At 43.9% G+C, this 72,089-nt stretch overlaps 1 long non-coding RNA gene across 1 annotated transcript; it reads left to right on the forward strand.

Annotated features, from left to right (window-relative positions):
* The first annotated feature begins 41,620 nt into the window (after positions 1-41,620).
* Positions 41,621-58,272, forward strand: LOC120993800. Its single transcript, XR_005777321.1, has 3 exons — positions 41,621-41,751; positions 57,629-57,632; positions 58,262-58,272. It is a non-coding gene; the product is annotated as an uncharacterized LOC120993800 (long non-coding RNA).
* The last annotated feature ends 13,817 nt before the right edge of the window (positions 58,273-72,089 follow it).

A 72,089-nucleotide genomic window follows, 5' to 3' on the forward strand; every position in this document is an offset into this window, starting at 1 on the left:
CTGTCATTGATTACCCCCCTGTAAAGCTCCATTCAGATGTCCGCATGATTTTTATGGATCCACTGATAGATGGATCGGATCCGCAAAACGCATACGAACGTCTGAATGGAGCCTTACAGGGGCGTGATCAATGACTGTGGTGATCACCCCATATAGACTCCCTGATCACCCCCCTGTCATTGATTACCCCCCTGTCATTGATCACCCCCCTGTAAAGCTCCATTCAGATGTCCGCATGATTTTTACAGATCCACTGATAGATGGATCGGATCCGCAAAACGCATACGGACGTCTGAATGGAGCCTTACAGGGGCGTGATCAATGACTGTGGTGATCAACCCATATAGACTCCCTGATCAGCCCCCCTGTCATTGATTACCCCCCTGTCATTGATCACCCCCCTGTAAAGCTCCATTCAGACGTCCGCATGATTTTTACGGATCCACTGATAGATGGATCGGATCCGCAAAACACATACAGGCGTCTCCCTGGAGCCTTCCAGGGGGGGTGATCACCCCATATAGACTCCCTGATCACCCCCCTGTCATTGATCACCCCCCCTGTCATTGATCACCCCCCCTGTCATTGATCACCCCCCCTGTCAGGCTGCATTCAGATGTCCGTATGATTTTTACGGATCCACGGATACATGGATCGGATCCGCAAAACACATACGGACATCTGAATGGAGCCTTATAGGGGGGTGATCAATGACAGGGGGGTGATCACCCCATATAGACTCCCTGATCACCCCCCTTTCATTGATCACCCCCTGTCATTGATCACCCCCCTGTCATTGATCACCCCCCCGTCATTGATCACCCCCCTGTAAGGCTCCATTCAGACATTTTTTTGGCCCAAGTTAGCGGAAATTATTTATTTTTTCTTACAAAGTCTCATATTCCACTAACTTGTGTCAAAAAATAAAATCTCACATGAACTCACCATACCCCTCACGGAATCCAAATGCGTAAATTTTTTTAGAGATTTATATTCCAGACTTCTTCTCACGCTTTAGGGCCCCTAGAATGCCAGGGCAGTATAAATACCCCACATGTGACCCCATTTCGGAAAGAAGACACCCCAAGGTATTCCGTGAGGGGCATATTGAGTCCATGAACAATTGAAATTTTTGTCCCAAGTTAGCGGAAAGGGAGACTTTGTGAGAAAAAAATTAATAAAATCAATTTCCGCTAACTTGTGCCAAAAAAAAATAATTTCTATAAACTCGCCATGCCCCTCATTGAATACCTTGGGGTGTCTTCTTTCCAAAATGGGGTCACATGTGGGGTATTTATACTGCCCTGGCATTCTAGGGGCCCTAAAGCGTGAGAAGAAGTCTGGGATCCAAATGTCTAAAAATGCCCTCATAAAAGGAATGTGGGCCCCTTTGCGCATCTAGGCAGCAAAAAAGTGTCACACATCTGGTATCGCCGTACTCAGGAGAAGTTGGGCAATGTGTTTTGGGGTGTCATTTTACATATACCCATGCTGGGTGAGATAAATATCTTGGTCAAATGCCAACTTTGTATAAAAAAAATGGGAAAAGTTGTCTTTTGCTGAGATATTTCTCTCACCCAGCATGAGTATATGTAAAAAGACACCCCAAAACACATTCCCCAACTTCTCCTGAATACGGCGATACCACATGTGTGACACTTTTTTGCAGCCTAGGTGGGAAAAGGGGCCCATATTCCAAAGAGCACCTTTAGGATTTCACAGGTCATTTACCTACTTACCACACATTAGGGCCCCTGGAAAATGCCAGGGCAGTATAATTACCCCACAAGTGACCCCATTTTGGAAAGAAGACACCCCAAGGTATTCCGTGAGGGGCATGGCGAGTTCCTAGAATTTTATATTTTTTGTCACAAGTTAGCGGAAAATGATGATTTTTTAGTCTCATATTCCACTAACTTGTGACAAAAAATAAAAACTTCCATGAACTCACTATGCCCATCACGAAATACCTGGGGGTGTCTTCTTTCCAAAATGGGAAAGACAACTTTTCCCATTTTTTTATACAAAGTTGGCATTTGACCAAGATATTTATCTCACCCAGCATGGGTATATGTAAAATGACACCCCAAAACACATTCCCCAACTTCTCCTGAATACGGAGATACCAGATGTGTGACACTTTTTTGCAGCCTAGGTGGGCAAAGTGGCCCATATTCCAAAGAGCACCTTTCGGATTTCACTGGTCATTTTTTACAGAATTTGATTTCAAACTCCTTACCACACATTTGGGCCCCTAGAATGCCAGGGCAGTATAACTACCCCACAAGTGACCCCATTTTGGAAAGAAGACACCCCAAGGTATTCGCTGATGGGCATAGTGAGTTCATGGAAGTTTTTATTTTTTGTCACAAGTTAGTGGAATATGAGACTTTGTAAGAAAAAAAAAAAAAAATCATAATTTTCCGCTAACTTGTGACAAAAAAAAAAAAGTTCTATGAACTCACTATGCCCATCAGCGAATACCTTAGGGTGTCTACTTTCCGAAATGGGGTCATTTGTGGGGTGTTTGTACTGTCTGGGCATTGTAGAACCTCAGGAAACATGACAGGTGCTCAGAAAGTCAGAGCTGCTTCAAAAAGAGGAAATTCACATTTTTGTACCATAGTTTGTAAACGCTATAACTTTTACCCAAACCATTTTTTTTTTTACCCAAACATTTTTTTTTATCAAAGACATGTAGAACAATAAATTTTGAGAAAAATTTATATATGGATGTCGTTTTTTTTTGCAAAATTTTGCAACTGAAAGTGAAAAATGTCATTTTTTTGCAAAAAAATCATTAAATTTCGATTAATAACAAAAAAAGTAAAAATGTCAGCAGCAATGAAATACCACCAAATGAAAGCTCTATTAGTGAGAAGAAAAGGAGGTAAAATTCATTTGGGTGGTAAGTTGCATGACCGAGCAATAAACCGCTAAAGTTGTGGAGTGCCGATTTGTAAAAAAGGGCCTGGTCTTTAGGGGGGTATAAACCTGTGGTCCTTAAGTGGTTAAGACTCTTTTATGATTACATAAATTTGATGTCAAGTTCCTCGACATGTAATATATTTATTTCAGTGGCCCCTTGACCACAAGAGGATTGGTATAAAATAAGTGGCTCCTTGATGATAAGTAGCCTACTGTAAATTAAAGGGGTTGTGCAGTTTCAGGAGGAAATTGGACAACCCTTAGGATCTGACGGCAATAAAGAACTAGCAAGTACTTATCTGACAGATCCTGTACCACTGCCCTGGTTCTCCCGAGCAGGTGATATTTATCCGACTGTAGCAGTGACATTAGGTCGACAACATGACCGATGCAGCCAATCAGTGGCCTCATTGGGTGCACCACTGAGGGCAGTGATTGGCTATAGTGGACACATGTTGTTGTGACATCACCGCTGCAACCAGGTAAACAGAGCCCCTACAGGTAGGTTACAAAAATTATGTAGGGGTGAGATTCTGAAAATATAACTAGGAAGGAGCAGTCCATTATTTGTATGGTAAGTAAAGCCACCATTTATAGAGGTAGCTAATAGATGCTCTTTTTATATAAATGTGCTGTATAAGATTAGAAAAAAAATTACTCTTTCAGGACCAAGCCATTTTTCACCTTTCTGCCCAGGCCATTTTTAGCAAATCTGACATATGTGACTTTATGTGGTATCAACTTTAAAACGCTTTTACTTATCCAGGCCATTCTGAGAATGTTTTCTCATCACATATTTTACTTCATGACAGTGGTAAAATTGAGTCAAAAAGAGACTATTACTCTTACCGGTAATTGGATTTTCTAATAGCCTCCAAAACGGCACTCCAGGAGGGTGTCCCTGCCTCCCCAGGACAGGAAACAACGTAGAAGCTCAATCTTTAAAAGCCCCCTCCCCTTTACCTGCTTCAGTTAATGATATAGGACTCGGTTAGTTAGTTCAGGAACTGTATTGATGTAATGGAAATAGCAAAACATAACATAATATATCCTACTATAATAATATAACATGGGTAGGGAATCCAGTGCCGTTGTGGAGGCTATTGGAAAATCCAATTACCGGTAAGAATAATCGTCTCTTGTCCCCGGCGCCTCCACAACGGCACTCCAGGAGGATTAACAGAGAAAATAAACTCTAGGGTGGGTTTACTGCAGACAACACTTTTCTGCCATATAATAAATCACAATTTTGCGATACATTTAATTTATAATGTTTAAAGAAGGTATTTGGGTTTTTCCACGTGCCTGCTCTGCATATTTGTTCCACCGAAGCAGAGGCATTTTCTGCCCATGAGGCCGAGACGGCTCTGGTAGAGTGTGCTTTGATCCCTTTAGGGGGGTTCAAGTCTTTCTGGAGGTAACAGAACTCAATGGTACTTCGGATACATCTGGAAATGGTGCTCTTGCTTGCCGCCGATCCCTTATGCTGGCCTTGATACTGAAAGAGGAGATGGTCCGATCTTCTGAACACTTCTGAGACTTGCAGGTAAGTTAACAGGCACCTTCTGACATCCAAGTTATGGAATTTCCTTTCTAAGTTGGAAGCTGGATTTTCACAGAAGGATTGAAGCGACACCTCCTGTTGGCGGTGGAATCTTGAGGCCACCTTGGGTAGGAACATTGGGCTGTGTCTAAGGACAATACAGTCCTCCAACACCGTGAGATAGGGGGCTTTGCAGGAAAAAGCCTGAATCTCCCCTACTCTTCTAGCAGAAGTTATTGCTAGTAAAAAGGTAGTTTTAGGGTTAGAAGTTTAAGAGGGATATCCTGCAAAGGCTCAAATGGTGCGTCCATTAGAAGTTCTAAAACTAGATTCAAGTCCCATGGAGGAATGGTAGAATGGACAAATGGGCATACTCTGAATGCTCCTTTTATAAACCGTTTTATCAATGGTAAGTCTGCCAATTTCACTTCAAGAAAGTTACTCAAAGCTGAGACCTGTACTTTTATGGTATTTGGCCTGGGACCCTTGTCAAGGCCTGCCTGCAGAAAATCTAGTATGAGAGGAATATTAGCTTCCTGACTATAATACAGTCTGTCTCCGGCAAATTCCAAAAATGCTTTCCATGTTCTTCTGTAGATCCGAGAGGTAGAGTCCTTTTTGGAACAAAGCAGAGTGGATATTACCGACTCGGATAGGCCTCTTTGTTGTAAGTGGACCCGTTCACTTTCCAGGCTGTTAAATGTAGTTTCGTTACGTCTGGGTGGAACACTGGACCCTGGCGTAGTAGTCCCGGATATGATGGGAGAGACCAGAATTGACCTGCCAACAGATTGTAAACGAGGGGAAACCAGGATCTTTTTGGCCAAAATGGAGCAATCAGTATTAACTGTGCCTCTTCTTCTATTGTCTTTACTAATACCCTTGGAATTATGTTGTAAGGGTGGAAGGCATACAAAAGATCCTTGGGCCATGGACAAGACATAGCATCCACCATTAGTGGGTGATCCCCGCTGGATAGGGAACCGAATAGATTGAGTTGTTTGTTCTTCTGATTTGCAAAGAAATCTACTTTTAGTAACCCCCATCTGAGAGAGATTTGTTTGAACATTTTGGGATCCAGTGACCACTCTCCCACCTTCAGATCTTCTCTGCTGAGATAATCTGCCACTCTGTTTTCTTCGCCCTTTAAATGGACAGCTACCAGGGACTTTATATTATTTTCTGCCCAATTGAAAATTTTCCCTGATAGATGTTGTAGTTCTCTGCTTCTTGTACCCCCTTGTCGGTTTAAGTAGGCTACTGTGGGTGCGTTGTCAGACAATATTTTTATGTGATGAGATGTTACATACGGCAGAAGGCATATAAGAACCTTTAGGACTGCTGACAATTCTCGCACGTTTGAAGAGGCTGATGACATTCTTGGGCTCCAGGTGCCCTGTACCAGTACCACCTGATTTCCTGAGTGACCTCCCCATCCTTTGCTGCTGGCATCTGTCGTTATAACGGTCTGTTCTGTTGGCCGCCAAGAAACTCCTCTTTGGAGATTCTTTTTCATCTTCCACCAGAAGAGAGACATTTTGACTTTTTCCGGAATTTTAATTTTCCTGTTTAAGAAGCTTTGGTTCCCATCCCAGCATTCCAGAAGGAATTTCTGCAATGTCCTTGTATGATGCTGGGCCCATTGGACTGCCAGAATAGTTGATGTTAGATGTCCCAACAGTCTTATGATGTCCCTGATGGCCACTCTTCTGGAATCGCAGAACTGGGAGATTTTTTGACTTATAGCTAACTGTTTTTCTGGAGGTAAAAAGGACATAAGGCTGTGAGAATCTAGGAGGATTCCTAAGAATTTATTTTGCTGACTGGGAACTAAATCGGACATCTGGGTATTTATTAGCCAGCCTAATTCGATCAGCTTTCCCTGCACCGTCTTCAGATGCCTCTGGAGGTCTTGAAGGGAAGAACCTGCTATTAACAGGTCGTCTAGATATGGGACCACAATTATACCTTGGAGATGTAAATAACCTGTCACCTCGGCCATAATCTTCGAAAATATGCTTGGGGCTGAAGACAGCCCGAAGGGGAGTACTTGAAACTGAAAGTGGTACTCCTGACCTCCTAGGAATATTACGAACCTGAGATATTTTTGGTATGCTCTGTGTATGGGAACGTGGTAATATGCGTCCGAGAGGTCTATAGTTACCATGTAACAATTGTGAGATAGGAGATTCACTGTGGATCTGATTCCATCTTGAATCTTTTGTAGGCCATGTATTTGTTCAGCTTCCTTAAAATGAATATTAGCCTGTAGGACTTGTTTGGTTTCTGAATAAGGAATATGGGAGAATAAAATCCTTGCCTTTTTTGATCTTGTGGGACTGGAACAATTACATCATTTTTTAGGAGAGATAATATTTCGCATTCTAAGGCTTGGTGTTTTTCTGAACCCTTTAATAGCCTGTTTACGGTGAAAAATTCCGGTGGAGGCGTGACGAACTCTAATTTGTACCCCATGCATATGGTGTTTATAACCCATGGGGAGGAGGAAATTTCTTCCCAAGCCACGGAGAACATTTTTAACCTGCCCCCTACTTGAGGCCTGGCGTCATTGGCCAGGTTTAGAAGTGGATTCAGGGTTGAATAGAAATCCTTATCCTCTTCCTCTGGAGGGCTGCCATTTCCTAGTACTATCTTTTCTCTTCTGGTCGGGTCTATTCCTCCTTTGATTCCGAAAGGATTGGCGCTGCTGATAGAACCTTGATTCCGAAGGGAATCCTTTTTTCTTGTCCGATGCTTTATTTAAAATGTCCTCCAGGACTGACCCGAACAACTTATCCCCCTCACACGGAATAGAGCATAGCCGACTCTTCGAACTGGCATCACCGGACCAGGATCTGAGCCATATAGCTCTTCTTATAGAATTTGAGAGGGCTGAGGATCTGGCAGAGAGTTTTACTAAGTCTGCGGATGCATCCGACAAGAAATTACACGCCTGTTTTAAGATAGGAATTGAGGCCAGGATTTCCTCCATTGGAGTCCCTGCCGCCAAGTGTTCCTCAAGCTGTGTCAACCAGACTGATAGGGCTCTTGAAGTGCAGGTAGCAGCTATGCTGGGCCTAAGCATGGCTGTGTTTGTCCCCCATGCACGTTTAAGCATACCCTCACATTTTTTATCCATGGGATCTTTTAAGAGGCCCATGTCTTCAAAAGGGAGAGAAGTCTTCTTAGAAATCCGGGCTACAGGCGCATCAATCCTAGGCGTTTTGTCCCACAAAACCGAGTCTTCCTCAGTAAATGGATACTTCCTCTTAAAGGAGGTGGGAATTAAGTTCTTTTTTTTCCTGTTCTTTCCATTCTTTTTTAATCAGCATTTTTATATTACTATGCACTGGAAAGACCTTTCTTTTCTTTTCTCCCAGCCCCTGGAACATTTTGTCTTGAATGGACTGAGGCTCCTTAGTTTCTTCTATTTTCATTGTATCCCTAATGGTTTTTAATAACCTTTCTGTATCTTCTGGGCTGCAAAGGGGTCTCCCTGATTCCTCGTCAGAGGATTCCGATTCTTCCAGAGATAATACCTCTCCCTCCTCAGAGTCAGGGTCCAACTGCAGATCCGACACCTGAGACTTTTGAGAGGTAGAGGACTGAGGAGAATGCGGACGCAGTCTTGTATCAATTGCTGATTGGACCTCTTCCTTGATCATGCTTCTGATTGATTCAAGAAAGGAAGATGCTTCCTCTGAGACTATTTTGTCCGTACATCTTGGACATAATGTTTTCTTGGATTTAGAGGGTAGGGTCTTTTTACAGACTGCACACTTCCTCTTAGTTATAGAATCCTCAGATCTTCTGGTGCTGGTGTCCCTGCCCTGGAAGGTAATATTTTCCGAACTTTTAGGGCTCTGTCTGCAAATGAATCTCTATTTAACAGCAGCACTGCACCAGTGAGGGATATTAATAAGTGATTTCCACCCCCCAACTTAGCAGGATTTAATATCCTAAGGAAAGGAGGAGGCTTACCGGGCTCTGGGCAGCAGGATCTACAGGCTTACGGGGCTCTGGAGCTTCCAAAGGGGCCGACATGATCACCGGAAAGCGCTGCTGGACGCCGAACCCCTGCTCCCGACTCATATCCACCAGTTCTCTGACGTCACCCGCCACCGGAAGTGACGCCGAGAACTGGCATTAGTACTTCCGGCCTGTGCGCACGCGCGCGAGATCCCTCGTTCCCGGAGTGTAAGGGAACGGAAGCCCAGGGCTGCCTTCAGCGAAGGACTTATGCCAAAGTACAGGGATGAAACAGCGAACCCCTGCCTCTGCACGGCCCTCCCGGATAGGGCGATTTTCATCCAGGCCGTGCGATACGAATCCCCTGACCTAGCAGGAGCGGCTTCCAGGCTACCGAGGACAGGAAACAACAAACTGAAGCAGGTAAACGGGAGGGGGCTTTTAAAGATTGAGCTTCTACGTTGTTTCCTGTCCTGGGGAGGCGGTGACACCCTCCTGGAGTGCCGTTGTGGAGGCGCCGTGGAAAAATTTCATTTTTATTTATAAAAAAATACTAAATTTACCAAAAATGTGAAAAAATTAGCAGATTTCTATCTCTCTACTTTTATAATAGATAGTTATAACTCCAAAAATAGTTACTACTTTACATTCCCCATATGTCTACCTCATGTTTGGATAATTTAGCGAATGCAATTTTATTTTATGGGGACGTTAGAAGGCTTAGAAGCGTAGAAGCAAATCTTGAAATTTTTCTGAAAACTTCCAAAACCCACTTTTTAAGGACTAGTTCAGGTCTGAAGTCACTTTGTGAGACTTACATAATAGAAACCACCCAAAAATGACCCTATTTTAGAAACTACACCCCTCAAGGTATTCAAAACTGATTTTACAAACTTTGTTAACCCTTTAGGTGTTCCACAAGAATTAATGGAAAATGGAGATGAAATTTCAGAATTTCCCTTTTTTGGGCAGATTTTCCATTTTAATCAATTGTTTTCCACTAACAAAGCAAGGGTTAACAGCCAAACAAAACAATATTTATTGCCCTGATTCTGTGGTTTACAGAAACACCCCATATGTAATCGTAAACTGCTGTACAGGCACACGGCAGGGCGCAGAAGGAAGGCGGATTTCACTGGGATAATTTTAAGCTGCCATGTAGCATTTGAAGCCCCCCTGATGCACCCCTAGAGTAGAAACTCAAAAAAAAGACCCAATTTTGAAAACTACAGGATAAGATGGCAATTTTGTTGGTACTATTTTAGGGTACATATGATTTTTGGTTGCCCTATATTACACTTTTTGTGAGGCAAGATAACAAAAAATAGCTGTTTTGGCACCCTTTTTATTTTTTGCTATTTACAATGTTCATTTGACAGGTTAGATGGGTATTTTTATAGAGCAGGTTGTTACGGACACGACAATACCAAATATGACTACTTTTTTGGTTGTTTGTTTCAGTTGTACATAATAAAGAATCTTTGAAAAAAAAAATTTTTGGTGTCTCCATATTCTGAAAGCCATATTTTTTTTATTTTTTAGGCGATTGTCTTAGGTAGGGTCTCATATTTTGTGGGATGAGTTGACGGTTTGATTGGTGCGATTTTGGGGTGCGTATGACTTTTTGATCGCTTGGTATTACACTTTTTGTGATGTAAGGTGACAAAAATGGCTTTTTTTTTACGGTGTTCACCTGAGGGGTTAGGTCATGTGATATTTTTTATAGAGCAGGTCGTTACAGACGTGGAAAAACCTAATTTGTATACTTTTTTATTTATGTAAGTTTTAAACAATGATTTTTGTGGCGATTGTCTTAGGTAGCGTATCATTTTTGCGGGATGAGATGACGGTTTATTAAAAATAAAAAGCTAGCATTTTGTAATTATAAAAAAACCCAGAGCAATGAAGATAAGGAAATCTACAAGATTAGGCAGAAAGAGGCCAAGCAAGTTATAAGAACTTCTAAAGCGCAGGCAGAAGAAAAACTAGCTCAGTCTATGAAAAAAGGGGATAAGACATTCTTCAGATATATAAATGAAAAAAGGAAATTAAAACAAGGAATAACTAAATTAAAAACAAAGGACGGAAGGTATGTAGAAGAGAATAAAGGGCTAGCCGACTGCCTTAATGAATACTTCTGTTCAGTTTTTACAAAAGAAAAAGGAGAAGGACCTCCACTAGAAAGGATAACTAATAAATCGTTTGATGCATGTATCTTTACAGAGGAAGATGTTCTAAGTTTGCTGTCTAAAGTGAAGACAAATAAGTCACAGGGGCCTGATGAGATACACCCAAAATTATTAAAAGAGCTTAGTGGTGAGCTGGCAAAACCGTTAACAGATTTATTTAACCAATCATTAGTAACAGGAGTCGTCCCGGAAGATTGGAAATTGGCAAATGTCGTGCCCATTCACAAGAAAGGTAGTAGGGAGGAATCGAGCAACTATAGACCAGTGAGTCTGACATCAATAGTAGGCAAATTAATGGAAACCCTATTAAAGGATAGGATTGTGGAACATCTAAAATCCCATGGATTGCAAGATGAAAAACAACATGGGTTTACTTCAGGGAGATCATGTCAAACAAATCTTATAGATTTTTTTGACTGGGTGACTAAAATAATAGACGGTGGAGGTGCAGTAGACATCGCATATCTAGATTTTAGTAAGGCTTTTGACACTGTCCCACATAGAAGACTTATCAATAAACTGCAGTCATTGAGCATGGACTCCCATATTGTTGAGTGGATTAGGCAGTGGCTGAGTGACAGACAGCAGAGGGTTGTAGTCAATGGAGAACATTCAAAACAAGGTCATGTTACCAGTGGGGTTCCACAGGGATCTGTACTGGGACCAATTTTGTTTAATATCTTCATAAGTGATATTGCAAAAGGCCTCGATGGTAAGGTTTGTCTTTTTGCTGATGACACAAAGATATGTAACAGGGTTGATGTTCCTGGAGGGAAACGCCAAATGGAAAAGGATTTAGGAAAACTAGAAGAATGGTCAGAACTCTGGCAACTGAAATTTAATGTGGAGAAGTGCAAGATAATGCACCTGGGGCGTAAAAACCCAAGGGCAGAATATAGAATATTTGACACAGTCCTGACCTCAGTATCTGAGGAAAGGGATTTAGGAGTAATTATTTCAGAAGACTTAAAGGTGGGAAGACAATGTAATAGAGCAGCACGAAATGCCAGCAGAATGCTTGGATGTATAGGGAGAGGTATAAGCAGTAGAAAGAGTGAAGTGCTTATGCCGCTGTACAGAACACTGGTGAGACCTCACTTGGAGTATTGTGCGCAGTACTGGAGGCCATATCTCCAGAAGGATATAGATACTCTAGAGAGAGTTCAGAGAAGAGCTACTAAACTAGTACATGGATTGCAGGATAAAACTTACCAGGAAAGGTTAAAGGACCTTAATATGTATAGCTTGGAAGAAAGAAGAGACAGAGGGGATATGATAGAAACTTTTAAATACATAAAGGGAATCAACTCGGTAAAGGAGGAGAGCATATTTAAAAGAAGAAAAACTACCACAAGAGGACACAGTTTTAAATTAGAGGGGCAAAGGTTTAAAAGTAATATAAGGAAGTATTACTTTACTGAGAGAGTAGTGGATGCATGGAATAGCCTTCCTGCAGAAGTGGTAGCTGCAAATACAGTGAAGGGGTTTAAGCATGCATGGGATAGGCATAAGGCCATCCTTCATATAAGATAGGGCCAGGGACTATTCATAGGATTCAGATATATTGGGCAGACTAGATGGGCCAAATGGTTCTTATCTGCCGACACATTCTATGTTTCTATGTTTCTATGTTTGATTGACACTATTTTGGGGCGCATATACTTTTTGATCGCTTACTATTACACTTTTTGTGCTGGGCGTTAAGGGGTTAATGCTTACTTCCAAAAACAGTGCCCCACCAGTCCACAGGCTATGTGTGATATTGCAACCTTTTCCAAGGCAGCTATGCAGCAATACCAGACATAAACCATGTGGAAAAAAGCTGAAGTGTTCTTACTATTCTGTAATCTATACCTATGATAGATTCTTTACTTATTTTTATATTTTTCAGAGAACAAATGGCTGGTGCACTGAAAAAAAATTAGAATTTTTGAGATCAGACGTGTTCAGGGTGGTGTGGCCGTAGGCACAAAATCTGAATTTTTGTGTCACCCCCTTCCCCCCAACCCATCACATTTAGCTTCTAAGCTCTTCTGTGCATTTACTGCTGCACAATATAAATAATGGGTAATTGTATATTAGTTGGTTTTATTGTGGTGGGCAAAGTTTCCTACTCAGGATGTACTCCCATACAGTGCCCAAGGCAGTACCAGCTGTAAATACCATTGTGCATATTTGGTTGAATATTACACTGTAAAATATGACTTTGTGTTTAGAGCTGGTTAAGGCTAGTTTCATACTAGAGGCCAAAGCAGCTACGCTCCTGAACAAGGAGGTAACTAAGACCACAGTAGGGGCAGCTGTCTAGAGTAAATAGGTTCTGCTCTATTAAGCATTACTATTAGGGTTTATTTACACGACCGTGGTTTGGTTCCACATCCGAGCCGCATTTTTTTGCGGCTCAGGTTTGGACCCATTCACTTAAATAGGACCGCAAAAGATGCAGACAGCACTCCGTGTGCTGTCCACATCCGTTGATCCGTTCCGTGGCCCTGCAAAAATTATAGATCAAGTCCTATTCTTGTCCGCTTTGCGGACAAGAATAGGCATTTCTTTAATGAGCCCTCCGTTCCGCAAATTGCGGAAGGCACACAGGCGGCATTCGTGTTTTGCGGATCCGCAATTTGCGGACCGCAAAACACGGCACGTTCGTGTGAACGAGCCCTTAGTTGCATAGAACAGGAAGACAATGAACAATATGATACTATCAAATTTTATATCTAATGTTTTTTAGAAAGTGTCTAATTCATACTGAGTCCATGGTCTGTGTAAATACTGTATTTTTTATGTTATTAAAGAGTAGTGATGAGCGGCATAGGCAATATTCGTTTTTGCGATATTTCACAAATTCTTCGCATAATATTCACAATAAATTTGAGAATTCTAGAATTAGTGATCTCCAGTCATTATTTTTGCGATTGTGCAAATCGGCACTAATGATGCACATATTTTTTGCGCAATACAGCTAACTTCATATTTTATCAGGTCTAAGTATTGTTGTGACATCACAGCACTATGTCTGTAGCATGTATGGACAGCAGAGAAACAGTAATTCCTAACCTACACTGACTATCTCCCACTAACTATCTGTATTATATATATGAGCTAACTAACTAATGTAATTGGATAAGGAATAGGATGTAGATGAAAGCACAGAGCACAGCAATGTCACTGCTGTCTCTCTGAGAACTGCAGAAAATATCTGCTGGGGAGGTTCTTATATAGTAAGGGGTAGACAACTTTTCTATTGGTTGCTAGGGATGTTGCTAAGCTCTGACAAATATATTGCAGCTTTCTCATTGGCCCACAAGCAAGAAGGGAGGTTACTGATGAAAAAAAAATCTAGAATATTTGTGATTATGCTTATAGCACTATATTCTACATCTTCACAAATTCTCGAAGTGACGATATTCGCAATAAAAATTTGCGATCAGAATATTCGCGATCAACACTATTAGAGAGGGTGGACACTATGGGAAAATAGATCAAGCCCTGCAAAATAGGACTTTGCAACTTTTTCAGTTTATTTGAAAAAACATTTTCGTTCATTGAAATCTCTGCTTATCTTGGACTTAAGAGTCCCAGTGGGTGGTCCTACTCAGTGACTGACGTCCTTCTCTGTATGAGCGTGCATACAGAGATACTGTAGCTGTCAAAGTTTAAGATTTGTGTTGTAGAATGACTTAGTCACCAAGAGTCCTGACCTTAACCCTGAGATGCTGTGGTATGACCTAAAGAGGATTCTGTCCCAGATATATTGATGAACTGAAACACATTCGCAAGGAGGAATGGTCCGTAAAATAACAATAAATAAGTTTGGTGGAGTTTATTGCTGCTGAAGTAAGATCCGCAGGTTATTAAGTTCAAGGGTTCACTTACCTTTTTCTCCCTGCATTGTGAATGTTTACTCAATGTGCTAAAAAAATAAAAATAAGAACAGTACAACTTTTTTTGTACTTTTCGTTGTAACATTGTGTTTGTCTATAATTTATTTATTTATTTTATTTTACGCACTTATATACCGTATTTTTCACCCCACTGTGTCTGTGCGTCTTATGGGGCATGGGGGGCTGATCTGAGGCATGGGTGTCTGATCTGTGGCATGGGAGCTGATCTGAGGCATGGGGGTCTGGTCTTAGGTCTGAATGGGGGGTCTTATTTATATAGGGGCTCTTATGTGTGTTCTGATTGGGGTCATTCACATTGGGGTTTGAGCTGAGGTCTGATTGTGGGTCTCATCTGAGGTCTTATTAACATTGGGGATCTGCTCTAAGGTCTAATTGAGACTCTTATTAACACTGGAGGTCTGATTAGGGCTGTTAGGTGAGGTCTAATTAACATTGGGGTCTGATTGCTGAGCTGATCAGAGGTCTAATGAAAAAAAAAAATTCTTATTGTCCACCTCTAAAACTTAGGTGCGTCTTATGGGCCAGTGCATCTTATAGGGTGAAAAATACGGCATATATAATTGTGACTTATATTATATTCAGATTTTATTAGTAATCAATGTAGAAAGCCAGGTAAGTCCAAAGGGTTCACTTACTTTTTCTTGCAACATGACAGGTACCCTTTGATGCTATGGTATGCAACTGTACATGCTGTTATAAAATGTGGTATCTCCATAAAAACAGAATGGGACCTGGGGCTTATTAAGAAGCCTTGCTTAACGTCTCAGTATCGGTAGTGTTAGAAATAATGATACGTCCTGCCATTTAAAGCAGTGCGGATGTGCGGTCATCCTGAGAGCTATTGATGGAGATAGCACTTATATAAATACATATCTACTAGAGGTGAGGCTGGGCAGGACTTCACATTGGGTCCTGTGACCTTGCTGGGCTATCACTTTGCTGCCCGGCATATCTCCTTACTCATTAGGCTGCTGAGGCCATTAATAATTCACAGGAGTCAGTGTTGTGTTCAATAGCTTTTCTACTAATTTGCTGTCCTGCCCCATTGTCAGCATCACTATTACTGACTTTAATTGATGTAAAGAGGAGAAAGAGGGTAACAGTAGAAGAGCGCCGGATCCCTGTTACTAACCACAGTCGCCAGCTGGTAAGAGAGGGTGAGAGGACAAGTAGTGGGCTCAGACTTCTTCTCTGCCACTACATATCCCTTCTTGGTAAAAATACCTCTGCATCCCAAAGGAGTTTATAAAAATGCAGAACGTCAATAACAGGCAATTATTATAGGGAAGTAGAGATGAACGCTCAAACATATATGGCCAAGATACCAAGTATTTCAACCTTGACAGATCAGATTCTACGCATGTGATTCATGAACTAGATTGCAGGCAAATTATTCTGTGGTTCAATAGAACCCTCTTTATATAGATAGACAGATATTTCATGGGACCAAGAGGACGTAGAATGCAATGAGTGGTGACAGGTGACTCACTTAATGTCGTCATTTCTCCTGCATTCCACTATATCACATGACAAGTGATTGCTGGCATCAAATTCTAGAAAAACGCAGCCTAAGCAGCAGATCCTCCTGAGGGTATTTATATGGATGTAACAGCAGTCCTGCCTAATTGTATTCAAAGCTTTGAGGGCTGCAACCAGTGTCTATCCATAAATATAAAATTACATTTAGAGATGAGCAAATTTCTTTAAACTCATTTTTGGTCTGATTCTAATGAATCAGTCCAACAATTTTGATTCAAGTCCACTCTGAATCGATTCTGCCCTAATCAAAAGTGCTCCAATTGGCTTGAAATTGGTTTATGAAACCAAAGTCTCCTAGGACTCATATTTTTTCTCTTTTTTAATTTCTCTTTTTCATTTTTTTTTTCATTGTTTCTCTCTCTCCCCCCTTTCAAGATCTTTAATGCAAAGACAACAATAGTAAATAATGTCAGAGTGATACTGACATATATAGTTATTAGTGATGAGCGAATCGAAGCATCCGAAGCGGAATTCGATCCGAAGTTTAGGAAAAATTTGATTTGCAATTAATCTGAATTTCCTCGTGCTTCGTGGTAACGAAATGGTATTCTCCTATAATGGCAGCTACATGTGTTACAAATTGATACTAAGAAGCCCAGACACCAAGATCACCCATAATGCCATGCAGACAGCCAATCAGCAGCTAGCCAGCCCCTGTGATGTCACAGCCCTATAAAAGCTATATTTTACTGTGAGCACTATGGGACAAGAGCTAGGGACATTGTCCAAGAAGCGTTTAATTGTGGAATATTGGATAGCGAGAGTGCAGGGACAGCGCAGAGAGATCATAGGGAGATTTTTATACACTCTAGTGAACATAGGGAGAGTGTAGGTAAACTGTAGGGACAGTGAAGGCACTGTAATCTGAAGCTGAAAGGATCTATAGGAGACAGCCCACTTTGCATCAATCCCTGTTTAGGGCACAGAGTTATCTAATTGAACAGTTTCCAGATTCTCAAATTGTGGTGAATAAGCTTTCTCATTTAACTGTTATTGGGGTGTACACCTTGTTTAATAGATAAGCAATTCTATTATACCTTGATTCTCAAATTGGGGTGAATAATTTTTCTTATTTAACTGTTATTGTGCTTTCCACCTTGTTTAATAGATAAGCAATTCCATAAGGACTTGATTCTAAAATTTGGTTGAATAACTGTCTATTTTAGCTGTTATTGGGGTGCCCACCTTGTTTAATAGATAAGCATCATGAAGAGCTGGGGGGCGATGAGGAAGACCAGGCAGATGACCCAGACAGACCATGGCAGTATGCAGTGGAGATGGAGGCATGGAGACCTCCGATTCCCTTGTGCAGATGGCCAGATGCATGCTGAGTTGCTTGCGTAGTGACAGCCACATTATCACCATTCGTCAGAGGCTCTATGTTAGATCCTGGCTACCGGGCCAAAATGGGGCCCTTTTTCACACCTGCTGAGAGGGATGATAAACTCAACTACTATCGAGACATCCTATGTAGTCGGTTGGTCACTGCCTATATGCGCCATCGCCAATCCTCACAATGGTCTCACTGGGGGGACCCTCTGCGCTCATGATCCACTGCCTTGACTGCTGAAGGGGGATGGGGGAGCAGGAGCAGCACCAGCTCTATCAGCATCAACTTAAGTCTTGAGTCTCTAATGAGAACGTTTCTTCACCCGACTACTGAAGAAACCACCCAACAGCAGGACATGGAGCAGAAACTGAACCAGCGGGTGGTGGCATACCTGGACTGCACCTTGTCACCCCAGATCCAAAATCCCTTGGAATACTGGGCAGCCAAACTTGAATTGTGGCCGCAACTTGCTGAGTTTGCTCTGGACAAGCTTTCCTGCCCGTCCAGTACAGGGAGTGCAGAATTATTAGGCAAGTTGTATTTTTGAGGATTAATTTTATTATTAAACAACAACCATGTTCTCAATGAACCCAAAAAACTCATTAATATCAAAGCTGAATATTTTTGGAAGTAGTTTTTAGTTTGTTTTTAGTTTTAGCTATTTTAGGGGGATATCTGTGTGTGCAGGTGACTATTACTGTGCATAATTATTAGGCAACTTAACAAAAAACAAATATATACCCATTTCAATTATTTATTTTTACCAGTGAAACCAATATAACATCTCAACATTCACAAATATACATTTCTGACATTCAAAAACAAAACAAAAACAAATCAGTGACCAATATAGCCACCTTTCTTTGCAAGGACACTCAAAAGCCTGCCATCCATGGATTCTGTCAGTGTTTTGATCTGTTCACCATCAACATTGCGTGCAGCAACAACCACAGCCTCCCAGACATTGTTCAGAGAGGTGTACTGTTTTCCCTCCTTGTAAATCTCACATTTGATGATGGACCACAGGTTCTCAATAGGGTTCAGATCAGGTGAACAAGGAGGCCATGTCATTAGATTTTCTTCTTTTATACCCTTTCTTGCCAGCCACGCTGTGGAGTACTTGGACGCGTGTGATGGAGCATTGTCCTGCATAAAAATCATGTTTTTCTTGAAGGATGCAGACTTCTTCCTGTACCACTGCTTGAAGAAGGTGTCTTCCAGAAACTGGCAGTAGGACTGGGAGTTGAGCTTGACTCCATCCTCAACCCGAAAAGGCCCCACAAGCTCATCTTTGATGATACCAGCCCAAACCAGTACTCCACCTCCACCTTGCTGGCGTCTGAGTCGGACTGGAGCTCTCTGCCCTTTACCAATCCAGCCACGGGCCCATCCATCTGGCCCATCAAGACTCACTCTCATTTCATCAGTCCATAAAACCTTAGAAAAATCAGTCTTGAGATATTTCTTGGCCCAGTCTTGACGTTTCAGCTTGTGTGTCTTGTTCAGTGGTGGTCGTCTTTCAGCCTTTCTTACCTTGGCCATGTCTCTGAGTATTGCACACCTTGTGCTTTTGGGCACTCCAGTGATGTTGCAGCTCTGAAATATGGCCAAACTGGTGGCAAGTGGCATCTTGGCAGCTGCACGCTTGACTTTTCTCAGTTCATGGGCAGTTATTTTGCGCCTTGGTTTTTCCACAGGCTTCTTGCGACCCTGTTGACTATTTTGAATGAAACGCTTGATTGTTCGATGATCACGCTTCAGAAGCTTTGCAATTTTAAGAGTGCTGCATCCCTCTGCAAGATATTTCACTATTTTTGACTTTTCTGAGCCTGTCAAGTCCTTCTTTTGACCCATTTTGCCAAAGGAAAGGAAGTTGGCTAATAATTATGCACACCTAATATAGGGTGTTGATGTCATTAGACCACACCCCTTCTCATTACAGAGATGCACATCACCTAATATGCTTAATTGGTAGTAGGCTTTCGAGCCTATACAGCTTGGAGTAAGACAACATGCATAAAGAGGATGATGTGGTCAAAATACTCATTTGCCTAATAATTCTGCACGCAGTGTAGTGTGGCATCAGAGCGAGTGTTTTGTGCGTCGGGGAGGTGGTGGGGGGGCATAGTTAACCCAGAGAATTCACCTTTCAACACAAAATGTAGAGCGATTACGGTTTGTAAAAATGAATCAGGCGTGGATCAGCCAGGATTTCCACACACCGGTGCCTGATGCATCAGAATACATCATTCTGGCAGTAATGTTCTGACTTTAGTGTGCTGCCACACTAGAACATTGTGAAAAATTGCCCGTCACTCCTTGCCATATGCATCAACCACTATTCTGATGCTGCCACCCGTCTGATGCCAGACACTTGCTGCCTCCTACTGACACCATCCTGTGCTGTTACTACCACTGCTGTTGCCCCCCACCTTCCCACTCTGTGACTGGGCCCCTACATTGACTCCTCATGCTGTTGCCACCCTCCCCACTCTGTGACAGGGCCACTATGTTGACTCCTCTTGCTGTTGCCACCTCACCACTCTGTGACAGGACCACTAGTGTCCCTGTTTTGCCTTGTTGATATCACAGTTTATTTTACCCTTCTGATCCGTCTGAAGAACCAAAAAATGAAAAACACAACGAATCCTATCTTTGCAGCATCCATAATGCCTCTATCACATGGGCAGTATTTTGCATTGTGATTTGATCATGATTTGGAAGCCAGAAACAGGTGTGGATCCAAAACATAGAAGACATGCAAATATTTCCATCACATGTCCATGTTTTGGACACACTCCTTTTTTGCCTTACCAATACTGATCAAATATTGATGCATACAGGACTTTTTTTCCATCTGAATTAAACCCATTTCAGAGGCACACCGCTAGTATTTTGCATTAGAATTTCCAAGGAATACTTATTGGATCAACAACCCTTCTCCAGAAATCTAATAACTATAACCTGTAATATTATTACACTCCAGAAATACATCCAGGCCCTTCTTGAACTCCTTTCGTGAATTCACCACCTGTCATGGGTAATGGGGAGGAGATAACACCGGATAACATACAGAAGGAATAGGCCAGAGTGTATGCCTCAAAGCTAAGCGAGAGGGATGGTAACCTCCCAGGACTCCTGCCAGTATGAGTAGACCCTGAAGGTTGAAATACTGATACACCAGAACCTTAGCCCTGGATACCCTGGAAGGCCCTAGGAGTGGTGGCAGGGAATGAGACTACTGGTTCCTTCCCAGATGAAGGAACCAGCGTCTCCCTGAGGCCTAGACAACAACACACACAAGCGAACAACAAAAAGCAAAACAAAATGCACTTAGCTTAAAAAAGAATGGATCCAAAGGAACAACACACCAGCTCAACCAACTCCAGCAGGAAATATCAACTGCATGATAAGCAGTCAGAACTAAATAGATCCTCAGTAATGACCACAAGCTGCACCTGACAAGAGGTGTGGTCATTACCAAACAACAACACTGCAAGATGAAAACAGAGAGACTGTCAGATACCCTCACGTGCCGCCAGTCGCTCACCTCTGTCATGGGAGGGACCGTTACTAGTGATGGACAAACATCTGCCGGGACCGTTCATCGGACGCGATCAAATGTCCATAGTCTCACTGCCCTTACCGTAAAGAATTTCTATGTTTTCTTTGTTTCTGTAGAAACTGTTTTTGCTCTAGACGTAGAGGATGTCCCCTCCTCACAGTCCTACAAGATCATTAATAAATATATTGAAGAGAATAGGGCCCAATACTGACCCCTGAGGTACCCCACTAGTGACAGTGACCCAATCTGAGTGTGTACCGTTAATAACCACCCTCTGTTTTCTATCATTGAGCCAGTTACTTACCCACATACAGACGTTTTCTCCCAGTCCGAGCATTCTCATTTTATATACTAACCTTTTATGTGGTACAGTGTCAAATGCTTTAGAAGTCAAGATATACGACATCCATTGACTCACCCCGGTCAAGTCTAGAACTTACATCCTCATAGAAACTGATTAAGTTTAGTATCACCACTGAGTTATTTACGGAAATCTATCTGTATAGCGCCACCTGCTGTTTGCTCTTTTTCGAATCTCGCTGTCCTGCTCACTGAGATGGAAGCACATGCTCAGTTCACATCCTTCAACTGTCAGTAGAAAGGACACGCACCCTGAGAAATTGCACACAGCTAAGCAGCCAGCTTGAAATACCTGTAAATCTAGCAGAGCAATTGGAGCAATGAATGGGGAGGACCCTGGAGAGGTACAGGGCGGGTTCTAGATTTGTTAGAAAGAGGCTATCATGTACTATATGATCTCAGAATTTTATTTTGTACATTAATCCTGGAAAACCGTTTAAGGCTGTATTAACCACATTCTAGTGCATGGCCCTTTTCCCAAGTCCAAGAAAGTGGACACCTATCCAACCATGCCTTATTCTACTGCATCTTATTATGTTATGGTCTCCCTCTGCACTTAATAGTCCTCATCCTTCCACTGCTACAAACTTGGACAAACTATTTTTGACTCTGTAAACTGAGATATTTGTGCAAATGCAGTTGCAAGTTAGTTAATTTCAAGCTATTTTGTGGCCTGGGTTTGCCCTTAAAATGCCCTTTGCAACCAAGATTGTATAAACTCGAAAATAAAGGTCTGTTATTTCAACTATGACAGTGCCCCCTAGTGGACAAAGTCTATTATTCAGTTCTTAGTCACACAATATCAGTGGATACTATTGCTCCTATTATAGATTGACCTGCTGAACTTCTATATTTGGGTAAAATGTTGTCATTTATTGTTAACAACTTGGACTCAATGAATTCTTTCAGATTTATAGATTCGCTAGGGGGAAAAAAAACTCCACTCCAAAAGAACTTCTACTCCCATTCTCACCTCAAAGAAACTTGGCATAGAGTGATATAGGGAGGTTGTGTTATCATGTCCAACTTCTCTTGGAATTTTATCTTCCTCAAGTTATCACATCTGTTTAAGGAATTTTGGTTTGTTCAGAGAAAATATCTTCCAGTGTACAATCTACTTGATATCATTAAAGAGAACCTGTCAGTAGGTTTTATGTCCCTAAACCACCACTACCTACTTTAACTGTTGGTGTTTAATTTTGGAAAAAAGTCCTTATGTGTAAACATACAGTAGTAGCTACATTTTGTGCAGCGAGCCCAGGAGAGGACAGGAAATGAGTGATAGTAGCAAGAATGGTGACTGCAGTTGTTATTCACTCTGACGATCCCCTGGACCATGCAGTGATGGGAAGGGGACATCTTTTATTTCTTTTGGCGCATACCCTGGTTCTGGGGTTTCTCCTTCCTGATGGTGGTTTGGGCCCTTGATGGTGATGAAGAGTGAGGTGCAAGGCAATAATGAGGCAGCTTTAACTGTAGAACAGTTGTTTTTTTTACTTGCAGTAAGGTTTCAACATTACATTTATAGTTCTTAGCATGCATGGACTGGTACACAGATGCCATTTACAGATTACCCAGCTGCAACAGTTGAGATGTCTCTTGAAAGCAATTCTCGCCACACTACACTTCTCTAGCTGGCTTTTAAATAAACATCCAGAAACAGGGGAGCAATGCTTTCTCTTATACAATGCAACCATAGGGCAGACTATAACATTAGACGATGTTGTGCACACACAAAACCTGTCCTACTCACACAGCAGGACACGTTACTTAACAGCACTGAGCTAAAGAGCTGCCTCATCCTCCTCTCTGCTTGTAAGGGTCACATCATACACACCCTTGAAAAATTATGATTGATGGCCTGCTGGTGACCCTCAAAAACTATTGGAGCAAGGGCCTGCTGAGCTGACCCTCTAAAACATTAGGGGTGAGTGCCTGCTGCTGATCTGACCATCTAAAACATTAGGTGCGAGTGCCTGCTGCTGATCTGACCTTCTAAAACATTAGGGCCAAGAGCCTGCTGCTGATCTGACCATCTAAAATAGGCATGCTCAACCTGTGGCCCTCCAGCTGTTGCAAAACTACAACTCCCATCATTCCCTGACTGCCTACAGCTATCATCCTACAGAAGGGAGTCATGGGAGTTGTAGTTTTACAACAGCTGGAGGGCCGCAGGTTGAGCATCTCTGATCTAAAACATTAGGGTTTAGTGCCTGCTACTGATCTGACCTTCTAAAACATTAGGAGGGCCTGCTGCTGATCTGACCATCTAAAACATTAGGGGCGAGGGCCTGCTGCTGATATGACCATCTAAAACATTAGGGAGGAGGGCCTGCTGCTGATCTGACCATCTAAAACATTAGGGGGCGAGGGCCTGCTGCTGATATGACCATCTAAAACATTAGGGGCGAGGGCCTGCTGCTGATCTGACCATCTAAAACATTAGGGGCGAGGGTCTGCTGCTGAGCTGACCATCTAAAACATTAGGGGTGAGGGTCTGCTGCTGAGCTGACCCTCTAAAACATTAGGGGCGAGTGCCTGATGCTGATCTCACCATCTAAAACATTAGGGGAGAGGGCCTGCTGGTGACCCTCTAAAACATTAAGAACAAGGGCCTGCTAGTGACCCTCAAAAACACTATGGATGAGGGCCTGCTGGTGACCCTCTAAAATATTATGGGTGAGGGCCTGCTGGTGACCCTCAAAAACATTATGGTTGAGGGCCTGCTGGTGACCCTCAAAAACATTATGAGGGAGGGCCTGCTGGTGACCCTCAAAAACATTAAGGGTGAGGGCCTGCTGGTGACCCTCAAAAACATTATGGTTGAGGGCCTGCTGGTGACCCTCAAAAACATTATGGGATGTAACGGAATGCCTAGCACCCCGACCGGGTACCTCCGTCGATAGATGCTCCTAGTGCTTCCAGAGGACTCCAAGCACTCCACTTGACACTGTCAGCGCTGCAGACCCCACGAACCGCCGAAGCTTGGTGGAGGTCTCGCCGTCTCCTACCCACCCTGGACCTATGACAAGGCTCCAGGCTCCAGTGGGTGAACCTCTCCTAAATCCAGACACAGGAACCAGGAGCAAGCTCTTACAAGAGCTTATACTCAGGGGAGTATTGTGATATAGCAATCCCCAAGAGTGTAGTTATTCCATCCCCCAAACATGAGCCAAGACTTCATGAAGGTATAAAACAGGAACTCCTTTATTGAGGGCTACCCACCCGTATTTATGCAGGTTCCCATCTGGTGGACACGCCCCTAGTGGACCAGAAGGAAGACTGCGACACAGGACAGATATGCAGCAACTCAGGATACACAGACACAACACATCCCCACAATGCATCATGGTTTCCTCCTCTCTGCCCTGGAGACACCCGAGGAGTAATCCAATTATCTCTCAAGACAAAGGGAAATCGCCAATACACATGTGGGGACAACCGGACAGAAATCACCACCCAAACACACAATGTCACACCCCCACAGCAAACACAGACATTTAACATAGCCCCAGATAGCTCAAGTCTGAGTGCATATCATTAGGTGAATGGCACTCAGAATACACAAATACAATACAATTAGCTATCTGGGAACCCTCACATAACAAAATACAATTGCAAAGACAGATTTAAGCTGTGCGGCTTTAAAGTTAGTATGGGCCATAATCCTGAGGCAAGAGGCTGATAAACAGGCCTCTCCAAAACCCAGTGGCGAGGTTGGTTTCGCCACACATCTCCCCCTCCCAGGGAAGACTAACCAGATACCTGACCTCACGGTCAGTACCTGGGTTAGTCTGGCAGTCCACCCACAACCCAATACTGGACCTGTTGAATTTTGGGGCCTGGCTCTGTTTTGTATGTCCCCAGCTGTTGAGTGGGCATCTGCGACTCCTTGCTTCTTTGTGGTTCTCTAGCTTGGAGCTGTAGGTACTTGGTGGGCAGAGGCCGACTGCGCTCTGCCCAGATGCCAGCTCTTCCGCTGGGGTAGCCAGTGGGAAGTCCGGCTCTGGAAAAGAGGATAGGGGAGGGCAGAGGCCAGCGGCGCTCTGCCCTGATGCCAGCGCTTCAGCTGGGGTGCATGGTGCCAACTCCTGCTGGGTAGTAACTGAATGGTTAGGGCAGAGGCCAGCGGCGCTCTGCTCTGATGCCAGCATTTTCTGCTGGAGAGGGGTCAGTGGGGTTTAAAGCCTTACCCACTACCCTCAGTATTGGGCTGGGAGAGAGCTGTGGAGGGGGGCTATCACTTACCCCCTCCTCTGGATACCCCATCTGCCGCTGGGGAGAGAGACCAACTGTCTCCCCTCCCTGTAGAGTATACTGCCGCTGGGTAGTGAGACCGGCTGTCTCCACTACCAGTGATTCTGGTTGTTGCAGAGATGAGGGACCGACGATCTCCTCTCCCTGTACTCCCAGTGGCAGTTGGGGATCTGGGCCACCTGCCCAGCCACCCTGTTGGGACGGTGGAGTGACTGCGGTCCCATCTCCACCTGCCGACTGGGGTTCCTCCCAGTACCAGTCTATGAAGTCCCCTACCTCCACAGTTGGTGAGGAAGTAGGGGATACCTCAGCTGTGACTTGCCAGGGGAAGGGCTGCAGGTCTGGGCCTGATATCCAACTGTCTTGTATCTTGCACTGGGCTTGAATGGAGCGAAACAACTGTTGATAATCTTGCTCCAGCTCTCACTCCCTTTGGACCAGAAAGGTCAGATCTGCCCTCACCCCACTAGTTTTAGGCCAATTGTGCAAGTCCCACCTGTAGTCAGTAATGTCCCAAAATCTAGACTCTTCTGTGCTCCCAAAGTCAATGTCTTCAAAAGACTCCCACAATAACCCAGGGCAATTATATTCCTCACCTTCGGGCTTGGCGTACTCCTCCATCCATGGATACTGTCGTACTGTGTCCCACCATAGTGCTTGGTAAGCGTCATCCAGCCAGGTTTCCTGCCATACCAGTGTCTCAAGCTCTGACACCCACTCCATCAATGGTTGCTCTCCCAGTAGAGGTAGTCGCAGCGCCAATCGCATTCGCAATCTCTGCTCCTCACTGGGAAGACTCTTACCCCTCCGACGCTGCACGTCCTCCAGGGCCTGGTGCCATACGCCTTTCCGCTCCGCATCCCTGTAATCCGGGTGATCTTCCTCATGGAATGCTGTGCAGGAACAAACGGCATCCATATTGCTGTAGCCAGGGGCGCTGTACGGATACTAGCGTTGCCCTCAATATACTCCACGAACGGTGTCTCCGATCTATTTCTCCTCACACTAGGACGCCATCCCACTGCTTGCCACCAATGTAACGGAACGCCTAGCACCCCGACCGGGTACCTCTGTCGATAGATGCTCCTAGTGCTTCCAGAGGACTTCAAGCACTCTACTTGACACCGTCAGCACTGCAGACCCCACGAACCGCCGAAGCTTGGTGGAGGTCTCGCCGTCTCTTACCCACCCTGGACCTACGACAAGGCTGCAGGCTCCAGTGGGTGAACCTCTCCTAAAGCCAGACACAGGAACCAGGAGCAAGCTCTTACAAGAGCTTATACTCAGGGGAGTATTGTGATATAGCAATCCCCAAGAGTGTAGTTATTCCATCCCCCAAACATGAGCCAAGACTTCATGAAGGTATAAAACAGGAACTCCTTTATTGAGGGCTACCCACCCGTATTTATGCAGGTTCCCATCTGGTGGACGCGCCCCTAGTGGACCAGAAGGAAGACTGCGACACAGGACAGATATGCAGCAACTCAGGATACACAGACACAACACATCCCCACAATGCATCATGGTTTCCTCCCCTCTGCCCTGGAGACACCAGAGGAGTAATCCAATTATCTCTCAAGACAAAGGGAAATCGCCAATACACATGTGGGGACAACCGGACAGAAATCACCACCCAAACACACAATGTCACACCCCCACAGCAAACACAGACATTTAACATAGCCCCAGATAGCTCAAGTCTGAGTGCATATCATTAGGTGAATGGCACTCAGAATACACAAATACAATACAATTAGCTATCTGGGTACCCTCACATAACAAAATACAATTGCAAAGACAGATTTAAGCTGTGCGGCCGGTCTGTCTGCTCCTTTAAAGTTAGTATGGGCCATAATCCTGAGGCAAGAGGCTGATAAACAGGCCTCTTCAAAACCCAGTGGCGAGGTTGGTTTCGCCACAATGGGGATGGCCTGCTGGTGACCCTCTAAAACATTATGGGTTAGGGCCTGCTGCTGAGCTGACCCTGTAAAACATTAAGAGCGAGGTCAGCCTAATAAGCATGCTGATATGATGGAGGAGGTGGACGATAAAAAGGAGATTAAACTATACCTCCTTTTTAGTGGTGGAAGGGGTGCATGGGAATGCAGTGTACAGTCGTGGCCAAAAATTTTGAGAATTACATAAATATTGGAAATTGGAAAAGTTGCTGCTTAAGTTTTTATAATAGCAATTTGCATATACTCCAGAATGTTATGAAGAGTGATCAGATGAATTGCATAGTCCTTCTTTGCCATGAAAATTAACTTAATCCCAAAAAAAAACCTTTCCACTGCATTTCATTGCTGTCATTAAAGGACCTGCTGAGATCATTTCAGTAATCGTCTTGTTAACTCAGGTGAGAATGTTGACAAGCACAAGGCTGGAGATCATTATGTCAGGCTTATTGGGTTAAAATGGCAGACTTGACATGTTAAAAGGAGGGTGATGCTTGAAATCATTGTTCTTCCATTGTTAACCATGGTAACCTGCAAAGAAACGCGTGCAGCCATCATTGCGTTGCATAAAAATGGCTTCACAGGCAAGGATATTGTGGCTACTAAGATTGCACCTCAATCAACAATTTATAGGATCATCAAGAACTTCAAGGAAAGAGGTTAAATTCTTTATTAAGAAGGCTTCAGGGCGTCCAAGAAAGTCTAGCAAGCGCCAGGATCGTCTCCTAAAGAGGATTCAGCTGCGGGATCAGAGTGCCACCAGTGCAGAGCTTGCTCAGGAATGGCAGTAGGCAGGTGTGAGCGCATCTGCACGCACAGCGAGGCGAAGACTTTCGGAGGATGGCCTGGTGTCAAGAAGGGCAGCAAAGAAGCCACTTCTCTCCAAAAAAAACATCAGGGACAGATTGATCTTCTGCAGAAAGTATGGTGAATGGACTGCTGAGGACTGGGGCAAAGTCATATTCTCTGATGAAGCCTCTTTCCGATTGTTTGGGGCATCTGGAAAAAGGCTTGTCCGGAGAAGAAAAGGTGAGCGCTACCATCAGTCCTGTGTCATGCCAACAGTAAAGCATCCTGAGACCATTCATGTGTGGGGTTGCTTCTCATCCAAGGGAGTGGGCTCACTCACAATTTTGCCCAAAAACACAGTCATGAATAAAGAATGGTACCAAAACACCCTCCAACAGCAACTTCTTCCAACAATCCAAAAACAGTTTGGTGAAGAACAATGCATTTTCCAGCACGATGGGGCACCGTGCCATAAGGCAAAAGTGATAACTAAGTGGCTCGGGGACCAAAACGTTGACATTTTGGGTCCATGGCCTGGAAACTCCCCAGATCTTAATCCCATTGAGAACTTGTGGTCAATCCTCAAGAGGCGGGTGGACAAACAAAAACCCACTAATTCTGACAAACTCCAAGAAGTGATTATGAAAGAATGGGTTGCTATCAGTCAGGAATTGGCCCAGAAGTTGATTGAGAGCATGCCCAGTCAAATTGCAGAGGTCCTGAAAAAGAAGGGCCAACACTGCAAATACTGACTCTTTGCATAAATGTCATGTAATTGTCGATAAAAGCCTTTGAAATGTATGAAGTGCGTGTAATTATATTTCACTACATCACAGAAACAACTGAAACAAAGATCTAAAAGCAGTTTAGCAGCAAACTTTGTGAAAACTAATATTTGTGTCATTCTCAAAACTTTTGGCCACGACTGTATTCAATACACCATAAAAGCCACATTTAGAGTGCCTTTATGTTCAGCCGCTTTCCTCTGGTGGAGTAGAGAAGTAAGGGGCAATCCAGGCCTTGTTCATTTTTATAAGAGTCAACTGGTCATCATTTTAAAGTTGACAGGCGGATGGGCTTATCAGTTATTATGCCCCCTGCAGCACCAAATACACGCTCTGACAAAACGCTAGCGGCAGGGCAGGCCAGCACCTCCAAGGCGCAGCTTGGACACCCAATAGTTGTAAGGCACAGAGGGATCACTGAGGACGCTGACACGGTCTGCTATGTACTCCTTCACCATCTTCCAACATTTTTCCCTCCTTGTGACACTAGGCCACACATCAGGTTGAGGGTGCTGGCGGGGCATCATAAAACTGCCCCAGTTCTTGGAGAGTGTTGCCCTGCCTCTGTTGGAACTGCTGTGTGTTCCCCTCCTCTCCCCTCCTCGGTTGGCCAAGGAACTATGTACTCTGCAGCCAGCGTTGTCAGCTGGAAATTTGTGGAGCAATTTTTCCAGAAGGACCTTCTGGTATTGCACCATTTTGCTAGTCCTCTCCACCACAGGAATGAGAGATGAGAAGTTCTCTTTGTAGCGGGGGTCGAGAAGGGTGAACAACCAGTAATCTGTGTTAGCCAAAATTCATACAAAGCAAGGGTCACGGGAAAGGCAGCCTAACATAAAGAAAGCCATGTGTGCCAGAGTCCCAACAGACAAGACTTCGCTCTCATCAAGAAGGACTCTCAATCTCCTCATCCCCTTCCTCCTCCTCTTCTACCCATCCACGCTGAACAGATGGAATAAAACGTCCATGGGTACTACCCTGTGTAGTGGAGGCAATTGTTTCCTGCTCCTCCTCATCATCCAATTTGCGCTGAGAAGACGAACTGAGGATGGTCTGGCTATCACCCTGTGTACTGTCTTCCCCCATTTCCACCTCTTCCACATGCAAAGCGTCCTCCTTAATTCTGAGCAGCGAGCGTTTGAGTAGACACAGAAGTGGGATGGTTACGCTGATAATAGCATTATCGCTGCTCACCATCTGTGTTGATTCCTCAAAGTTGCGTAAAACCTCACAGAGGTCAGACATCAATGCCCACTCGTCGCTTCTGAAGAGTGGAAGCTGACTGGAAAGGCGACGTGCTCACGTTACACACAGTGAAATATATTGGCGGCTGGGGACAGAGTAACGCGGGACGGCCACCGCCATCAGGCTGCAGAAAGCCTCAGTGTCCACAAGCCTAAATTGCAACATTTCCAGGACCAGCAATTTGGAAAGGTGTGCATTTAGTGCTATGGCCTGTGGGTGGGTGGCTGGGTATTTGCGCTTTCGTTCAAAGGCCTGGGGTATAGACATCTGTACGCTGCCCTGAGACACAGAAGTGGATGTGCTAGCTGATGGTGCTTGCGAAGGTCCGGGTGCATGGCGGGAGGCATCCGGGTCTGCATCTTGGACAGGGGATTGGCCAGCACATATCACAGGGGAAGAGGAGGTAGTGGTGGACCCCCAGACACTGATTGTGGACCCAGGGATTCGCCCCACCTATTAGGGTGCTTTAATGCAATGTGGCTGATCATGCTGGTGGTGCTGAGGTTGCTAGTGTTCATAGCCCTGCTCATTTTGGTATGGCACAGGTTGAAAATGACAATTCTTTTATTGTCCACATTTTCCTCAAAAAAGCGCCAGACTGTTGAACACCTACCCCTTGGCAAGGGAGATTGCCGCAAGGGGGTGCTCCGGGGAACAGTTGCGGGCCTGTTTGGTGTGGCCTGCCTTCTCCCTTTTACCACCCCAGATGCTTTCCCCTCTGTAGTATACTGTCCTCGATCGGCTTGCCACCTTTCCAGGTTGAGTCAGTGACTTTATTGTCCACCACCTCCTCTTCCACTTCCTCACTCTGGTTATCCTCCTGACTTGTTGACCTAACCTCAGTTATTGACAACTGTGTCTCCTCATCATCAACCTCTTGAGACACTAATTGCGGTTGACTTATTGGCAACTGTGTCTTATCATCATGATCCACCACGTGAAACACTAATTGCCAGTCCCCACCGTCATCTTCTTGTGACTGTGGATGCTCAAGAGTTTAGGAATCAGGGCACAATATCTCCTCATGTCCCTCTTCAAGCGGGCTTGTCGAGAGGCCCAAATCAAGGAATGGCGATGAAAAGAGCTCCTCGGAATATCCGAATGTGGGATCACTTGTTTGCCAAGACTCTCCATGGAGGGAGGAAAGAGTATCAGGGTGAGAATTCTGTTGACCAGACTCTTGGCTACTGAGACTGGACTTTGTGGAAGACAGGGTGCTGCTTAACCGACTGGAAGCATTATCTGCTGCAATCCAACTGACTACCTGGTCGTACTGGTCTGACTTCAAGAGTGGTGTCCTGTGCCGCCCTGCAAACTTGGACATGAAGCTAAGTATCATGAGTTAGTGTGTTTCTTGTGCTCTGGCAGCAGGCACAGTTTCGCCACGGCCTCTGCGTGCACCATCAGCAGCACGGCCACTTCCCCGTCCCTTACTGCTCGCAGTGCGCATATTAAATGGTATATATACTTGCAAGTATGTTACACGTACAGTAGCACAGGGTTTGTAAGTGTATGTGCAAATAAAGTACACAGAATGTCAGATATTTTTAGGATGCTCACACGTTAAAAAGGAGATGTAGCACAGATAATGTCGCTGTCCGAAGCATCTATGAAAAAAGTACACTGAATGTCACAGATAATTTTTGGATGTGCAAATGTTATACAGGAGGTATAGCGCAAGTAATGTTGCTGTCACCACTGGCTAATAAAAAATTACACCGAATGAATGTCACTGATATTTAGGTTGCACAAACGTTATACAGGAGGTATAGCACAAGTAATGTCGCCATCACCACAGGCTAATAAAAAATTACACTGAAATAATATCACTGATATTTAGAACGCGCAAACGTTATACAGGAGGTATAGCGCAAGTAATGTCGCTGTCACCAGTGGCTAATAAAAAATTACACTGAATTAATGTCACTGATATTTAGGATGGGCAAACGTTATACTGGAGATGTAGCACAGGTAATGTCTGTGCCACCAGCAGTAAAAAAATTTGACTGAATGTCACTGATATTTTGGATACTCAACTGTTATACAGGAGATGTAGCGCAGGTAATGTCACTGTCCGCAGCGGACACCGTCTACAGAAAAAGCACACTGGATGTCACAGATATTTTTATCTGCGCACATGTTACACAGGAGATGTAGTGCAGATAATGTCGCTGTCACCAGCGGCGAAAAAAATTACACTGAATGTCACCATTTTAGATGCGATAACGTTATACTGGAGATGTAGCGCAGGTAATGTCGCTGCCACCAGCAGCAAAAAAATTAGACTGAATGTCAGTGATTATTTCGGATACGCAAACGTTATACAGAAGATGTAGAGCAGGTAATGTAACTGTCCGCAGCAGACACCGTCTACAGAAAAAGTACACTGGATGTCACAGATATTTTTAGGCTGCGCACACGTTAGACTATTGTTTGTATATATAACGGTGTGCAGCCATCTTGTTTTTTGTAATTATGTTTGCTTCATGGATATGCACCTGTGATTCTGAAGGTTCTAGTCAAAATTTTCTTGCAATATATTGAGGATAGCGCCTCTTTTAGACTGAACACGCCCATCTACCTGGGACTTCTGAGCAGATTACGTTTGTAGCTGGTTCCTACACTGCCCTGAATATTGTAGGCTTAAGTAAGTCCAAAGTGAGGCAGTATACTAGTGTTAGGGACCCATCTGCGGAAGCCACCTTGACGCCTGGTAGATGGGCCCGACATTTACAGTACAGACCAAAAGTTTGGACACACCTTCTCATTCAAAGAGTTTTCTTTATTTTCATGACTATGAAAATTGTAGATTCACACTGAAGGCATCAAAACTATGAATTAACACATGTGGAATTATATACATAACAAACAAGTGTGAAACAACTGAAAATATGTCATATTCTAGGTTCTTCAAAGTAGCTACCCTTTGCTTTGATTATTGCTTTGCACACTCTTGGCATTCTCTTGATGAGCTTCAAGAGGTAGTCCCCTGAAATGGTTTTCACTTCACAGGTGTGCCCTGTCAGGTTTAATAAGTGGGATTTCTTGCCTTATAAATGAGGTTGGGACCATCAGTTGCGTTGAGGAGAAGTCAGGTGTTGGAAGACCATTTCAAGGGACTACCTCTTGAAGCTCATCAAGAGAATGCCAAGAGTGTGCAAAGCAGTAATCAAAGCAAAAGGTGGCTACTTTGAAGAACCTAGAATATGACATATTTTCAGTTGTTTCACACTTGTTTGTTATGTATATAATTCCACATGTGTTAATTCATAGTTTTGATGCCTTCATAGTCATGAAAATAAAGAAAACTCTTTGAATGAGAAGGTGTGTCCAAACTTTTGGTCTCTACTGTATGTGCGCTAAGAGCTTCCATTACTCATTTATAGTCGGTATTGTACCACTTTTATCGAGAATGACCCCCATTTCTTAGCTCTATTGTTTGTATATATAGCTGTGTGCAGCCATCTTGTTTTTTGTAATTATGTCTGCTTCATGGATATGCACCTGTGATTCTGAAGGTTCTAGTCTCAATGAGGAGATGTAGCGCAGATAATGTCGCTGTCTGCAGCGGCCAAACAATTGCAAGCTATTTAGCACAGGTTGCGCAAAAAATACATATCGCTGCCAGATACAACTATAGAGCATTGGGCTCGAGCACACGCAGTGTTCAGCCGAATACCGCGATGTGCCGAGCATAGCGATGCTTGAGCTGAACTGGCGTTCGGCCGAGCATGCTCAGCCAGCTCTAATGCAGAGAATGTTCCTCAGATATAACATAAGCAAAAAATTTTTTTGCCGTTAAAACTTTTTTAAAGGGAGTCTTCCTTCACATCAATGCAGGAGAAGAAGCCTTGGGAAGTTAGGGGAGGAGCAGACAGCAGGAAGGGCAGTGGGCTTGGGCACTTTAAAAAGGAAAGTCCGCCCAGCTGGGCATTTGAGAGCGGTTTTTCATCCTTTTCCTGGATATGGAATACAGACTTAGATGACACAAAGGTATGGTTATAATTAGTGTTGAGTGAATCGAAGTCCAACAAACTGATTTCGATCCGAAAAATTTGATTCGCCTCGAAGCCTAATTTCCTCGCGCTTTGTGGTAACTGATCGATTTTCCCTAAAATGGCGGTTAAAAAAAAAAAAACATACTCACCACATCTATTTGCACGCGAAGAGCCCGCCACGGCCATCTTGATTGAAGATACCATGTGAAATCTCATATGTCACCATGCTGGCCCAAGCCCACCGCATGCGATTTCGTGTGGTGTCTTCAATCAAGATGGCTGTGGCAGGCTCTTCACGTGCAAATGGATAAAGTTTTTTTGTTTTTTTTACTGATTAACCCCTGAAAGCCCTCATTTTAAATCTCAGATGCCGCTATCAGCGATGAACAGATCGCCGTTTCAAGTCATAGCGCTCGCTACATACAAAGAAGCGTGCTTTGTGACTAAGCAATTGGTCACAAAATGAATTTCTTTGTGAAATTTGGTGAAGCAGCTGAATTGAATTTTCCATAACTTCACTCATCTCATTGCTGGTAGATATATTTGTGAACAGACTCTCTTTAAGCAAATACGTCTCCTTTACTGCAGAACATTCATTACTAATTATGTTTACTAATTATTGTAGACAATACTCACAGACATTTGTCGGTAATGGTACTTTCACAGTAGCGTTATTCTTTTCCCGTATTGAAATCCAGTAAAGGGTCTCAATACTGGAAAAAAACGCTTCAGTTTTGTCCCAATGCATTCTGAATGGAAAGCAATCCATTTAGTATACATCAGGATGTCTTCCGTTCCGTCCCTTGTACGGTATCTGACTGCTTGCTGCGGTATTTTTTCCGGACAAAATTCTGGAACACTACCGCACTTGCCGGATCCAGCATTAATTTCCATTGAAATGTATTAATGCCTGATCCGGTACCAAGTGTTCCGGAAATTGCTGCATTGCCGGATCCGGTATTCCGGTCTGCGCATGCGCAGTTCTTTCTAGCTTTGTAAAAATTCAATTCCAGATCTGTTATTCCTGATGATACCGGAAAGATGAATCCGGTATTTCAATGAATAAGGCTACTTTCACACTGGCGTTTCAGGGTCCGCCAGTGAGATCCGTTTCAAGGCTCTCACAAGCGGCCCCAAACGGATCAGTTTAGCCCCAATGCATTCTGAATGGATGCGGATCCATTCAGAATGCATCAGTTTGGCTCCGTTCCGCCTCCATTCCGCTCTGGAGGTGGACACCAAAACGCTGCTTGCAGCGTTTTGGTGTCTACCTGATGGTGCGGAGCCGAACGGATCCGTCCTAACTTACAATGTAAGTCAATGGGGACGGATCCGTTTACATTGACACAATATTGGTGCAATTGTAAACGGATCCGTCCCCCATTGACTTTCAATGTAAAGGCAGGAGTCCCTATTAATATACCATCGGATCGGAGTTTTCTCCAATCCGATGGTATATTTTAACTTGAAGCGTCCCCATCACCATGGGAACGCCTCTATGTTAGAATATACCATCGGATTTGAGTTAGATCGTGAAAACTCAGATCCGACAGTATATTCTAACACAGAGGCTTTCCCATAGTGATGGGGACGCTTCAAGTTAGAATATACTAAGAACTGTGTACATAACTCCCCCCTGCTGCCTGGCAGTACCCGATCTCTTACAGGGGGCTGTGATCCGCACAATTAACCCCTCAGGTGCCAGGCAGCAGGGGCCAGACCGCCCTCCCTCCTCAGTATTAAACGCATTGGTGGCCAGTGCGGCCCTCCCTCCCCAGTATTAAAAGCATTGGTGGCCAGTGCGGCCCCCCCTCCCTCCCCAGTATTAAAAGCATTGGTGGCCAGTGCGGCCCCCCCCTCCCTCCCCAGTATTAAAAGCATTGGTGGCCAGTGCTGTCTGTGGTGCTGTCTGTGGCCGGCCGGCGCTCCTCCTACTGGTAAGTGACAGGTCTGTGCGGCGCATCGCACAGACCTGTCACTTACCAGTAGGAGGAGCGCCGGCCACAGACAGCGCATGTAAGTATAAGCTAAGTAACCATGGCAGCCAGGACTGCAGTAGCGTCCTGGCTGCCATGGTAACCGATCGGAGCCCTAGCGATTAAACTGGGACTCCGATCAGAAATGCCGCTCCGCTGCCACCAATGATGGGGGGGAGGGGGGTTGTTAGCCTGTGGCAACTGCCACCAATGCTTTTAATACTGGGGAGGGAGGGAGGGGGGGGCGCACTGGCCACCAATGCTTTTAATACTGGGGAGGGAGGGGGGGCCGCACTGGCCACCAATGCTTTTAATACTGGGGAAGGAGGGGGGTCTCGCCCCTGCTGCCTGGCAACACCCGATCAGGGGGCTGAGATCCGCACAATTAACCCCTCAGGTGCGGCACCTGAGGGGTTAATTGTGCGGATCACAGCCCCCTGTAAGAGATCGGGTGCTGCCAGGCAACAGGGGGCAGTTATGTACACAGTTCTTAGTATATTCTAACTTCAAGCGTCCCCATCACCATGGGAACGCCTCTGTGTTAGAATATACTGTCGGATCTGAGTTTTCACGATCGTGAAAACTTAGATCTAAAAAAGCAGTTATGCAGACGGATCCGCACTGACCGGGTACCATCGTTTGCATTTATAGGTGCGGATCCGTCTGTGCAGATACCAGACGGATCCACACCTAGCGCAGGTGTGAAAGTAGCCTAAGTCTACCGGACCTGTATCCGGATCCAGATAAAAAGATATCCGTTTGCATACGGAACTGAACTGCCTGCCGGATCCTCACAACGCTAGTGTAAAAGTACCCTAAGGCCTCCTGCACACGACCGTATAGCTTTTTCAGTGTTTTGCAGTCCGTTTTTCACGGATCCGTTGTTCCGTTTTTTGTTTCCGTTGTGTTTCTGTTTCTGTTCCGTTTTTCCGTTCCATTTTTCCATATGGCATATACAGTATACAGTAATTACATAGATAAAATTGGTCTGGGCATAACATTTTCGCAAAAAACGGAACGGAAACGGAAGACATACAGATGCATTTCCGTATGTGTTCCATTTTTTTGCGGACCCATTGACTTGAATGGAGCCACAGAACGTGATTTGCGGGCAATAATAGGACATGTTCTATCTTTAAACAGAACGGAAAAACGGAAATACGGAAACGGAATGCATACAGAGTACATTCAGTTTTTTTTGCGGAACCATTGGAATGAATGGTTCCAGAAACGGCCAGTTAGGCTCCATTCACGCGTCCGTGGTGTGTTGCGGACCCGCAAATTGCGGATCCGCAACACACCCGCCCAGCACCCCTATAGAAATGCCTATTCTTGTCCGCAAGCTGCGGACAAGAATAGGACATGTTCTATCTTTTGCGGAGCTGCGGACCTAAAGATTGGGGCCGCGCTCCGCAAATGCGGATGCTGACAGCACACTGTGTGCTGTCCGCATCCATTCCGTCCCCATAGAAAATGAATGGGTCCGCACCCGTTCCGCAAAATTGCGGAACGAATGCGGACCCATCTGCGGACGTGTGAATGGAGCCTAAACGGGGAAAAAAAACTGTTGTGTGCAGGAGGCCTAAATGCAATACTGTGGTATAATGAATGAGTTAATAATGCCATGTTGATGTGTCAGTACCGTCGGCAGTTTTCTTTTCTGTTATGTGTATTTATACATAGTGCTGACAGGGCACACAGCGTGCACTGATTATATGTGCTGGTCCATGCTCACACTACAGTATTGTGTACTGGATGCAGGCAGTATATTTGGTGGTTGGTTTCTTTGGGTATATGCTTCTATTCTATTTCATAGTAATTTATTTTTATACATTGTGTTTTCCTTTTTTTAAATAAAAAATGAGCATGGAATAAAGGGAAAATAGTAAGGCCCCTTTCACACGGGCGAGTATTCCGCGCGGATGCGATGCGTGAGGTGAACACATTGCACCCGCACTGAATACCGACCCATTCATTTCTATGGGGCTGTTCACATGAGCGGTGATTTTCACGCATCACTTATGCATTGCATGAAAATCGCAGCATGCTCTATATTCAGCGTTTTTCACGCAACGCAGGCCCCATAGAAGTGAATGGGGTTGCGTGAAAATCACAAGCATCCGCAAGCAAGTGCGGATGCGGTGCGATTTTCACGCACGGTTGCTAGGAGACAATCGGGATGGAGACCCGATCATTATTATTTTCCCTTATAACATGGTTATAAGGGAAAATAATAGCATTCTGAATACAGAATGCATAGTAAAACAGCACTTTAGGGGTTAAAAAATTTTAAAAAAAAATTTAACTCACCTTAGTCCACTTGATCGCGTAGCCCGGCATCTCCTTCTGTCTCCTTTGTTGAATAGGACCTGTGGTGAGCATTAAATACAGGAACAGGACCTTTGATGACATCACTCCGGTCATCACATGATCCATCACATGATCTTTTACCATGGTAATGGATCATGTGATGACCGGAGTGACGTCATCAAAGGTCCTTGACCTGTAATGGACGCTCACCACAGGCACTGTTCAGCAAAGGAGACAGAAGGAGATGCCGGCATCGCGATCAAGTGGACTAAGGTGAGTTAAATTTTTTTTTTTTTTTTTTTAACCCCTCCAGCGCTATTTTACTATGCATTCTGTATTCAGAATGCTATTATTTTCCCTTATAACCATGTTATAAGGGAAAATAATACAATCTACAGAACACTGATCCCAAGCCCGAACTTCTGTGAAGAAGTTCGGGTTTGGGTACCAAACATGCGCGATTTTTCTCATGAGCGTGCAAAACACATTACAATGTTTTGCACTCGCGCGGAAAAATCGCGGGTGTTCCCGTAACGCACCCGCACATTTTTCCGCAACGCCTGTGAGAAAGAGGCCTAAAGCTTTTAACTAAGTGAAAAGACAACAGTAGAAACCCATGAATTTCATGTAATTCTTTTACAAGCCAAAAACACGCCGGGATAAACATATAAGGCCCCTTGCAGATGAGCGCGAGCGGATTAGGTGCGGATGCATTCAGTGAAAAATGCGCAATTTCGCAAACAAGTACATTCAGTTTTTATCTCACGACTGCAATGCAATTCATTGCGTTTTGCACGCGTGTGATAAAAAACGGAATGTTTAGCAACAACATCTTATAGCAAGCATCCGTGAAAATCGTATGCGATTGTCACGCAGCCCCATTCACTTCTATGGGGCCAGCGTTGTGTGAAAAACACAGAATATAGAACATGCTGCGATTTTCACGCAACGCAAAAGTGATGCGTGAAAAACACCGCTCGTGTACACAGCCCCATTGAAATAAATGGCTCCGGATTCCGTGCGGGCACAATGCATTTGCATCACGCATTGCACCTGCGCGGAATACTCGTTTGTGTGAAAGGGGCCTAAGGGGCAATTTATCGTTTCTCCTATGCCAGCTTTCTGGTTGCAAACACGGTGTGCCATCCTGGGCACTTTCCAAAAAGGGTACAGTGCAAGGGCAGGGAGGGGACAGGGCCAGCGGGCCCCTGCACATTTATTTTCAGTTGCCCCAGTTTTCTGGTATAAATGAAGCAGCTCGGAGATGCTGTAGATTTCAGATAAGGTGCATGGACTGCAAGAAGATGCACCTAATATATATGACGAGGCTTTCACCTCGCCATAAATTAGGCTGATCTGCAGTACCCCATAGCAGGGTTACTGCAAAGGGTTGATTTAAATGTTGTGATTTCCTATGTTTGTATACCTAATATCATATGGATGGATGGACTACAAAGGGTTAATTTTTTGGCTCATTGTGTTAGGTTACCTGGGTGAGTGATCTGGGTCCATCCTCTGAATAATTAGGCTACGTCTACACGACGACATTTGTCGCGCGACATTGGTGCGACAAATGTCGTCATGTAGACCTAGCCTAAGTCATTTTCTGTTCTGAAGAACAGTGAAGACCTACATGTGTAAGCTCCTCAGGGCTAGGCCTGACCTCTACAGCCAAGAAAGAAGTGCTACTCTCAAGGCCGAGCACTGAAGTCAGACAGCAAGGTATTGTGCTCGTTTATGGCTGGGAGACTTTGCTACTGAGAGAGGAAACATTGCTAGTGCACCCTTCCTCGCTTTGGCCCACCGTATCTTATATCTGCACCCCTCACCCTGGAAGCTGCAGAAGCTTACCATGAACCTCATAGCATGTTTAAAGAGGACCTTTCACCAGAATAAAACATCTAAACTAACTATACAGACATGTAGAGCGGCGCCCAGGGATCCCCCTGCACTTACTATTATCCCTCGGCGCCGCTCCGTTCTCCCAGTATAGCGTCCGGTATCTTCATAGTTAGGCTCCACCCAGGGGAACCTCCAGGCGTCTCCTTCTCCCAGGCTGTAGCGCTGGCCAATCGCAGCGCTCAGCTCATAGCCTGAGAGAAAAAAAAAAGCCTCTGAGAGGCCGCTGGACTAAAAGTACTGCATGTCCGACTTTTTAGTCCGGCGGCCTCTCACCGCAAACTGCCGTGCTGCGCCGGAGCTCCGCCCCGTCCCCATTATAGTCAATCGGGACGGAGCGGCGGCACAGTGAAATAGCGGCAGGACGGATCCGACAGGGTGAACAGCCTGTCGGATCCGCCCTGCCGCTAGTGTGAAAGTAGCCTTAGTCACAGACCCCAGCACCGTACAGTACAGCTATGGTGCGCTGATCGGACGGGTGCAGGAGCTGTGCCCACCCGATCAGCAGCAGAGTTCCAGCTGTTCCCGTTTGTTGTGACTCTGCATTGGTGAAAACACAGATGCCTGCGCATTAACCCTAGCTGTGCCGCGGTGAGCACTGACCGCGGCACATGCGATGTCTGTTTAGTGTCCCGATCACAATGTTGATTATCTGTGGATAGGATTATCTGTGGATAGATTACATGTTGATTATCTGTGGATAGGATTTTCATGCTGAAAAAACGCAGCATAATATGGTACCAACAGAGTGTATGAGATTAGACAAATCTTATGTCCACTTAGTTTTTTTCCGTGTGGAAATTGACCTGCTTTGCGGATTAGGAAATCCACAGAATGTCAATTGTTTGTGTGATTTTTTATTTTTATTTTATTTGCAAAGGGTTGAGATCTGCAGCAAATCTCCAACAAAAATGCAAGTTAGTGCTTGGTCACATTACCGTGCCGCCCGTTAGCCTTCCGCAATTTGTGGAATGGAAGGGACGGCCCTTTATAGAAATACCTATTCTTGTCCGCAAAACGGACAAGAATAGGACATGACATCATTTTTGCGGAGCCACATAACGGAGCAACGGATGCGGACAGCACACGGAGTGCTATCGACATCTTTTGCGGCCCCATTGAAGTGAATGAGTCCTCACCTGAGCCGCAAAAAATGCGACTCGGATGCAGAACCAAACCACGATCGTGTGAATGAGCCTAATGCATGTGGATTTTAGTGTGGATTTTGTGCAGGAATGCCCAAAAATCGGCATGGAATTTCTATTAGTCAGCCCATGTCAACCAGTGTTTTGGTCAGTGATTTTGAGCTAAAACCGGGAGTGCACCCTACACAGAGATAAGGTATAATGGGAAGATTTGCACTTGTTCTGTGTCACAATGTGTGAATTAAAACCTTAAGGTGGATTTAGACAAGCAAATAATCGGCACTATTTGAACGCAAGCAAATATTTCTAACGTTTGAGCGATCTAACTAAAACGCTGATTCAACGTCTGTGAAATCGCTGATACAAACAAGTACAATCATCGTCTGTGTTTAATGAATTGCACTGTATAAATGTACTTTGTGTAAATTCTTGACGATACAAAGCCCTGTGTATGTGTAACATCCTGAAGTATGTCACTAAACTTCTGTTCCCCTGCTTCATAATGTTAGGTATATGCATAATGTCATCTGGTAAAAGTTTGCATCATTTCCTCTACAATGTGTATTTTCCAGGTCTGTTGCATTGTATTTATTCTGTAATATTCATGTACACCAGCAGGTGGCAGCAAAGTATGTAGCAGAACCAAGCCAGTTAGTATATCTAGACTGGAATAGACCATTCCAGGCTAGCTTCCCCCTATCTGAGGAGTGGAATGTTCCCACATCCTACTTCAGAGGGAGGATAGAAAGTTCTAGTGAGTGTACCAGCCACCCCCTGTTGGGGTAGGCTGTGTGAATAGGAGCTCCCAGAAACAGGGACCCCAACCAGGGATCCAAGCCACTTCCTGAGGCCCAAGATCAACCTTCCCAGCCTGAGTCCCTTACCTCAGCTGGATGACCAAGAAAGCAGCAAACTTCAGAACTATCAGATCTCCAGGACGCCACCATCATTCCCTGCGAGCAGTCCTGTAAGTACAGATTCCAGAACAAGGAGAAGATAAGTACCTCCATAGCTAGTCAGGCCCATATCAAGCAAACCATAGACAGAGCAGAAGACATATACCTGCCAGATTCTTAAAGGCGTATGTACTAGATTCAGAATAGATATATATAATTCCTGCCACATATTGCCAATACCTGCTGGGACCCAAGACTAAAGCTGTAACATTGTATGGATCTAAAGCTGCCTCTTATTGCATCAAGTAAAGACAAGTTGGACCCTATTTTCTGTGTGGAATTCCATCATTCCTCCATTACTCCTATTTACTGCACTCATTTTGTTGCATGTGAGCCAGGATACAGGAGTCCAGCCGTACTACAGGTAGGAGACACCGTTGACACAATACAGAGACAATCTCCCCCTCTGGCATTCCTCACCTAGTACGTGTGCTCATACCATCTTAAAGGGCCCTGCTACAGTACCTGCGCAAGCTGCAACTGGCGTCACAAACTTATACACATCTAAATCTGACCCACTGCATAGCAGCCCCAATGACCCAGTATTCCTGCTCATTGCATATGCAGGAGTATCAACGATTATAGGTTTGGAAAAAAAACCTAAATTTTACATGATAATCCTTTCATTTAAATGCTAGTTGTCTGCTAGAACGCTCTGCCGGTAGATTTATTGTATTTGTATGCCTAATAGCATTGTATGGAAGTTAAAGTATAACTACCTTGGCTCATCCTCTTAGGTCGCCAAAAGATGGACCTGGGTCTGCCCCCTGGTTAGGTTAGTCAGAGTATTGAAATTCTAGCAGTAATTTAGTGAAGACCTACATGTGCAAGAACTCAGAGCTAGGCCCGTGCTCAGAGAAGCTTTATCTCTGACACTTCTACAGCCAAGAAAAGAAGAAGGGCCCCTATTTAGAGACAGTTTTCTACTGAGGATACTGCAGAGCTACTGTATAGTGGGAATGTGTACAGTGCAGAGGTGGGATTAAAATTTTTAACAACAGGTTCCTTACTCAACTGCAGACACGCAGCATCACAATACATTTACATATACCATATATATGCAACACACATACATAAATACACCATATATATATATATATATATATATATACACATATATATATACTACACCACATACCACCCAACTAAGGAGCTAAACTACCAGCGGCGCGCGAAGCAATGAAAGCGAACATCTCAGCCGGTAACACGGTTCTCTGATCCAGTTGTAATTATAACAACTGGTCTGGGGAACTGGCTGAATCCCGTACAGTGCCTATGTGAACTATCTATTGAACTTCCTCAGTAAAGTACAGTGTAATTGCTGTATAAAACCTGGTCTCCTCATTGCATGCACCAGCACCTGCACTACTGTCCCATTATTCAGGGACCCTGCCTTTCACCTTAAAAACTCATCTACACCAAGGGCACCCCACCTAAAACCAGGCAGGTGTGCCCAGAAGTTAAGAAAAGGTGCACCATTCCTATCACTGCAAAGCCAGGAAGCGACATAGAGAGGACTGCCACGTGAGTACAACTACTCCCATTCTCTCCACCTCCCTTGAGGCTCTCTGCATGAACATCACTCTATATCTGCGAGGATCATATCTGGTATGATGAAGTAGAGGCCTTCGCTGTAGGCTACAGATTGCTACCAGCAATGATATCACTTCTCACTATAAGACTGTGATTAAAATAATGGATGTTTGGGAAAATGAGGCAAAATTACACACCAGATTTACTGAGCCAGCAAATCTCAGGAAGACACATACTATAATTTCTCTCACATCCAAACAAGCCATTGTTCACCCTCCATAGAAATGGAAAGAAAGTTTCTCATGCCTCTCGTTCCTCCACTGACCCCTGTAATCTAAACTGGTCTCAACATGGTGCTGAGAGCTAACAGCTTTGGAGACCCTGGAAACCGACACATTAGACACATTCCATTACATTGAACCCATGACTTTCTCAAGTACATGTCTCTTGTAGAGGATTATCATATCATCTGGAGTCCGGTAAGTTGACCGTAAACCACAGATCCACAAAACATGGGAGCTAGCCGTGTGCCTCCAGCATCTGCGATCTGCAAGATGCGGTGAAAGATAGGACATGTTCTATCTTTTATGGTGTGGAGGCACAGTCCCGGAAGCATCAGTAATTCTAATATCTTAGAATGGCCCAGTCAAAGTCCAGACCTAAATCCCATTGAGAATCTGTGGCAAGACTTGAAAATTGCTGTTCACAGACGCTCTCCATCCAATCTGACTAAAGCCTCATTCACACGTCAGTGTTTTGGTCAGCAATTTACATCAGTGACTGTGATCCAAAACCAGGAGTGGATTCTCCACAGACATAAGGCATAAGGGAAAGATCTGCACCTGTTCTGTTTTTTGAGCCGAACAATCACTGATGGAAATCACTGACCAAAACACTAACGTGTGAATGAGGCATAAGATTGAGCTTTTTTACAAAGAAAAAGAGCAAAAAATTCAGTTTCTAGATGTGCAAAGCGGATAGATACATACCCAAAAAGACTTACAGCTGTAATTAAAGTGAAAGGTGGTCCTACAAAGTAATGAATACAAACGCATGCCAAACGTTCCAGATTTTTATTTATTAAAAAGCTTGAAAACTATGTATCATTTTCTTTTCACTTCACATGTTCTCGCTACTTTGTGTTGGTCTTTCACATAAAATCCTAATAATAATGTTTGTGGGTGTAACATGAAAAAAGGTGGAAAAGTTCAAGGGGTATCAATAGTTTTTGAAGGCACTGTAGTACAGTCTATCAATTTTTAGTGGAGCCCAAGCCTAATGTCACTAAATGTTCTCCTACAATATTGTACCTTTTTGATGAAGTTATGAATGGCGCGATTTGACATGGAACAGTCAACATAATGATCTGCCCACATGGACTTAAATGGGGCTCTAATCATTTTATTTTGAACAGGTTGCACGTATGGAAACTGCTATTATATGGGTTATTGAATCTTTCCGAGACAACCAATTATCTTGCTAATACGTAACATTTTCTCAATCTGCACACCCGGGTGCTGTGCGTGTCTAGGAAGATATATATGCCTGATATAGCATAAGTCTGTGTTTAGGCTCACATTACACTTATCTGCTTTTCTCTCATTCCTAGTCAATATCGTGATTGATTTTCCCTGCTTAGATCCGTAACGAAAAACCTTTCACATTGACCTTCAGGCATATTTCTGTCTCCAACGCTGTCATCTCTCCAGGAAAAAAAAAAAAATCTCTTCTTCTCATTATTACTCAATATGTTAGCTCCACTTAAAAGCACTAACACAGAAGTTTCACTTGCCGGATCAAACACAGGATGATGGAACATTTCATAAAGATTGATGCTTCATATGTTAGTCTTATTAAAAAGTTTGCCTATTACACAAATCTTAAAATTGTTTTAAAAAAAACTAATTTACTCACATATTTATAGGACTTTTTTCGCTTTCTGTGGGTGGGCATTTCCATCCGACCCCTGAATCTCCCAAGATATATTGCTATTGCAGTGACCTGGAGACCACTGCTAATAATGGAGTCTTGAATTTATCATATTATCTAATGTGTGGTAAGGTATAAATGATGTTGTTCTACTGTTTAACACTTGGCTATGACAGAGAGAGTTAACTCCAGGCCTAGCAACCATAACTAGACAGGGGTGGGAGACATATTTTGGGAGAATATTATAAATCCAGACTGGATTAGAGAAAGGTATAGCCCAGCAGGGGCGTAACTACCATAGTGGCAGACCATGCGACTGCTATGGGGCCCAGGACAAGAGGGGGCCCAGTCTTAGTTGGGATTATCTCCTCTTCTACTGGAGGTGAAAACTTGGTCAGGACTCTACCCTCTAAAGGAACAACTTTTAGAAGCAGTGGAAATGGCCCAAGTGTCATTGAAAAGGGTTTAGGCAGAAACCCTTCTGTCCTGTGTGAGGGGCCTGGTTTGATCCTTGCTATGGGGCCCTTACATCTCTATGTTCACCACTTATAGCCAGATATAGAAAGTGCATCTATATGAGGTACACAAAGCTAATTCTCTTAATTCAGTCAGGAATCTATTGAGACTGTTAAAAGACTGTGTCTACATTTAAAAGTAAATGTATGTGGAAAGCTAGTGGATTATCAGAAAAGTTGGTTATGTGTTAAATGACACTGGCCTCTTGAAATTGTTCATGGTGTACCTTGTTCCCTGCCTTGCACCTGACTACCTTGACACCAAGAGCACCCACCTTCCATTAGGCAGGTGACCTTTAATAGGGTGTTCCCCCAGAGGTTCCTGGTGCATCTCCTCCTCCTCACTACACAACTCAAGGGGAACGCTGGAGTTGGACCGCCGCCTCCGTGAGTAGAAACACCACTATCTGCCATTTACTACCCCCCCATACTTCTATTCAACAAACGCCTTCCCCCGCCAGGCCTGTGGCACTAACATAGTTTGTAAGGCTGAAAACAGACATCCGTCCATCCAGTTTGGCCTGTTACCTGCAAGTTGATCCAGAGGAAGGCAAAAAAACAACCCCTGTGAGGTAGAAGCCAATTTTCCTCACTTTAGGTAAAAAAAAACTCCCTGGATCAATAACTCATCTCTAGTAACTATAACCTGTAATATTATTACACTCCAGAAATACATCCAGGCCCCTCTTAAACTCTTTTAGTGAACTCACCATCACCATCTCCTCAGGCAGAGAGTTCCATAGTCTCACTGCTCTTACCATCTAGGAAATAAAATGCGTACAGATAATTGCTGGATTTACTACAACTCCTATTGTGCACCCAGTAAAGGGAAACTTTGGTTAAGTTCAGCCTGGACTCATCTCTGACAATCTTAACACCACACACTGGCCATTACATTTCCATTGTATGTCCTGCCTTGCACCCACATGGACATTAACATCAAGGGCATCAGGCACGGAGCACATGGTTGCAGAGAGTGCCCAGAGGGAACATAGGGTGCCCGTCCTTCATTGCACCAAACCCAGAGAGTAACGGTCTGAGGATATACACCATGACACATCATCATCAGGGCCACTACCACTCACATCCTCTGCTCTGGCTCCTCAGGGGCTCACTTCTGAGCATGTCAGTCCACCTCTGCATGCAGGAGAAAGTGGAACAGAACGATAAACAGCAGGTGATGTTACTGGAGATGAAAAATGTAATGCACTTTAAACAAATGAAAAATATCGCTATTGTATGTATATTACAATTATACTTAGAACATAAAAGTTGGACTATTGGCTTTCTTTTGGTTACTGTTTCACACCCCTACCAATGGTGGGGTTTAATAATAAGACCACCTTCCAGAAAATGCCTCTACAAGGTTTTGTCCCTTTATTATGTAATAGTATTATTCAGGCTATATGATTGTCGTATTCTTTTCAAACCTGTATTCAGTTTTTTTTGCCTTGCTATCTTTTATACCAATGAAAAAAACATTTGACTAAAAACTGAAATCTGTGCCTGCTGAGGGCCAGCGTTTTCTGGTGTAAATTATGCTAAATGTGTCAGGCCCTTCCTCTAAGCCTTGCCCACTTTTATTAAAAGTGGTGTGAGTGGTGGACTATCTCAGAAACTCAAAGATTATTTATGCAAAATGGTGTCTGTGAAAAAATTAGCAACTTTTGTATGCCAGCTGCCACTCAGCTCTAGTACATGACAAAGACTTGCAGAGACATATATAGCATATTTAATTGGTTTTATCAGAATAGGTCATTAATATCAGATTGGGGTCTTAGGAATCCCACCAATCAGCTGTTCAGGCAGCCTGTGGTTCCTGAAAACTATGCAGTGGACAGAGCTGGAAGCAGGAGGCTCCATCCATTGCGTAGTGGCAGCACCGGTATACTGCTGCCACTACAGCCAGTGGCTGCTCAAAACAGCTGATCATGGGATTGCCGGGTGTCGGACCCTCACCGATCTGATATTGATGACTTATCCCAGGATAGGTCATCACTGTCTAAGCTCCAGAGATCCACTTTCTTTTCTATGTAAAATTTCTATAGTCATAGATAGAGGGTGCACCTACGTCCCTAGGTGAGTGTTGGGCTTACCGCGACTTATGCGTTGACAGCACAGGCTGCAGAAGGCAACACTATTGTCAGCAGCTGACACGTTAAAAAAAGCCCACACTGCGGAGCCATGTACTGGCATCCTGGGAGCGCAAAATGTGACCGTGCATGGTGAATGGCTCGCTCCAGATACATTTTCAGTCTGCTTTTTGCCTCCTGTGCACTGCGAGTTCTGCCTGCTTCTCCTCCTTCCCTCCCTATCTGCTGCTCCTTCTCTCCCTCTGAACTCCTTTCCTCTTCCTCTCTTGTGGGCACCCACGTGACGTTCATCGACACGTTATCATTGTCACCTTTGCAACCACTGACATTAGAGATCTCGAAGTAGGCAGCAACAGCGGGGACCACCCTCCTTGGGCTGATCTGGGTACTGTCGTCAGACCGCTGGGAGACGGCCATTGCTACCTCCTCTTCCGATGCCAAGAATGTATGCGCATCGGTAAGGTCTGGGAATGGATGGGAAAATAATTCCTCTGACTCGAGTGGAGGGGCTATGGTGGTGGTGTCTTTGGGGGTGCACACAGCAGAGAGTGAGGAGAGTGCAGATACAGAGAATGAGGGGGATGCAGAAGCAGAAGGCTGAGTGAGCCACTCAACCAACTCTGGTGTGTCCTTTGACGTAATCGCACACACCTTCGCCAACTTCCCACTTAGGCTCCGGCCTGGTGCACCTGCCCGACCCCTACCTCCCCTGTGGAATGGCTAGCCTCTTCCTCTGCCTGTGATTTTCAAAATGACCCTGTGCCAAAGTCCCTAGAGAAGAGCAGTATTTGTGGAAGCAGGTATATCGCAGGCCTCAATCAGTATTTTGTGGAAGCAGGCATATAGAACCCCTTAATCAGTATTTTGTGGAAAAAGGTATATAGAACCACTGAATCAATATTTGATGGAAGCAGGTACATCGCACCCCTCAATCAGTATTTTGTGGAGACAGGTATATAGAACCCCTGAATCAATATTTTGTGGAAGCAGGTACATCGCACCCCTCAATTAGTATTTTGTGGAAGCAGGTATATCGCACCCCTTATTGAGTATTTTGTGGAAGCAGGTATATAGAACCCCTTAATCAATATTTGATGGAAGCAGGTATATCGCACCCCTCAATCAGTATTTTGTGGAAGCCGGTGTATCGCAGGCCTCCATCAATATTTGGTGGAAGCAGGTATATCTCACCCCTCAATCAGTATTTTGTGGAAGCAGGTATGTAGAACCCCTGAATCAATATTTGGTGGAAGCAGGTGTATCGCACCCCTCAATCAGTATTTTGTGGAAGCAGGTATATCGCACCTCATAATCATTTTTTTGGGGGGCAACAGGTATATCACGCCCGTTGCAAATAGTTGTTCCAATAACACTTGTCCCTCGATATACAGTTGTGTTCAAAATTATTCAACCCCCACTGAAATTGAATGTTTTGGCCAGTTTGACATTGATTTTGATCATTTCAGTCATCTTGTTTACAATTAAATCAAAGAGGCACTTGTAAGTCAGACAAATATAACATAACATTTATAATCAAATAACCACAAATAGGCTTGCGTGCTGCAACTGCTTTCTTTAAGTCCCATCAGAGGTTCTCAATCGGATTTAAGTCTGGTGACTGCGATGGCCACTTCAAAATGTTCCAGCCTTTAGTCTGCAACCATGCTCTAGTGGACTTGGAGGTATGCTTGGGATCATTGTCCTGTTGAAAGGTCCAACATCTCCCAAGCCTCAGGTTTGTGACGGACTGCATCACATTTTCATCCAATATCTCCTGGTACTGAAGAGAATTCATGGTACCTTGCACACGCTGAAACTTCCCTGTACCTGTAGAAGCAAAACAGCCCCAAAGCATGATTGACCCCCCGCCATGCTTCACAGTAGGCAAGGTGTTCTTTTCTTCATAGGCCTCCACAGTGTTCCTCCTCCAAACATAGCGTTGATCCATGGGCCCAAACAGTTCTCATTTTGTTTCATCAGTCCACAGAACACTGTCCCAAAACTTTTGTGGTTTGTCCACATGACTTTTGGCATACTGCAGTCGACTCTTCTTATTCTTTGGAGACAGCAAGGGGGTGCGCCTGGGAGTTCTGGCATGGAGGCCTTCATTACGCAGTGTGCGCCTTATTGTCTGAGCTGAAACTTCAGTACCCACATCTGACAAATCTTTTTTCAGTTCCTCAGCAGTCACACGGGGACTTTTCTCCACTTTGCGCTTCAGGTAGCGCACAGCAGTTGAAGTCAGCATCTTCTTTCTGCCACGACCAGGTAGCGTTTCAACAGTGCCCTTTGCCTTGAATTTGCGAATGATGCTTCCTATGGTGTCTCTTGGTATGTTTAACATCTTTGCAATCTTCTTATAGCCATTACCCTTCCTGTGAAGAGAAATCACCTCTTCTCTTGTCTTCCTGGACCATTCTCTTGACTTCACCATGTTTGTAAACACACCAGTAAATGTCTAGAAGGAGCTGAGTATCACAGTCCTTTTAAATCTGCCTAATTGGTGCTTATTATGCTTGATTGCTGCTCCTTGACATCCACAGGTGTTTTCAATACCTGATCGAAAACACTTGAATGAACCTCTGTTCTTAAGAGTGGTAGTCTTTAAGGGGTTGAATAATTGTGTCAATGAAGAAATCACAAAAAAAACATTTAATACTGTATTACAAAAACAATTGATGTCATTTTTGTTGCATTTGGTTCTTTAAAAAGTCCTTGTAAGATTTCATTCTGAACACAATTACAAATGTACACTAAATTCCCTAAAACCCTTTGCAGCATTGGGGGTTGAATAATTTTGAACACAACTGTACATGCAGTATCGCAGCAGAACCGCACACAACTGCTGCACAATACAAATGCACTATAATATACTTTCTATGTTAGAAAGTATATTATAAGTATATCACACCCCTCAGTATATCACACCTATCGATAGCACACCTATACCAGTCCCTAAAAGGACTTTGTGGCCGAATTATCTAGCGTTTGGTGTCCCTAATAGTCTGTCCCTGCTCCACAAAGCAACCTCTCCCTACACTGGCAAAACACAGAATGTAAAATGGCGGCCAGATCGGGTTCTGTTATAGGGTGGGGGTGTGTCTATGAGCTGAAACGTCTCAATTGGCTGTCCTGTCTCACCTGATGGATGTGTCATGGGTCAAAGTTCGGCGCAATGCAAAAGAAAATGGTGCATGCAAACATCGCCATATGTTCGCATGTTCGGCGAATTGCGAACGAGCAAATTTTGTCGTGAAATGAACGCTAAGCGAACCACAAGGCCATCTCTAGTGAACAGTATTCACGGATCTGGCAGATCTGTTTACTGCAAATGTGAAACAAAATGAATAGGGTTGCAATGTAATACTCTAATACAGTTTTTGGGTTGCAACCCCATATAAGAGTTAAGGCAGAAAAATGTTGGTGGACTCTCCTGTGAGCAGCAACACTGCAAGATGTTTCCATCATCTAGTCATAGAGGTGATCCATGAATAACCAGAATATGGGTGAGACTGGCAGAAGATCCCACTGGTGGAGTCCATAGGCTCAGAGCTCATTTGATTTCCATACTTATAGAGCACTCAACTCCTTAAGCTTTGGGTGCACATTGAATTTCAGCACCAAATCCTTATTTCCTCCCAGGAGATAAACCGTGTCCTACAGCGGCTCTCTTCCAATTGAAAAACATTTAATTTCGTCATTTTTTCATAATTTTAATTGTTGTTTTATTCTAAAGACCCACATGAAAATTTTGCCTAATATTTCAACATTGCTATTTTAGTCAATGGAAATCATGTACAACTTCTATACCAACAAACCAGCACAGACTCCCTCTAGTGGTATATGCATAAATTGCTAACACTTGGATACTGTGAAACCATAATCTAATCTATCGACAATAAACCAGAATACTATGCAGGAGGCAATGAATAAGTTCCATACTATCAGCTCTCTCCAGTTTACTTTTTCTGCTCTTGCATTTCAGTGAACTATAATTCATATCCATAGTTCATTGATTAATAATAATTTCTTTCAAAGATACACATAGATTAAACTCTTATAAATAATCACTAAAGTTGGGATGCTGTGTGAAATGTAAATAAAAAACGAATTTGATGATTTGCAAATCTTATAGACCCATATTTTATTCATAGTAGATCATAGAACACAACTCAAATGCTGAAAGTGAGACATTTTACCATTTCATTAAAAAAATGAACTCATTTTGATCTTTATGGCACCAACGCATCTCAAGAAAGTTGGGACAGAACCTTGTCTACCACTGTGTAGCATCCCTTCTTTTATCAGCAGTCTGGAAACATCTGGGAAGTGAGGAGACCAATTGCTGGAGTTTTTGCTCAGTTTCACGCTTGACAAAGGCCTCATTGTGCTGGATGAAATGTTGCTACTGAGGAAATACATGGGTCCAACACCCTTTTACTGAATTTGGAGCGCTGCCTCATCATTTGCCTTTATGTATGTGTGTGTGTGTGTGTGTATATATATACACTGCTCAAAAAAATAAAGGGAACACTTAAACAACACAATGTAACTCCAAGTCAATCACACTTCTGTGAAATCAAACTGTCCACTTAGGAAGCAACACTGAGTGACAATCAATTTCACATGCTGTTGTGCAAATGGGATAGACAACAGGTGGAAATTATAGGCAATTAGCAAGACACCCCCAATAAAGGAGTGGTTCTGCAGGTGGTGACCACAGACCATTTCTCAGTTCCTATGCTTCCTGGCTGATGTTTTGGTCACTTTTGAATGCTGGTGGTGCTTTCACTCTAGTGGTAGCATGAGACGGAGTCTACAACCCACACAAGTGGCTCAGGTAGTGCAGCTTATCCAGGATGGCACATCAATGCGAGCTTGGCAAGAAGGTTTGCTGTGTCTGTCAGCGTAGTGTCCAGAGCATGGAGGCGCTACCAGGAGACAGGCCAGTACATCAGGAGACGTGGAGGAGGCCATAGGAGGGCAACAACCCAGCAGCAGGACCGCTACCTCCGCCTTTGTGCAAGGAGGAACATGATGAGCACTGCCAGAGCACTGCAAAATGACCTCCAGCAGGCCACAAAAGTGCATGTGTCTGCTCAAACGGTCAGAAACAGACTGCATGAGGGTGAGTCCACAGGTGGGAGTTGTGCTTACAGCCCAACACCGTGCAGGACGTTTGGCATTTGCCAGAGAACACCAAGATTGGCAAATTTGCCACTGGCACCCTGTGCTCTTCACAGATGAAAGCAGGTTCACACTGAGCACATGTGACAGACGTGACAGAGTCTGGAGACGCCGTGGAGAACGTTCTGCTGCCTGCAACATCCTCCAGCATGACCGGTTTGGCATTGGGTCAGTAATGGTGTGGGGTGGCATTTCTTTGGAGGGCCGCACAGCCCTCACTGTCCTCGCCAGAGGTAGCCTGACTGCCATTAGGTACCGAGATGAGATCCTCAGACCCCTTGTGAGACCATATGCTGGTGCGGTTGGCCCTGGGTTCCTCCTAATGCAAGACAATGCTAGACCTCATGTGGCTGGAGTGTGTCAGCAGTTCCTGCAAGACGAAGGCATTGATGCTATGGACTGGCCCGCCCGTTCCCCAGACCTGAATCCAATTGAGCACATCTGGGACATCATGTCTCGCTCTATCCACCAATGTGACGCTGCACCACAGACTGTCCAGGAGTTGGCAGATGCTTTAGTCCAGGTCTGGGAGGAGATCCCTCAGGAGACCGTCCGCCACCTCATCAGGAGCATGCACAGGCGTTGTAGGGAGGTCATACAGGCACGTGGAGGCCACACACACTACTGAGCCTCATTTTGACTTGTTTTAAGGACATTACATCAAAGTTGGATCAGCCTGTAGTGTGTTTTTCCACTTTAATTTTGAGTGTGACTCCAAATCCAGACCTCCATGGGTTAAAAAATTTGATTTCCATATTTTTTTTTTGTGTGATTTTGTTGTCAGCACATTCAACTATGTAAAGAACAAAGTATTTCAGAAGAATATTTAATTAATTCAGATCTAGGATGTGTTATTTTTGTGTTCCCTTTTATTTTTTTGAGCAGTGTATATATATATATATATATATATATATATATATAAAAATGAGAGTAACAATTGGAAATTGGGTGGAAATAAAGAGAAAGGAGGAGGACTTACTCTCACCACTGCATTTTAGTCTCAGTGGGGGATTATTGATGCCTAGGCCACTAAGCATGATGGCATTAAAGAGGCTTATGGGTTCATGGGGTGTGTCTGGTATTACTGCTCAGCTCTATTCAGATGAATGTGGCGCTGTAATAAAATATAAAACAGGTGGACAGGTGTAGCTCTGTTTTTTTAAACCATCACACCAAGGGTGGATTGGGAACTTAAAATGCCCCTCAGGAAAAACAAAAGAAAAAAAAAACACTAAAAGTGGCCCCAAGTTATAGTTGGGGCAACACAATTAGGCACAGTCAACACAAGCCTCAAGTAAATAGGGACAACAGAAGTAGGTGGGGCCAGCAATACCGTAGTGAAGCACAAAATACTAACCCAGCTAAATAAAATGCCACAGTGCAGAATAAAATACTGCCCTATCACATACTGAGGACAATGATACAGTTAAGTTCAGGGTGGCACCTGTGGCTGCTATTAATTAATGCTGATGGCATCAGATCATTATGTACCCAGCCAGCGATTGTGAAGAGGGCTCAGGAGACCCCCCTGGGCATCGGGCCACCGGGAAATTTTCCTGTAGGTTCTACGGCCAGTCCGCCCCTGCATCCAGGGGCAGATTGGGAACTTAAAGTGGCCCTGGCAAAAAAAACTAATGTTGCAGGTGTATTCAAACTGACAGAAGACAGGCCAAAACAAGAAGGTGGGGACAACCTTAGTATGCGGGGCCTGCAATACTGTAGTGCAGCACAGAATACCTTCCCAGAAGAACCAAATACCACAGGACAGCACAATATACTGCTGCCCTCACCACAGTATTTAACTGTATCAGCACTTTGAGGACGGTAATACAGTTGAGTTCAGGAGGTCACCTGTGGCCGTTGAGCATCCGATTATTGTGTATCTGGCCGATCAGCCCCTCCGGAAATTTTCCTGCAGGGTCTATGGCCAATCCGCCCCTGCCTGCATCACACATTCCCTGAAACTTCTTCACCACCCAAAATCACCTATAATATTAGCACTAGAATCTTCATTACTTTAGACCACCAGTAGTCTTAGATATTAATCTTCTAAGGAACCCTAGACCACCCAGGATATTAGGAAGTAACACTTTGAAAGCTTTCTACATTCAAATGATAAACCGCAATTAGACTTACCGGTAATTCAGTTTCCTTGAATCCACCATGATGGCCACAATGAGATTGACCCTTGACCTTTGTAATGGCAGGAACACATGAAGAGAGTTTAAATCCCCCCCACCCCTCCACCTCCTCAGTGCTTTACAAATTACCCGAAAAGGTGGAACATCATCATAAAGGATATTGATTCATATCACCTAAAATATTAATATCTATCATCTTCCCCCGTATATTATATAATATATATTTATATATATATATATATATATATATATATACTGCTCAAAAAAATAAAGGGAACACAAAAATAACACATCCTAGATCTGAGTTAATTAAATATTCTTCTGAAATACTTTGTTCTTTACATAGTTGAATGTGCTGACAACAAAATCACACAAAAATAAAAAAATGGAAATCAAATTTTTCAACCCATGGAGGTCTGGATTTGGAGTCACACTCAAAATTTAAGTGGAAAAACACACTATAGGCTGATCCAACTTTGATGTAATGTCCTTAAAACAAGTCAAAATGAGGCTCAGTAGTGTGTGTGGCCTCCACGTGCCTGTATGACCTCCCTACAACGCCTGTGCATGCTCCTGATGAGGTGGCAGACGGTCTCCTGAGGGATCTCCTCCCAGACCTGGACTAAAGCATCTGCCAACTCCTGGACAGTTTGTGGTGCAAAGTGACGTTGGTGGATAGAGCGAGACATGATGTCCCAGATGTGCTCAATTGGATTCAGGTCTGGGGAACGGGCGGGCCAGTCCATAGCATCAATGCCTTTGTCTTGCAGGAACTGCTGACACACTCCAGCCACATGAGGTCTAGCATTGTCTTGCATTAGGAGGAACCCAGGGCCAACCGTACCAGCATATGGTCTCACAAGGGGTCTGAGGATCTCATCTCGGTACCTAATGGCAGTCAGGCTACCTCTGGCAAGCACATGGAGGGCTGTGCGGCCCTCCAAAGAAATGCCACCCCACACCATTACTGACCCAATGCCAAACCGGTCATGCTGGAGGATGTTGCAGGCAGCAGAACGTTCTCCACGGCGTCTCCAGACTCTGTCACGTCTGTCACATGTGCTCAGTGTGAACCTGCTTTCATCTGTGAAGAGCACAGGGCGCCAGTGGCGAATTTGCCAATCTTGGTGTTCTCTGGCAAATGCCAAACGTCCTGCACGGTGTTGGGCTGTAAGCACAACCCCCACCTGTGGACGTCGGGCCCTCATGCAGTCTGTTTATGACCGTTTGAGCAGACACATGCACATTTGTGGCCTGCTGAAGGTCATTTTGCAGTGCTCTGGCAGTGCTCCTCCTGTTCCTCCTTGCACAAAGGCGGAGGTAGCGGTCCTGCTGCTGGGTTGTTGCCCTCCTACGGCCTCCAGGTATGTAGAAGAGAATAAAGGGCTAGCCGACTGTCTTAATGAATACTTCTGTTCAGTTTTTACAAAAGAAAAAGGAGAAGGACCTCCACTAGAAAGGATGACTAATAAATCATTTGATGCATGTATCTTTACAGAGGAAGATGTTCTAAGTTTGCTGTCTAAGGTGAAGACAAATAAGTCACAGGGGCCTGATGAGATACACCCAAAATTATTAAAAGAGCTTAGTGGTGAGCTGGCAAAACCGCTAACAGATTTATTTAACCAATCATTAGTAACAGGAGTCGTCCCGGAAGATTGGAAATTGGCAAATGTCGTGCCCATTCACAAGAAAGGTAGTAGAGAGGAATCGAGCAACTATAGACCAGTGAGTCTGACATCAATAGTAGGCAAATTAATGGAAACCCTATTAAAGGATAGTTCATGTAAAATGTAGAGCAGATAACCAGTGGCACTACACCAAACTTAAAATTGTCAGGATGCGACTGCCGAGGAGTGGTGCCTCACGGAGGTGCTCAGCTTGTAGCTGCAGTGAGCATATATGATAAAAAGAAAAAGAAAACAAAACGAGCGGCACTCACCGTTGATAGGCAGGTAACTTTATTCCATGGCAGGAGGGGGGTGCAAGGGTTGCAGATACAGCAGCAAGTAAGCAACAGCCGTTTCGCGCGTGTATGCGCTTCTTCTGGCTTTCCCAGAAGCCAGAAGAAGCGCATACACGCGCGAAACGGCTGTTGCTTACTTGCTGCTGTATCTGCAACCCTTGCACCCCCCTCCTGCCATGGAATAAAGTTACCTGCCTATCAACGGTGAGTGCCGCTCGTTTTGTTTTCTTTTTCTTTTTATCCTATTAAAGGATAGGATTGTGGAACATCTAAAATCCCATGGATTGCAAGATGAAAAACAACATGGGTTTACTTCAGGGAGATCATGTCAAACAAATCTTATAGATTTTTTTGACTGGGTGACTAAAATAATAGACGGTGGAGGTGCAGTAGACATCGCATATCTAGATTTTAGTAAGGCTTTTGACACTGTCCCACATAGAAGACTTATCAATAAACTGCAGTCATTGAGCATGGACTCCCATATTGTTGAGTGGATTAGGCAGTGGCTGAGTGACAGACAACAGAGGGTTGTAGTCAATGGAGAACATTCAAAACAAGGTCATGTTACCAGTGGGGTTCCACAGGGATCTGTACTGGGACCAATTTTGTTTAATATCTTCATAAGTGATATTGCAAAAGGCCTCGATGGTAAGGTTTGTCTTTTTGCTGATGACACAAAGATATATAACAGGGTTGATGTTCCTGGAGGGAAACGCCAAATGGAAAAGGATTTAGGAAAACTAGAAGAATGGTCAGAACTCTGGCAACTGAAATTTAATGTGGATAAGTGCAAGATAATGCACCTGGGGCGTAAAAACCCAAGGGCAGAATATAAAATATTTGACACAGTCCTGACCTCAGTATCTGAGGAAAGGGATTTAGGAGTAATTATTTCAGAAGACTTAAAGGTGGGAAAACAATGTAATAGAGCAGCACGAAATGCCAGCAGAATGCTTGGATGTATAGGGAGAGGTATAAGCAGTAGAAAGAGTGAAGTGCTTATGCCGCTGTACAGAACACTGGTGAGACCTCACTTTGAGTATTGTGCGCAGTACTGGAGGCCATATCTCCAGAAGGATATAGATACTCTAGAGAGAGTTCAGAGAAGAGCTACTAGACTAGTACATGGATTGCAGGATAAAACTTACCAGGAAAGGTTAAAGGACCTTAACATGTATAGCTTGGAAGAAAGAAGAGACAGAGGGGATATGATAGAAACTTTTAAATACATAAAGGGAATCAATGAAAGAAATAGAGATGGGCACTCTAATATCCGGAACCACCGGGTAATAAATCTAATATTTTAATAAATTGATATCAATAGCATAAATAATCACAATATCATAAACACAATATCAAAATACAGATAATAAGTTTAGAATAGGACTAATAGCCGAATGAATATTAAATGGTTACTAAAGACAAAATTGAGGTAGATAGGATTAATGATAAGCTGCCTGTAAGATAAACTCCGATTGCAATAGTTAATACGTCGGGTAAGTATTCAGTGAGTGTTCGGTGAGCACCTGCAGATGCTTATCACCGTGTGAAGTGTAACATAGAAGGAAAATTCGTATACGTGACAAGTCTTTCAAATAAAGTACAATCCAAACAGGAAAAATGAATATAAAAATAAACGTTGGTGATCACTTGCAAATCGTGCAAAGAAAAAATATCAATTAATACTGTGAAGTGTTCCTTTGTTTCAAACTGGTTCATAACCAGGATCCAAAAACTCTGAAATTTGCAGCCTTTGAACAACTAGACCGGGACTGGAGGGGAGGCAATCATATAGCCCGAATGTCAAGGACTGAGTCAAGAAGAATTTTCGAGTTCGGCAGTCTAGCACCTGCCGGATTAAATGCCGAACTCGAGATCTTCGGATTTCTCTAAGGGGTTGGATGCCCTTTGACCACGAGGGGTACCAGTCGGGCTGATTATCAGCACTGTGACCCCCCCTGGTCGGGAGGCTTCCAACCCAAATACATCATGAGAACTCATTTGTATATGGAAACATATACTATCTCCTTGACCACTACGATACATCAGATTAGGACTTACTATAAATGCACTATATGGAGCTAATGAACCTTGATTTATTCCTCCAGCCAGGATTTCCTTGTATAAATCTTCTCTATATACCTCCTTAATCTCTCTCTCTTGAATATAATATTTTATATATTTTATAAAAAATCTTTTTGTGTATTTTATGACATTTTTATGATATTTATTAAATAATTTTATGTATGTTATATATGTATATATATATCAAGTACTGTATGCTATGAGTAATCCACTTCATTAGATATGGAAACTGTATAATTGATCCTGTATTATATAGTGATACGCCAAAATATGTTATGGGTCTATGGTATACACTGCTGCTAAATGATCTTGTATTATGGAAGATGTAATCAGATAAGGTGAGAATATAACCGGTCTCCATAAAAGCAATCTACTGCATGGATTTCAAACAAGCTAAAACAAGTGTGGTCATGAAAGAATGTATGAGTCTCTTGAAAAAACTTTAGCAAAAAACCGCACCTACAAATAACGCATAGGAGATGTGATGAAAGGTTATATGACTGAAATACCTTCAGACTTATAAGACTCATCTTAGAGCTAATCTAGAGCCCTCTTGTTAGTGATACTACAGAATCATAGAATAAAACCGCATATGAACCGGAGTGGAAATAAAGCCAATTGATTAAAAGTTTACGAGATCCACATGACCCAGTGTAGGGTTAATGTTGAATTCCATGGACAGCCAGAGGTATAAAAGCCGGATATCCAGGTAGTTCTTGTCAAAGCCACTGAGGAAGAAGGTAGTAACCTTTGAAACGCGTCTGGCGTGGACGGACAAGAAATTAATCCTGGCAGAAAACCGGCAGAACGTGATTGTCATCTAGGATAAGCGCTTCAATCGAATAAATACCAGATCTACTGGCCACAGTCTGGTAACTTAAGGACAGCAGAAAAAGCAGCTGGAACAATTAAACCAGCGGTCCGGAGCAGGGTAAAACGCCCATTGTAGACTGACCGGAACTCTGTCTATGAATTAAACAGAGCGAGACCTGTGGACTACGGACAGCTCTGGATAACTGCGATTAATAGTGGAAGCGGACCATAGAGTACAGGTATATCAGTAAGGTATACCAACAAGGTACCTCTTTATTCCACACATGAGGTAAGCCTTTCTTGCAGCCACGCTACAGACTGAATCACAGTATCAAGCGTGAGTACCACTTTAAACAGGAGTGACTGCTAAAACCTTTGTATTTGCCTAAATCCGTGGAAATTGATTATTATTGGAGCAAACATTTGTATTAGGAGACATTTGCTAGAGTCGTGGAACTGCCACCATAAAACCCCTCTTGAATGCGGGTAGTATATACACCCTGATTTTTCATTTTTTATTTTTGAAACAAAGGAACACTTCACAGTATTAATTGATATTTTTTCTTTGCACGATTTGCAAGTGATCACCAACGTTTATTTTTATATTCATTTTTCCTGTTTGGATTGTACTTTATTTGAAAGACTTGTCACGTATACGAATTTTCCTTCTATGTTACACTTCACACGGTGATGAGCATCTGCAGGTGCTCACCGAACACTCACTGAATACTTACCCGACGTATTAACTATTGCAATCGGAGTTTATCTTACAGGCAGCTTATCATTAATCCTATCTACCTCAATTTTGTCTTTAGTAACCATTTAATATTCATTCGGCTATTAGTCCTATTCTAAACTTATTATCTGTATTTTGATATTGTGTTTATGATATTGTGATTATTTATGCTATTGATATCAATTTATTAAAATATTAGATTTATTACCCGGTGGTTCCGGATATTAGAGTGCCCATCTCTATTTCTTTCAATATTATTCGGTGCTTTGAGTGCGACATCAGATAGGTGCACCTGCCCATCCCAAATCAGGAGGCAGAGCCGTCCTTTTATCTGGTTTAAAGGGAATCAACTCGGTAAAGGAGGAGAGCATATTTAAAAGAAGAAAAACTACCACAGGAGGACACAGTTTTAAATTAGAGGGGCAAAGGTTTAAAAGTAATATAAGGAAGTATTACTTTACTGAGAGAGTAGTGGATGCATGGAATAGCCTTCCTGCAGAAGTGGTAGCTGCAAATACAGTGAAGGGGTTTGAGCATGCATGGGATAGGCATAAGGCTATCCTTCATATAAGATAGGGCCAGGGACTATTCATAGGATTCAGATATATTGGGCAGACTAGATGGGCCAAATGGTTCTTATCTGCCGACACATTCTATGTTTCTATGTTTCCTGATGTACTGGCCTGTCTCCTGGTAGCGCCTCCATGCTCTGGACACTACGCTGACAGACACAGCAAACCTTTTTGCCAAGCTCGCATTGATGTGCCATCCTGGATAAGCTGCACTACCTGAGCCACTTGTGTGGGTTGTAGACTCCGTCTCATGCTACCACTAGAGTGAAAGCACCGCCAGCATTCAAAAGTGACCAAAACATCAGCCAGGAAGCATAGGAACTGAGAAGTGGTCTGTGGTCACCATCTGCAGAACCACTTCTTTGTTGGGGGTGTCTTGCTAATTGCCTATAATTTCCACCTGTTGTCTATACCATTTGCACAACAGCATGTGAAATTGATTGTCACTCAGTGTTGCTTCCTAAGTGGACAGTTTGATTTCACAGAAGTGTGATTGATTTGGAGTTACATTGTGTTGTTTAAGTGTTCCCTTTATTTTTTTGAGCAGTGTATATATATATATATATATATATATATATTTATTTTTTATTTTTTTAGTTATTTTTTTAGTTATTTTTTTGGGATGGGAATAGTACGGGCCGTTATGGTGGATTCCAGGAAACGGAATTACCGGTAAGTCTAATTGCGGTTTTTCCATTTCATCCACCATGACGGCCACAATGAGAGCTAACAAATGACTAAGTGGGTGGGGATATCGCCTGGAGAACTCTTCGGCCAAAAAGAGTCTCGTTAGAGTCCGGAAGACTAAGACGATAGTGTCTCACAAAGGTATTTACACTTGACCAGGTTGCAGCCTTACAGATCTGGTCAAGTGAGACACCTCCTTTCTCAGCCCAAGAGGAGGCAGTGGCCCTAGTGGAATGGGCTTTAATCACCCCAGGGGTTGATTTGCCCTGAATCAAATAGCAACACTCAATGGTGGATCTAATCCACCTAGCTATGGAGGATTTAGAGAGCTTTTTTCCCTTATTTTTCCCTGAGAACTGTATTAGATTATTATCCTTCCTGAATTTTTGGGTAGTCTCAAGATATTGAATGACTGTATCTCTAACATCTAATAGGCATATTTTATCATCTGCCCCTCTATCCTGGGACCTGGTAATGGAGGGTAGAAATAACTCCTGGTCAAGGTGGAAGGAGTAGACCACCTTAGGGAGGAAACCAGGATCGAGTTTTAAACGAATGTGATCCTCCTTGATCTGGAGATATGGTTCCCCGCAGGAAAGGGCCTGAAGTTCTCCGATACGCCTGGCTGAAGTTATAGCTATCAGGAAGGCTGTCTTTAGGGAAAGGTGTTTTAAAGAAATGTCAGACAGCGGCACAAAGGGTGGTTTTGTTAAACCCTCTAGGACGGTGTTTAGGTCCCAAGTGGGAGCCCTAGATTTAAGAATAGGTCTTAGTCTGACTGCTGCTCTGATGAATCTCCTGACCCACCTATGATCGGCTAAGCTGGAGTCGTAGAAGGTGCTAAAAGCCGATATTTGCACCTTCAGGGTACTGGGTCTCAACCCTAATTCCAAACCGGACTGAAGAAAATCTAAGATTTTATTGATGGGAGGAGAGGAGGTATCAGGGTGATCCACCCCTAACCAGGAACAATATCTTTTCCAGATTTTAAGATAGATGGAAGATGTGTGAGGATTACTTTATCTGAAAGGCCTCTGCTTCTTAAGGTCTCACTCTCAGGATCCAAACAGCTAGTCTGAATATCCCTGGGTCGGGATGTAGAAGAGGGCCCTGAACTAGCATGTCTCTCTGAAAGGGGATCTCCCAAGGATCCTCTAATGACAGCTGTTTCAGTGTGGAAAACCAGTTCCTTTTTGTCCATAGAGGAGCTATCAGGATCAGAGTGGTTGGTTCCCCTAGGAACTTCTGGATGACACTAGGGATTAGAGGTATTGAAGGAAATGCGTACGCTAGTCTCCATTTCCAGTGTATTGATAGGGCGTATAACTTTGGTCCCTTTGATTTAGGGAGCAAAAGAGATCCACCTGAGCGTTTCTTTTGGAAGCAAAAAGATCTATTTCGGGATGACCCCATCTTTCGGATATCCTTTGAAAGATCCTCCTGTTCAGGGACCATTCCCCTGGATCTATTTTCTCTCTGCTCAGGTAGTCTGCCACTGCATTTTCGCATCCTTTCAAGTGGACAACAGAGAGCGATAAGGTGTTTCTTTCTGCCCAAGAGAAGATTCTTTTTGCCACTTCCCCTAGCAGGCTGGACCTTGTCCCTCCCTGGTGTCTTAGATATGTCACCGTGGTGGTGTTGTCGGACAGGATCTTTAGATGCTGATCTTTTAACAAACTCTCTCCTTTTGTTATGGCCTTTAGAACTGCGTATAGTTTTCTGAAGTTGGATGAATTTCTTTTGATGTCCTCTGGCCAGGTATCCTGAAAAAAATGGTCTCCTATTTTGGCTCCCCAGCCCTCGAGACTTGCGTACGTTATTACTTGAACTTCTGGATGGTTCCGCCAATCCAGTCCCTTGAGTAGTGTTCTCTTTTGTTTCCACCAGTTGAGATCTGATTTCACAGACTGTGGTATGCGAATCCGTCTGTCCAGGTCGCCCTGTCTTTCATTCCATTTCCTCAGGATCCAGCCCTGGGTTATTCTCGTGTGGCTCTGGGCCCACGGTACTGAGGGTAGGCAGGCGGTTAGGTTTCCTAATAAGCTCATGGCTTCCCTGATGGAGCATCTGTGAGATTTCTGAAATTCCACGACCTTCTTTATCAGGATCTCTATTTTGTCCTAAGCAAGAAAGGTTTTTTAGTAAGGATGAGTCCAGTTCTACCCCTAGGAACCTTATTCTTCAGGATTGAGTTAGTGTGGACTTCTTTTTGTTTATAATCCAATCGAGATGCATTAGAGTATTTGAAAACCTGTGAGTTGCAAATTTCTGGGTGCAGAGGAGATGTCAAATGGAAGAGCGACGTACTGGAAGTGATGGATCGAACCATCTGAACCTTTTAGTGCAAACCGTAGGTACTTCTGAGAGAGCTGGTGAATAGGGATATGATAGTAGGCATCCTTGAGGTCGATTGACAACATAAATGCCCCCTTTTGGATGAGAGGAATTGTGGATGACATGGTCTCTATTTTGAACCTCCTGTACAGAATGGATCTGTTTAATGGTTTTAGATTTATTATAGTCCGGAAGGACTGGTCTGGCTTCTTTACCAGAAAGAGGTTGGAGTAGAATCCCTTTCTCTCTTCTCGTACTTGAACTCTTTGGATTACGCCGAGACCTAGAAGATCTCGGACGCCCTGCAATATCTTTGGTAATTCTGCCCTGTTTTGGGAAGAAATAAGGAATTTCTTTGGGGGGACTGATGTGGATTCTATCTTGTAACCCTGGGAGATGATATTTAGTGCCCAGGGGTTTGAGGTGATCTGTTCCCAAGAAGATAGGAAGCGCATCAGTCTGCCCCCTACCTTGGCATCATTGCTGCTTGGTTTGTCTGTTATGGGGATTGAGGATGAAGCCCCGTCCCCTTCCTCCTTTAGGGTAGCTCCATCTTCCGGATTTTCCTTTGCCCCTATAGGATATCTGTTGGGGTTGAAACTGACGAAAGGCCTTTCTTTTAGTCTCCTTATCCTCAGGAAAACCCTTTTTCTTATCTGCAGCTCTTTCTAGAATTTTGTCTAGAGTGGGTCCAAATACAAATTCTCCCGAGAATGGGAAAGAGCAGAGTTTGGATTTGGAGGCTTTGTCACCTGACCAGGCCTTCATCCATAGTGCCCGGCGGGCGGCATTGGATAAAGCTGCTTCTTTTGCAGAGAAGGAGATGGATTCCGCTGAGGCATCGGCTAGAAATGCTGTGGCGGATCGGAGAAGCGGGATAGAATCGAGAATCTCCTCTCTAGAGGTTTTATTTAGATGTTCACCTAGCCAGATGTACATAGCCCTGGCCACAGATGTTGCTGCTATGTTTGTTTTGACCCCAAACATCGCAGATTCCCAGGACTTTTTAGCAGCCCGTCTGCTTTTCGATCCATCAGATCGCCCAGCTGAGAGGAGTTCTCAAAAGGTAAAGCGGTTCTCTTTACCACCTTGGCCACTTGTATGTCAACCTTAGGTGTTTCATTAAATATCTTGCATTCCATCTGGTCAAAGCCTATTTCTAAACTCCTTAGGGACTCCTAGCCTCTTTTCTGGATCAGACCACTCTTCCAAAATCATTTCCCGTATATTTTCATTTATTGGGAAAACGATGGATGTTTTTGATCTAAGGCCCCCGAACATCTCATCCTGGACAGTAGGGGTCTAGGGGTATCCTCAATTCCCATTGTAGACCTGACAGCCCTTAGCAGTTCCTCCATTTCATCCGAAGAGAAGAAATATTTTTTATCCTCATCTAAAATTTCTCCCTCTGATAGGGGGTCCTCATAATAAATTTGTCTGGATGAGACAGAGGCTTCCTCCGCATCCTCAGCATCAGAGGAGGATATAATGGAGAACTTGCGTTTTTTGGGAGGATTAGGAGTACTGCCGGGAGACGACATAGAAGCCAAGGAAGACTTAATTTCATCCAAAATAAAAGATTTCATTTCTGTAAGAATATTTGGTTGCTCTTCCTTCCAGATATCGGCTGTGCAAGACTTGCAAAGTCTTTTCTTATAATTCTCCGGTAACCTTTTTGAGCAGGCATTACACTTTAGTAACTTCAATTTAACTTTAGACTCTTTAGTACCCTGGAAGTGAGGGAACAACCAAATATACCGCAGTTAGCAAATAAGGACAAGTGCTAACTTAACTACACAACTCCCCCAGGGGGGAACTCACAGTACTGACGGCAGAGGGATCAGGACCTTCCTGGCGGGGAGTAGGTGTCTCTAACATCGTGGTGTTTGCAAGCAAATTGCTGGCTGGAACTGCAATCTATTTAGCAGCCTAAGCGTCTGACGTCATCAAGCTGCGCCCCAGGCTGTCGGCGTGTGACTGCGTCGCACCAACCTCTGTAAAGGTGCGTGCGTCGGCGAGGCCCGCCTCCTAATAAATGCGATCCATGCACCGCACCTACCCCCTAGCCAGTCACGTGAGAGCGAGGAGGACGCCGCATGCAGCGCGCAAATCTCCGTGTGAAGCCGGCACCCCAGACTGCTTCCCGCTGAGAGGAAGGAGGTCTCAAGGTAAGGGAGGACCGCAGGCCCCAGCATAGGCCGGGACGAGAGTCCTTGATGCTCCATGCTGTCCAGCCTTAGCCCCTGCTGCGGGAGGACAGCAGGAGATTCCTGTAGAAAAAATCCTGAATGGGATACTTCAACCATCCCGACCGGAGGGCTCTCTCCACATGTTGGCCCCTGTAGGGGCAGGAAAGCACTGAGGAGGTGGAGGGGTGGGGGGAATTTAAACCCTCTTCATGTGTTCCTGCCCCTACAGAGGTCACTTTCATTGTGGCTGTCATGGTGGATGAAATGGAAATTAGGAATTTAGTGTGCTAACGGTACTATGAAACGTTGAGAAAGAAGTAAAACTCCAAATTTTATTTAAATACATGTTATATTAGGAATTTACCCTAATTCAACCCACTATATTAAAGGGTTTCAAATGCAGTTTTAAACAATATCGCCCTGTAAACCCTCTTTAAAAATATATAATATTTCATATTTTTATTCCAAAGCTGATTCTAACTCCACAGGTCTGAATGAGATTGCCCTTCTAAAATCGGAAAAATGGGAAAAATCTAGGATTCCAGCCCAGGAAAGTATGTTTGGCCAAGACTGTATCAATATGACATGAGTAGTTTAGTTAGACCATTTGTCACAATCCGGTGTGGGTAGTAAACTCCACACTGAACACAAGAGGGAAGGGAAAAGGTACTAGGCCTGGAAACTAGGGAAAGGGGAAAGGTCACCACCTAATGAATCCCTAAACAGAGCCCTGACTACTATCAGTATGAACAGACCTCGATGGTAGAAATGTTCATACGCAGGAACCTAGAGCCCTATTTGACCCTAAAGGGCCCTGAAAATAGTGTCAGGACAAAAGATGACCTGTTCCTTCCCAGCTTAAGAAACAGGAGACTCCCTCAGGCCTAATACCAAAAGATAGGGGAATACAACAAACAAGAAATAGGGAAAAGTCACTTAACTCCGAAGTACGCGGACGAGCAGGAACTCAGAGGAGAACCAAACACCAGCACTTTCACAACCAGAAACGAGCTATAAACTGCATAGCATGATGGGTGAGACCAGACTAAATAAAGCAGTTGGAATGACCACTTGAGCTACACCTGAGACAAGAGATGTGGTCATAACCAGCAACAACACAGAAACAAGTGAAACCAAAGAGGCTGCCAGATCACATAATGTGCAGCCAGTCTCTTAGATCTTCTGACCCCTGTCACGGGAAAGATCGTGACACCATTATGACAGATTGGGGCCATGCACAGAGCTTGAATGTCCAGGCCTAAAAATCACACAGCTCTCCTTATTTTAAAGGGCATCTGATTTGTACCTATGAAACTGGCTGACCTGTTACATGTGTGCTTGGCAGCCGAAGACATCTGTGTTGGTCCCATGTTCATATGTGCCCACATTGCTGAGAAAAATATTTTAATATATGCAAATGAGTCTCAAGGAGCAATGGGGGCGTTACCATTACTCATAGAGGCTCTGCTCTCTCTATAGCTGCTGGGTCCTCTTCACTTTGATTGTTTGGGCCAGGCATGATCACGTCATGTGTTAAAGTCAATCAAAGTGCAGAGGGCGTGGCAGTTGTAGAGAGCTCAGCCTCTAGGTGTAACAGCAATGACCCTGTTGCTCCTAGAGGCTAAGTTGCATATATTAAAACCTAATTTTTCTCAACAATGCGGGCACATATGAACATGGGACCAACACAGATGTCATCAGCTGCCAAGCAAACATGTAACAGGTCAGCAAGTTTCATAGGTACAAATCTGCTGACAGATGCCATTTAAATCTTTTTCTGGTCTTTGGGATGTTCTTCCTATGTTGTATTATGACACTATATTCATGTGAAAAGAGCGTCTGTACTGAGTGTGAGAGTCCAAATCCTGTAACTCTTCCCTGGGGACATGTTTTGATTTGTGGTTCACAGATGGCGCTGGAGTCACGTGAAAGATCCCTAACCTCGTGCCACAAATAACTATTGGCTATTTAAAGCTTCTGAAACCACCTATTTACAATGCTGCTAATGAGTTTACAATACTGGAGCTGCCGGAGTAATCGAATCAGGGAGCACTTCAGCAGTTGTAAGATGGTGTTAGAAGGACTAGAGTTCCTGCAACTATTTTTATTTCCATATATCTGGTGATATGTTTATCCAGAACTACTGAAGGAGATTTCAGCACTTGTCTGAGAATGCCTCAGAATCATAGCTAACATTTTTAATATAAAAAAGGGTTGTTATGGTGTAGGTGCTGTTGTTATTAGTAGGGTGTCTTTCTTCCCTCTGGGCACTCCCCAGAGTTAGGGTTCCTGTCTGATGGTAGTTTGGGGTGCTCTTGGTGTAAATGTTTGTGTAGGTGCAAGGCAGGGCATGTAGGGTGAGGAATAGCCGACGCATGGCGTAGGATTTAGTAACAGAATAAATGTCTCTTTACTGTAGGTCAAAATTAGCGTTTTAGTACTTCCAACAGTCTCAGAACATAGTTCCAACAATGTACAGTGTAAATCCTCCCCCCAGATGGTATTGTATGGATATATGCAAGGTTTAGATTCAATGTACTCCTTCTCTCTTCCTATGCATAATCTGAGGTTGATAATAATACTTTTGCTAAATTAGCTTTACTATGCAACTGCAGTGTAGTAGAGGTAGACCAGGTGGTGTCTAAGTGTGGATGGTGTCTTAGCAGTATTCCACTCACAGCAGTAATGTTGATAGCTTTTGATAGCAGTGTACCATACTGACTCTGCTTTCTTGGCAGTTATAGATTCTGGAATTTCCTTTTCCCCCCTCTCTCTCCAGGTGTATTGGTGGTTCTCTCTTGGTAGATCATGCAGGGATGGTAAGGCTACTTTCACACTAGCGTTCGGAGCGGATCCGTCTGATGTTTCATCAGACGGATCCGCTCCGATAATGCAGACGTTTGCATCCGTTCAGAACGGATCCGTCTGCATTATAACTTAGAAAATTTTCTAAGTCTGAAAGTAGCCTGAGCGGATCCGTTCAGACTTTACATTGAAAGTCAATGGGGAACGGATCCGATTGAAGATTGAGCCATATGGTGTCATCTTCAAGCGGATCCGTCCCCATTGACTTCCATTATAAGTCTGGACGGATCCGCTCGCCTCCGCACGGCCAGGCGGACACCCGAACGCTGCAAGCAGCGTTCAGGTGTCCGCTCACTGAGCGGAGCGGAGGCTGAGCGCTGGCAGGCGGATGCATTCTCAGTGGATCCGCCTCCACTGAGAATGCATTGGGGCCAGACGGATGCGTTCGGGGCCGCTCGTGAGCCCCTTCAAACGGAGCTCACGAGCGGACACCCGAACGCTAGTGTAAAAGTAGCCTTAGTCTGTGTTATGGATGAGCGAACCCGGACTGCCCTGTTCGGGTTTGTACCAAACATTATGGTGTCTGGGTACACACGGACATTGACGCGAAAATCCGGATTCAGAGCTTAAAGGGGCTGTCCAGTATTTTACTATATTCTTAGTATAGACTGTTAGTATTTAATCGGCGAGGGTCTGACACCAATCAGCTATTCTGCAGTAGCTCTAGCACCGGAACCACAAAGTATAGTCGATGGAGCTGGTAAATACACTGCTGCTCCGATTAAAGTAAGGATAGGCCATCGATATCAAAATCCTGGACAACCCCTTTAAATATAGCTTGTTTACAGGCTGCAGTGCAGCCAATCAACAAGCGTTTAAGCTGTAGGCACTTGGAAGCCATCACAGTCATGCCTAGTATTGGCATGGCTGTGATTGGTCGGCGCACCATGTGACTCTACATGCATAAATGCCGGATTAGACCTCCATTCTGCTCTGACTAGTGTAGGGACAGGACACTGCTGCACTGAGGGACAGCGTTAGGCTTTTATTGTTTTTTTAAGAAGTATGTGGCTGACCTAAAGCATTTATGTGGGTGCAATATAGCACCTTTACACCAGTGACACAGAAATGCAAAATGTTACGTAGCTGTTCAGTCTGAGGGTGACCTGTAGACCTGTAGGCATTTTTGGTCGGTGCAATACTACTCCTTTGCACCAGTGACATGGAAATACAATAGTTAATCCGTCTGTTAATTGTGTCGGTGACACATAGCTATTTTCGGTGCAAAACTCTTCAATTGTCCCTGTGACACAGAAATACAATAGTTAATCAGTCTGTTCATTGTGTCGGTGACAGCCATTTTTTGGGTGCAAAGCACTTTAATTGCCCCTGTGACATGGAAACACAATAGTTAATCAGTCTGTTCATTGTGTTGGTGACACAAAGCAATTTATTTTCTTTATTAATATCACCCCGCATTTTCATTCGTCTTAGGCTACATTCACACAAACGTGTCAGTTCAATTTTTTTTGCGGATAGGATGCAGACCCATTCATTTCAAAGGGTCCGCAAAAAATGCGGACAGCACACCTTGTGCTATCCGCATCCGTATGTCCGTTCCGTAGCCCCGCAAAAAAAAATAGAACATGTCCTATTCTTGTCTGTTTTGCAGAAAAGGATAGGCATTGTTACAATGGATCCGCAAAAAAACGGATGCCATACGGACACCATCAGTTTTTTATGCGGCTCCGCAATTTGCGGACTGCAAAACACACGGTCGTGTGAATGTAGCCTTACTGTGATAGCAAAGTTCATCAGTCTGTTATTTGTGTCAGTGACCATTTTTTGGGATGTA

Source organism: Bufo bufo, chromosome 3 (assembly GCF_905171765.1).
Source record: "Bufo bufo chromosome 3, aBufBuf1.1, whole genome shotgun sequence".
Classification (NCBI taxonomy): Eukaryota; Metazoa; Chordata; class Amphibia; order Anura; family Bufonidae; genus Bufo; species Bufo bufo.